Source organism: Semicossyphus pulcher, unplaced genomic scaffold (genome assembly GCF_022749685.1).
Source record: "Semicossyphus pulcher isolate SPU_LCO1_2020_fin unplaced genomic scaffold, fSemPul1.0.p SCAF_26, whole genome shotgun sequence".
NCBI lineage: Eukaryota > Metazoa > Chordata > Actinopteri > Labriformes > Labridae > Semicossyphus > Semicossyphus pulcher.
Genome location: NW_027211700.1, coordinates 5,836,260 through 5,893,293, shown reverse-complemented (window position 1 = coordinate 5,893,293; position 57,034 = coordinate 5,836,260). Strand labels below are relative to the sequence as shown.

Below are 57,034 nucleotides of genomic sequence, written 5' to 3'. Positions count from 1 at the left end.
ATAGCCTACAGAAAATTATTGTTGAGGTGTTTCCTATTGTATATTATCATTAAATATGCGGTTGTTTAAGGTAAGGCCTTCCTCTAAGGGTGGCGCTGTTGCAAATGGTCCACAATCCATGTGTAGTTTAGAGAACCCAACGTTACCCTGTACAAACTGAAAAGCTGTGGATTTGTTTCTGCTTCGATTTCATGGTTACACTCTGTGAAAAATACGTGTGCATAAAGTTCATTAGAATTTGCTAACTTTGGATTCACTTCTAAAAAGCTTTGCGCTTTGTGCATGGCTTGCATCCATTAAATCTTGTATATTGTCTATTGAGTCTGTGTAAGACTTCAGCCTAATGCTGGAGCACTAGGTAGGAGAGACCCCCGATTGCCACTGGGTATTTTGCACACTGTTCACTATGCCCCAACAGCCTTGCTAAATACTTAACTGTGAATTTGACTTGCAGAACTTGCAGAATGTAACCGTATCTGTGATAGCCCTCAGCTATGGTGACGGTGTGATTATTGCTTCATCATTGTGCCCGTTACAGAGTTGTGCTATTTTGTGTTTGCCACGAGTCATTTACAGTACACTGTAACATTTCTGAGTTTAATGTTTAGTGGTACATAAATCTACAATCTTACCTCTCTCTTGATCTATTTCATGTAACATCACTGAGCTTGTAAGGAATCATAAAGTTTTCTAAAAGAAAGGGCCATTTGATGCAGTAAATAGCACCTAGCTTGGCATATGATGGATTTAGTCACTGCAAAAAAAAGGCTGCTATTCACAGACTGAATATACTGGTATATGTGACACAAATATTCTTTATTTCGTACAGAGGGTCTTTATGCATTGACCATGTTTACCAACTGATGTGTGTGGTTGTGCGTAAGTGTGTCTGTGTGTGTAAGAGAAAAAGAAAGAGGGAGGTGAACTGAGACTTGAGACTCCAGTGTAGACAGAAAATGAAGTTTTCCAATTTGGTCTGCAGAATAAAATCCATACGCCTGTTAATTTTACAATTAGCAATTTAACCAGGCCAAATCATGTGCCACGGTTTTTCATGTAGCCTAATCATGTTACTGTCTGACTGAATGAAAGGAAAAAAAGGCACGCGAGTGTGTCTGCTGCTTTCTTGTGGAGCAATAATACAATCACAGTATCTTTGTCCTTTCATAAAAGGCCAAACCAAGAACAATGACTTGATAGCCTCTCTATACAGTTCGCTAAAACAGACTTCTTTAGAGAAAAGGACGTTGTCCTTTTGAAGCATACGGCCTTATTTTTTCTGGCCCCAGCCCAAAAATTACAATTAACCTTAAAAGGAAAAAAAAAACTGCAACTGGGATCCCAATTTGTAATAGACTGCATGAAGATAGAGCTGTGTTTTGAGCTAAATGCTAACATGCTGGTGGTTAGCTTAATATCTTTACCACGCTAGCTTTCTGAGCCTGTTAGCATTACTAGCATTTGCTAGCTAACTGAAAGTGCAGCTGAGGATCAATGGAAAGTCTTAAGCTTTTTAGGTATTTGGTCATAAACCAAAGTAGTGGACAAAAGTAAATTTTGATCAAATAGAAAGTTAAAGGGTATTAAAGGGTGAGATGAAAGCGTACCAAAATTTTTGACTCATCAAGAGCGCAAATGTCTACATCATGATGGCACAAGAGAAAATAATCAGGGAATTTCCAAATTCCAAACTGAGCTGGATCTTACAGTGTTCCTTTTTCATAATGCGTTTATAATTAGAGCTCATCTTCTTTTTTCTGTTATTCTTTACTGCTGCTTTTTTGTGATGTGACTCGCTGGTTCTCCCTATATACTGTATATCAACCAAACAGTTGGACTTCTTCATCTTCCTTTTTTTCTTCTTACAGCTTAGAGGGGCATAATCGCCACCAACTGTTCAGGACGAGAACATCACTTGTCATAGGATTCCTTTGGGCATCTTGGACATCAGACCCAAATTTCATGGCAACACATCCAATAGTTAGTCAAGACATTAAACAAACTGGTCACCATTGATCATCTCGTCTGTTGTGCCAAAAGGAGAAGTCATGATCATGAAAGTAAATTTGTTTCATTCATGGCAATCCATGAAATACTAGATTCTACCAAAGTGATGGACTAACCCAACACAGTGCTTGGGGCAGCACTGATAGCATTGCTAAATAACCTCTTGGGTTTTGTCTGATTATCAGCTTGGCCTGTTTTTTCCCCAGATAGCGTGCAAAGTAATGATGAGCTAGTCTATCCAATATCCTCTGCATTATTCCTAATGCATCCACTGTACAACTCCTGCTTTGATGACGCTAATACACAGTAAGCTAGTTAAACTAGGATTCTCTTTGGGTGGTTGCTTATTATGTGACCTTCATGTGACTGGTCTATCTCTCAGTGACAGGTTTATTATAGAAAGACTGCTACATATAGGCTGGTACAGTGCATAATGCTCATGCAGATCCTGACCATATTAAACGCAGACAGTATGTTTGTATCAAAGGATGTATTTTTAGAATTTTGCATCTGCTGATAGCGATATGTCCATCGTGCTTAAAATAAATAAGTTGTGTCACTTCTACCAAAAGCCTTTCACCCAGTGGGGTCAGGTTCCCGAAAAGCTTGTTTACACACAGGTTACTTCTTGTGCTTTTTCCTGACTATAGTTTATAAGCCCTCAAAACTCAAACCAAAGCAAACCAAGTGCAAATTTTGCAACACTGGGAAAACGAGTTCATTTTTATCGGGAAATGGCAACATGAACTCCGGGTACACGAGCTGTGGGTGTCTGTTTGTGAAGGAGAGTGTATTTTCAGTCCTGTTTGTTTTGGCTGGAGAGTCAGAGGCCAACATCTTGGTGTCTTCCGTGCAGGTCTGTCTGGAAATAGTCAAATAAAAATGTTAGTCTGAACTTTGAGAGCAAACATTCTTTTGGTTGGCCTCCGAGCACAAACATAATGACAGCCAAAATTTTGCAGCCAAAGCATGTTTTGGACGAAGTGGACATACAGTACTTATCAAGAAAGGGTTGGGAATGCTTAACAACACTATTTCACAACTGAACCTGGTAATACCACATTATTTCTCTTACAAGTTAAAACTTGAATTCATAATTAGTAAAGCTAACTCTGTCTGAGTTCAACACACTCAGCAGTTTTACTGCTGCAACCTAACTTGGTCTGGTATGACCACGACATAATAATGGCTAATGTAAAGAAGTGTTAGCAGTCTGTGGCTAGTTATTTCAATATAACAGACATTACTGATTCAGTTCACCAACTGTATGACTCTTTACTTGTGCTCCAGTCAGTAGCCACAATGGTCACCATTCTGCAAAAGCAATGTAGGCTAATATTGCTTTTTCTTACTGCTTGTAATGTCTTAGGATAGATTGGTCAAAATACCTCTCCTGCAAATACCAGAAGATTCTAGTATGATTACAACCATGCATTTATTATTTAAATTGAAAACATATTTTCATTGAATTTAGAGGTTAATATTTTACTCAAAGGTCCTAGAATAACAAGACTAATTAAGTTAGCTTCAAAATAAAATACGGATAAATAATTAATCAAGTCACAAATCAGCAGCTGCTGCTCGGTACATGTCACCCTCTTGTAATGATAGTGTTGTAAACACAGCTGCTGAGGTGTGTGTCCCTCTGAGTCATGCACAGAGCTTCCTGTCCCGTCTATATTAGGGGGAGACTGAATGTGTAGCTGTGTGGCGACCATATTAGGGTGCTCCCTTATATAGGGAATTGATTTGGGGAATCCCTCGCTGTGAAGTAATACCTGGCGAGTTTTATGTGTCACAGTCACCATATTAGGAGATCAGTTTTCATACCCTGTATACACAAAACATCAGTCATTACACAAGGCATGTATGAATATACTGTGAATATATACTAGTATATTTGTCATTACTTATAGCAGTCTCTAACCAAAGTATTTTTCAGTTCAAAAAGACCCACAAAATCACATTCCATACAATTGTATTTGTATGCTTTACTTCTAATGCTTCTGTATAGTTTGCAATGCAGAACACCAGAAAAAGATCTTAAAGCACTTCTAAGAACCTGTGTTAGGTCAACACAGCATCAATGATCAACCACTGTTTATCCATCTGGGTGTCTGGGGGATTAACCGTGTTTATAAAGACGACAATTTCCCTTCATAAGTACCATTCAATTGTTACGTTTTTAGACAGAGATGTTTCCAAGTTTGTATGTTTAAGTGACCATCCAGCATTCTGCATATATGTACACGTGTATTGTAGAAGAAAAGATGTACGCTTAATGTTGTACACATGTGAAATCTAGCAGGCAAATAGGCTGTTAAACTTTAACTATTTTCAGGTCACTTGCACTTGTGTGTACCACGTGATGATGAGTAAGATACCCATGCTCTGCTCACATGTTCACTGGCACCCTATGCACCCACCTAGGGCCGCTTTTCATTTACTTGGTTCTGTCCCATTTTTACTGTATACCTTCCTTAGTGGTAAAAACACTCTCTGATATTGTGAACAGCACAAGTTCGCTGTTTATATTCTGAAACTGAACAGTAACCCTGTGCTGAGTTACTTGCAGTTTTTAGAGGGACATTTTAGGATGTGATTTTAGGACCCCTTTCCCACCAAAATTAGCGCGTTGACACCACAGGCTGTATAAAACGATGGACGACATGACAGGTCCCTAAAAGTGAAGCCAAAACATTTCAAGCGCCCCCTGCTGACTGACTGCAGTATAGTTCATAAAGCCCGCCTCCTCCATGTTAACAGATGGGACATGAGTCAAACTAAAAAATCAAAATACACTCCAAATACATTTTTCTCAGACATGGTTTCTGTCATTATAGCTAGCTTTTCAGTAAGTTAAGTGTGCGTTTTGGTTAGTGGAAGTGGCTAAGGTGGTGCCACCCGCCGATCTCTACTGCGCAGGCTCTGGCTCCATATGACGTCACCATCGCAAGATGACAGTGCCTATCACGGGGGCTATTTTGGCATCACTTTTGTACAATGGGAGCAGATGGAGACGCATCATCCATCTATATATACAGTCATAGGTTGATGCAGGTTTTTCAGACCTGCTTATAGATGCAGATTGTCTCTTTTCCCACGGAGACGGGCGGAATTTGTGGCTGAGATGACAAGGAGTCGCAGAAGTTACCGACGGAGCATAGTATCACACCGCAAAGGGGGCAGAGATTAGCATCGACACGGGTTTTGTGTTCCCATCAATGCCGATCGGAGCCGAGGCGATAATTACCCGGGTCTGAATGGAACCTTTCCCATGAAGCAAAAAAGCCGAGTGTTAGCAGATGCTAGCGGGTTTTTTGACCGGTGGGAAAGCGGCTTTAGTCAATGAAAAAAGTCTCAGTCAACTAGTTTTCATTGGTCGATTAGTTGCAGAAAAAAAGGTCTTGTAGTTACCACAACGTCACACAATTATTCTTCACTATTAAGCTAATTAGCAGCTTTGAGCCTGCTAAAGCTAGCTGAATCAGCTCAAAGAAGCTAGCGGTGTCCCAACTATAGTTCAGGCCACAGCTGAGGAAGGATGATGTTATACTGCGTTGAAATAAAATGTCAGTATCTTGTTGGTTCTTCTCACACACACTTCTGTTGTTAGCATTAACGTCAACTGCTTCTTTTGTGTGTGTGTGCTACAAGCTGTTTTGTATTTCTTTGTAATGTAGCACAGTGCTAACAGTGTTATTTGATAGCATTTTTATCCAACCATTTTTGATCCCCCCAAAAATGTAATCAGATAATTAAATTCATATCACAAGCTTTTGATGATAACTTGACTCGTGACTGGAGCTAAAACCTATTAGTCCACTAGGAAAATCTTATGTTTGAAGCAAGGCTAATTAGCATACTAACGTTTGCTAATTAGCACTAAACATAATACAGATGAGACTGATTGGAATGGCATCAGCTTTTCTTATTAAAACTGTTTGTACAGTTCAACTTAATGTTTTGGTTTTACTTAATGTCACTATTTTAGTTGTGAAAATAGACATCCAAGGGCATTCTTGTGTTCCAGTAGCAAAAGAATACACATTTGTGGAAGGATAACAAGAAACATTTTGTAATACATTCCTTCCATTCACATACAGAGAGATGAAACTAACAACTATGTGAGAAAGAATGAAGGCAGCTACCAGGCATGCACTCACTGCAGACTGTTAGAATTGAGACAAATCAGTGCCTCATGATGTTCACACACACACACATATCTGGCTACCGAGCATTATTTGGATGCTCTTAATATTATATCATCGAGCATTAGCATTGGACTGCACTAACAATCTAATATAAATGAAGCTACATAATATATATTACACACCCTCACACTGAACTCCTTAAAGTTATCAGTTGAAGTTTTCCACACAGTTATACAAATATATACACACAAACACACACAGACATGCCTTTCCCAATCACCCACACCATCCCAGTCATCCCTGTCCCATGACTTCCATCGGTGCAGAGTCGAGTGGGAAGGAAAAAGGTCAAGTTAAGTGGTTGCACGTTCAGCAGCTCGACTCATATGACTGCCGTACCTTCAGATATTACTGCAGCCGGGGAGGGAGGAAGCTGGACACAATGATCCACTGAAGGCCCAGGAGCTTCCTCTGGGAGGCCTGATTCAATCATCAATAATCACAGACGCAGCCGAGTTTGTTCTAGGACCCTTCTGCTTATACAAGAGCCAGAGAAAATGCCACATTGGGCCAATCAGGGAAACTTAATTCCTTCAAAGGAAGAGGCATATCACGAGACTTCAGCAGTCCTTACAATTATGTTGAGGAATTGGATGACTGTCACGTGCGTTGAAATACCTGGACTGAGAATTTAAGGGCCTGAGAGTGAGCTAAGCCTGACTAACTGACTTCACTATGACCTCGTTTTCATGATATGAAACTTGAATTTTTATTAAAGTTGCATTTTTCTAGATATTGAGAAGGTGCATTTTAATTTTGAAACATGAATGGGTGATTTCTTGTGCAATGCGCACAAACCTGGCAACCTACTAGTCCGTGAAAGATCAGAAAAAGGCTGCTATGAGGGAGGGGGCTAGTTAATGGTGAAATATGAAATCAAGGATTATGTTTTTGATGATGCTGGTAAGAAGAGAACAGCAATATGCAGCTCAAGAATCAACAGGCAAAACATCCAACTTCAATTGTCACTACTAAACCCGCCATTATTAAAGAGGGGGTATTATGCTGTTTCATTTTAAGACATATGTATAATGTTACAATGTTGGATGTCCAGACTAAACGTGGGTGAAGTTTCAAATCTGTAGGTAAAAGTATGTTGGAGTAATCCCCAGGCTTCTCAGCTCAGTCTGCAGGCTGCTGTGAACGCCAGGTTTTAGGTTTTTTCTACACGCCGCACTTTGTGACATCACAAAGTGCAGCCAATCAGAAGAAAGAGGGCTTGTAGGGACGGGGTTCCTTAAAGGGACAAGGCTGACTGAGTTGTTTCAGTCAGAGGTTTTTTTTAAACTCTAAGTGATGCTAAGCTACTCCACGGGTAAGTGAAATGTGAAGCTTGAAATTAGCATAATACCCCTTTTAATATAGAAAGCATGTTACTGATCGCCACAGAATGTCAAATATCAGTGTGATGTATAAGGTGTAAGAAAGCTGTTTGATTAATGTTTACAATAAAACTCTACTTTCCATTACCACTGTCCTTCAACTGATTGTATCTTGATTCTTAACATATTTACTTGTCACTTGCTTGAGACGAAAAGATTAAGACTTGAGATGTATGACTTTCTCACGTGTGACTAACCCTGTGTTCACTGCTAACTGGAAAAGTGAGTTCCCAACTTGGAAAGATCACATGAAAGCCTCCTGAAGTCGGAACAGCAACATGGAAAGTAAGACAAAATTGAAGTACCCGATTATATGAGTTGCAAATTTGATGTCATATTACGCCCAGGATTTCTTGTATTGCATAGCAATTTTTTTCATTTTTTTTTTTAACCAAGTAACAAAAAGTACATTTTGTGTTACTAGCTTGGTGCTGCCCCCAACTGACAAAAAAACCCAGTTATTGAAGGTTTAATCAAAGCTAATTCTGTGACAGAAGTAGAGAAGAGAATCAGACAAATTACACTCCATCTGCACGATCCATCAGTCACTCTCTTGGCTGGCAGCCCTGTGCTTTTCTGCATCAATACCAACAAGCCAACAAAATGTGCTGATAAAAAGCTTTTGTAAACTGGTTGGTTTTAAGAGAATCAATAGAACAGAATAAGAGCTGAATGAAGTTGCCTTTTCGATTAAGCTTTCAGAATTATTTTAAAAAGTATAGTAGTAGTCAAGTGAAGACAAATGAACACAAACAAGTGAAGCACTGACTGATATAACTGCCTAATAATGTCCAAAAAATGCTGAAATATCGAGTGGACTTTGGCAGCGATTTAGCTCTGATTCCACCAGGTGAGCTGACAAAGAATGCATTGTGACACAGTGCGTTGTTCTGCTGGTAACTGAGTCCCACTATCAGCTCGTTTCAGTGAGTCACATCTCAGTGTCTTGCTCTGGTGGAGACTGAATGTGAGTAAAGTCTTTGCTAACCACATGAGCAGACGAGGCGTGCAGCCTGCAGGCGGGATGACACTGATTAGTGACGGCCAGACGGCTGCGCTACAGGACTGACAGCAGTTGTCTCATTTTACAAATCATGATTTTAGATCTGCAAAATTCCAATTTGAAAAGACTGCAATATATGTATTTCTAAACAAACTAAACTTCATCGAGAAGTAAAATCTAGATAAAGATGCAGATGTTTGACTTCAGTGTTGTTTTTATGGCATAACACTTATGCCATCACAATAATTTCAATGATGCTACAGTCACATAAAAAAGTCAACAAATAAAAGGTTTAAAGCAATATTACAGCCACAATCTCTATTTCTCTACTATAAAATGTTGTATAACTATATAATGCATTACAACAACTGAAAGAAGGAAATCAAACTGATAATAGAAACTTTTATGTCCCCTCCCACAACATAATCTGAAATTCCACTGGCATTTTCTTATTTTTGTGACATAATACGCAGAAGAAAACCTTGGTGGTGATAACTTACAGAGTTGCGACTAAAGAAAAGACTAGAAAAACGAGACTGACACCTACAGAATGTCAGATTATGCCATCCCAGCACAAGTAAAAGTCTTGAATTAAAAACTGCAATAATGTAGGGCTGTAAGTAAGCAGGTAGGCTATAAACAGCAACATTTATTTAAGGATAAGTAATGTATAATTGTGTGTCGTGTTCTTTGTCTTTTTTTGTGTGAAAAAAACAAACAAAATTTACATTAAATGTAAAAGTGGACTCAGTTAAAGTCATAGTTATTATTTGGTAATGCAGGAAAAATGCTTCTGGAGGCTACTAGTGTCAACATTTTGCATATTTATATTAAACTTACGTCAATTCCTGATACTGAAATAAGTAAAAACTTTTACTTATCTGGGGTACTTTACCTCCTTTGTAACACACTTCCTTTTCTCATTTTTTTGCTGGAAACAATAGCCATAGGTGTCTTTATGAAACAATAAACATGGGAATTATGATTACAAATATATGTATATTGTATTATTCCCCTTCAGAATTATAATAAAAACTGTAATAATTAGATGAATTGATCAAACAATTTTCACAAAAATGTGACAGTTTTAGAATCATTTGTTTTACCGTCCCATACCACACCTAAAACGCACAGCGAGGAGGCCTTGAAGGCAACATGTGCATTGCCGTAGCTGGTCCAGTAGATGGGGCAGCGAGGTTGGGAGTTTGGCTGGTCGTCCACAAACCAGACAGCTAGACCCGTTTTTTCCATTACTGTCTATAAGTTAGAAAGGACAAGCTAAAGCAGCACCGGAAATAACCCATATTTCTTACAAAATAAAAGCATATATTTGGCTCTAACGCGTCTTTTGTGTTCCTCTCAACACAGCACATTTACTTTCTATAACATGCATCTTTAAATTCATAAACGTGTGCAATAGAAGTTTTTACTAAGTAATAACTGTCAATACTACCATCAATTTAACTGCCACCATTACTTACCTGCTTACTCGGGACTAATAAAGTTCTATCTTATCTTAAAGCTACCACTGAAAATGACCTTTAACTGTCCCAGTGTTATGTTAAATAAGGTTTTTGATTAATGTAGTTTGTACAGGTTTTATTGACTATTTTTACTCGATAACTAAAAGACACACGTGATGTTCTTTCAAGGAAATATGGTTAACAAAGAGGGAGGGTTCGGACATAACATTACATTTATATATGATATTATGATATATACAATTCACTGTATATTATTACAATAAACAATTCAGTGTATATATAATTCACATATTTAGTTATGTATATATAATTAACAGTTTTTACATATTCTATATATAATTTAAATATTTTCTTGCAATTTTCTCTATATGATTAAAATATTTTACATAGTTTTACTCTATATCTATTTTTTTTTATATTTCTTCATACTTGTAGTTTGTATTAAGCAACTGCAATGCACAAATTACCCCCCGGGCAGCATTTCTGATTCTGATAAGATTAATTCAGTAACATATATAATGGCAGCTAGTGATGCAGATGGGATGTATGTGAAAAAATGGAAATGGGAATGCAATGGAAAAGATACTGTGGTTGTTTGTAAACAAAAAGTGGTTGACACAGTGGAAGGATTGGGGCATCATATCAAAGATTTTAGGGCCCTGTGATGCTGTGGTGGTGATATATGCTAAATTATTATACCTGAATTTGTTGCTTGGCTATTATTATGCAAATATATCTTTAAGCTATTAAAAATGCCATCTCTGAAAACATTTACAGGTTTTTTTTATTGCATATACACATATTACATAAAAACATGGCTGTTATATTTTGAAAGTTGTAACAGGAAGTATTGCTGCGTACTATGTTTTACTTGACACTGGTCTGCGTCGCTCAGTTGGCAGTCTGTCGTACCGGAGAGACCGAAGCGCTGGATTCAAGTGTTTGACTCGGTTCTCTGTGGATCTGAAACACTCTGTTCCTGCAGGTAAGAGAAATGTCAGAAACGCTAGTTTGTAGAGCATGTTTGGCTTGTCAGAGATATGCATTCACCCGTATTTCATGTTTCATTCTTTAGTCGTTTCCTGCCGTGGGTTACGTTAGGCTTGCTGAAGTGGCATTTAATTTGTTATCTCGGTTGCTCGTTTGGTTAAAAGCGACACGAAGCTACACGTCAACACCGTAACATGTCTCGACTCCTGCAGATAGAAGCAACAAGTAGTGAGAAATAAAGTTTGAAGAAGTACACATGAACATACATGACAGTAGCACGAGCTCAATGAGCCTGCATGCTGGATCGTTTCAGTTAGCTCATGGAGTCTAATGAATGTAAGTAGCTAGCTAACTGTTAGCTAACTAGTTAACTAGCAGAGTCGTAACCAGACTCCCTTGTGTCAATTAAATTTTCCTTAGCTTATTGTCAAACGCATTACTTAAATTGTACCAGTTGATGTGTTTGAGAATTGTTACACTCCACTTTTGACGTCGGCATTAAAACTAAATTAAAAGTACCATTTAAATAAATAGAAATTAGAACAAAGTGTGCTTCTCCAGCTTAGATGTCGACAGGAAGGAATGTGACAGAAATATTTCATTTTTGTTTTGTTTTTTGTAAGCCGAACAAACCAGTGAATAATGTTACCTTATTAGGTATTGACATAACGTTATGTGATGATAATTTCAGTTACTTTACTTTATTACCTTATTTCAGTCACATTAGGTCCATATCAGCACAAATGCATATAAAAGACAGAGACAACAACAGAGGGACAAAGACATAGAATTAAATCATTACAGTTCATTCACCTTGCTTATGTCCACATCAGCATAAAAAGCATAATATATAATAAAATAGACAACAATGAAAGGATGAAATCATTACAGTTTATAAGTGTGATTTAAAACACGTAAAGACAATGTTTCCAATGTGCCACTTAGTGTGGGCTGAGATAGTACCATCATTATTTCATTTTTAGAGTCCGATTATCGACTCATAAATTTGAACATTAAATTTCTAAGCACGGCATGGGAGGTTGGAACATTATTAGATATAAACACACCGCTTGCACTCGTCCACCTTGATACTTTAAGTCTGAGTCGAAATGCATCTTTGTATACCACCTGAAGCTTTTTCATTTTAGATTCTGAGTAGCTGCTGTTAGCCAGCACTGTAAGCAGACAATACGTACCAGAACATTTAAGTACCAGCATTTTGACTGGAGTTTGGTGGGGCGCATCCCAAAGCTACAGGGTAGTGTGCGCAGGCAGTGAAACAGTTCAGAAAGGGAATATTTGCAGCATCGTTTTACAGTACCTTGGTCAGACACAGGCTTGAACACTCACAGGGCTGGGAGTATTTTCAGACCGCCTAATGGTAGGTTTTATTCTGTAGGGCTACATTTACTGCCTTACTCTGAGTTTGTTCCTCCTCCATGCCTCTCTTTGGTTTCCAACCCTCGGCCCTTGCACAGACTATTCATGGAAAAATGCAACTGCTGGTTTTATGGTGGAAACTGGTGCAGACTGTCACAGGGCTGTATTTGTAGGAGACACTAAACCAAATGTGAGTCATTGTTAAAATTACAACCACATTTTCAGGTTCGGCAACCGAAGCCTGATGCCTGGTTGCCAGCCTGACATGCAGGAAAGTACGAGCCTGTGTTTCCTTTAATCAGCCAAGACACTTAGATTTAGGAAAGCCAAATGTAGTCTGCAGTTAATGGATTTCTTGATGCAGTGAATCGATCACTGCTATCAGAGTGAGGTTTTTGGAAAGCTACATTGGAAACAAAAAGGATCTTTTTCCCATGTTGTCTTACCTCTGACGTTAAAGATCTAAAACGTGGAGATGACCACAGATTGTGGCACTAATGCTATCTGTGAGGTCTGCCACTGTCTTTTATTTTTGTCTTGTGGATGGATTTGACTGCCATTAACTGTCAACTGCTGATATTTTAAGGCTGTACCTCTCCGGGGCATCATGGCAGAGTTGAAGAGAAGCGAGGTGTGAGGTGGAAGGGACAGGTGTATGCAGGTGTTAAAAATGTATTAGCCTAGTTACTTGCTGCCTGCTCATCAACAAAGTCAGCTCGAAATGGAGACAAATGATGGTTATCATTAACATTCGATGAGTCATTTCCTTTAAAAAGGGGGAAATGACAGCTGTCTTCTAAATGCTGCAGCGCCTTAAAACTGCTTTCATTTCCTACCACTTAAAAACTCTAAGATACAAATTTTGTAATGGGAGAAAATGATGAAAACAAGCATATTCTAAATCTGTAGCACACTGTATACTAGAGAGACTTATTGATTTGTCTCTGTTGATTTTATAGAGCTAAAATGGGCCTGTCACAAAGATATCGGTTTCAGTGTACACATTTCCCCTTATGGGCCCATTTGACTTTTATTTTCAGAGCCTAGGCTTAATGTAGGTTCACAAGATATCTGTTCTGTCAACCAAATTGACACAGGATAGCTGGTTGTGAATCATACTAGAATCTTCTGGGGTTTTTTGGAGGAATATTTTAACCAATCTATCCTTAGACATTACAAACATTAAAAAAAATCACATGCAACACATACAAAAAAGCAACATTAGCCTACATAGCTTTTGCTGAATGGTGACCATTGTAACCATTGACTGTAGCATAAGTACAGAAGAGTCATACAGTCAGTGAGATGGATTAGTAATACAGAAATGATTAGCCAAAGACTGCTAACACTTTTTTAAATTAGCTATCATTATGTAGCAGTCAAACAGCAAAACCCCTGAGTGTGTTGAACTCAGAAAGTGCTAGTATAGACAAATGTTAGAAATGCCCTAATAAAATGCAGAAAACAATGCTTTGGGTGATTAAGAAATGATGTAACTAGGTAGTTCAACCTGCGACTCCACATTTTACAAACTCGCAGCTCCGTCTGCAGCACATGTAGCAGAGCATCACAGCTGAGCAGACAGTTGTCAGCTCTAGATGTGGTTGGAATTGTACGTTAAAAATGTTACATAACCTTCAATAAAGTAATTTTTTGAATACCTTTGCATGGACACTTGTGTGTTAAATGGGTGCACAATTCAAGTAGAAAAGGTGTATTTTCAGTTCATTTCAAAAGTTTTGGCCGCTGTATTGAATTTTTCCCCTCCTAAAATTGTTAATGTTTTCGTGATAGAAATTCCCATCATAGTCAGACCCTATATACATTCCCTTAAAGGGCCAGTTCGCTGATTTTCAACCTCAATCCTATCATGCTATTATGGGACGCTAATGCCATTATGGTTATTCTATTCGCTTCCCCGACAGGCCCTGGAAAACCTCCGCCAGACTACGTAAAACGCGTCATCTGGCGGAGGCCAGGAAGCTTGCTAAACTACACAATCTAGGACGCCCCAGATGTCATGTCTCGTTTAAAATTGTTCAAAATGTAGACTGCAGACCCGAAGATTTTTTAGACGATCCACCGGTATATTCTCGTCGTATTTCGACAACTCCTCTGTACCGCTCTGAGCGATTGCCTGCAGCGATCAATGTCCTTGACTGGAAAACGGTAGTATTTCACTCCAGCGTCTCTCGCTGGGTTGTTCCTTTCAGAGGGAGGGGCGCAATGCACGCTGGGTGTTGTAGGACTGTAAAAGCGAAACCACGAGCTGTTTGTACAACTTTCTCCACAGCTATGGCGCCAATTTGAAATATTATTTCTTCTATTGATTACAGAGAACACCAGCTTTGACCAACTGGCTTTTTCCAGGTGCGAATTGCTCCTTAAAGTTTTCTCTCTCTTTGTGTTCAGACTGCAGGGATGCTCTGTGTTCTGGATGGCTGACGGAAAGGGAAGCGGACCAATCACATGATAAGATGCTGGCTCGTAACCGCTTCCTCCTCCTGGTGGTGGTGGGCGGAGCTGCGCTGGCAATCATCAGTCTGAGCCTCCAGTTCCGTAAGTGTTTGTGTTGGTGCTAAACACGGCTGCTTTACATATTAATCCTCTCGCTGGAGCCCCGGCCCAGGAGTCAGATTTTAAGGGAAGAAAAGGTGCTCAGCTCTCCTGTCTGCATGTGTGTTTGTGTTGATATGCATATCCTCTTGTTGCTTCCCCATTCAAGAAACCCCATTCATACCAAAACAAAGCAGAATCCCCTATAGGCTTCCTATAAATATCCAGCACTAACAGTGGGCCTCTGGATGCTCTGAGGCGGTCAGAGACTTTGCGGCAACACACTCACATCTGCTGTGGAATGCATAGGTGTACACAATCCTGCTTTTCCCCATCAAGGCATTGTTCAGCATCTCCTGGAGGTATTGTCTAGACACTTTATTCCTGCCAGCCGCAGTGAATGTAAGGAAACCACCGCTCAGTAAGTGGAGACGGTCTCCCAAGCACTGCAAGCCTCACAGTCCTGGTTGGAAAGAAGTGGGTGATGAAGCAGGCAGACTGTGTTGTAAAAATAGAAATCGGTATTTTGCTGCAAAAGGTGTGAAATGAAGCTACTTTCTGCCTGATTCCTGAAAACCAAAATGCAGAGGAAGTGTTTATGGCGATGGTAAGCCTGTGTCTGGACAAGCATGGGATTAAAGTGGCGTAAATCATTTCCCCTGGCACACACAAGGATTACAGTGGCGTGCAATTTCCCCTGCATGTTTGCCAAGATTTTGTGTGTTGTCCTTCATTAATTCTTTAAAGATACAGTCCCCTTATCTAATCTCAAATGTGTAAGCTTGGCATACGGAAAGCTTTAATTTATTCTTCTTCTGTTGCCTTAAATCCCAGGCAGGATCAGAGGTGTAAAAAAAGATAGCCAGAGCAAGCAGGCTCCTACTTGTACTTATCTTGTGTTTGCACTCTGCCTCCCTTCCTACACGCTTGCCTCCCCGGCTGTCACTCCTTCCCCTCTCCTCCTCTCCTCCCCCTTCACTAGATAATAATGTCTGCCTGGACGTGTAAGAGGAGGTTGCTGTGTATGTTATTATTAATGCCTCGCTATCGAACCAGCTCTCACCTCCTGCCCTGTAATCTTCTCCTTTTGTTAAACGCTCAGCGGCAGAGGAAGACACAAAGATGAGCGAAACAAGCTCTCAATAATCACAAGTGTGTAGATGTAATAATGAAGGGTACGAGCGTGTTTTATACAGAGATCCTGCAGTAACACCGGGAAGAAGGCCTGTCATCATGCTCGCTTTTACACTGAACACTGTAACACTGGCATACTGTCGTACCAGTGAGTATGTTAACATTCATTTCAGGTGGCTACATTGCTTTATAAAGGGCTGGGCGATCAAAGGATCGTGATAGCGGATTGAGATAAAATGTACCTACATTTTTACGCTGTATGGACAGATGAGTAGTGCTGAAATATTAATAGTTTGAACTGTAATGATGTGATCAAATTCAAAATGAAAGCAGTTAAAGCAAAATCAATGCCCACGAACAAATTACTAATCCGTCCCAGAACGCTCACACGTTTAAAGTAGTGTGCCTTAATAGAGATAGACCGATATGGTTTTTTCAGGGCCGATACTGATATCGATTATTAGCAGTCAAGGAGGCTGATAACCGATATTTGGAGCCGATAATTTGCAGTAAAAGTGAAAATATTGGCGTCAAAATTTTGAATAATACAAACTCCAACACTTAACTTTGTTTAAATGCCTTTAAGCATATGTTTATTAAACAAGCAAACAAAAAGCGCAGGGAGTTCCCAGGGTCAGCAGCATCTCTTATAAAGTTAACTGAAAATTTAAATAAATAAATAAATAAATAACTTCCTGAAGTTTTATTAAGTAAATAAAACAAAGTTAAATTAAATTTGCAAAGAAATGAACTTTTTCTCCTCACCGCCGTGTGTGTAAGCACTCTGCACTCTTATCGGCCGTCGGATAAAAAAAAAAAATAATAATTGATTTTTTTATTTTTTATTTTTTTCAAAAAGGCCGATGCCAATATGCGTCAAAATGCCGAATATCGGCCCGGCCGATAGTCGGTCGATCCCTATGCCTTTACCTTTCCTGCTTCAGCAGGCCGTAGTCAGAAAGCACAGGGGAGACTTATTGTTGTTCCGTCCCAGGGCGAAAGCTTTAGCTAGCTTCTGGGCTAACTCTCATCACTTTAATACGCCAGCAGCAAGCAAGACACAGGAGCTTGGCTTGAGCCTTGAGGAGTCATAGGCTTTATTATGCACAAACACAGCCTCAACTGTACATCAGTTCTGTTGTTTACACAGCTACCGATTACTCTTTTCTCCGCTCTTTCTCTGACGTTAGTGTTCGAATGAGTTCCATATCAAGTTTAATTGGTCGAACTTCATTTTTGGGAAAAGTGACGGCCCTAATCTATAGTGACAACAGCCAGTCTGCAGTTGTTTGCTTGCAAGTGAAGTACACGCCTACGTCCCACTGCAAGGCATTTTTTGAGCTGCCGATGAAGACAGTAGATGTCTTCTTTAAAAGGGAGAAATATCACTGGAAGCGAGGGGCACTAGAGCGACAGTGAAATGAATTAAAAATTAAGGATACTGTTGGCAAAAGATTATAACCTAACATAAATTATGGACATCCTGTGTCTGCCAACGATCGTTTGAAAGGCTCTGATTTTATACTGCTTTATTCAGTGTTTAAACAGCTTGTTATTAGTGTGTCAGTTTGTTTTAAAGGAGGAGACCTCTGCAGATAATTCAGCTCCTTATAAAAAAGGAACCACCTGGCTTCTCCATTGTTATCAGGATACTCCTCAAGCTGGAGTCATTATCAAATTACACATTGCGATAAATGTGGATATTGATCAATGTAGAAGAAAATGTTGGGATTAGGGGTGGGACAAAATATCCATATTGCAATATATCGTCGTCCCGACTGGTGTGATACAATTATCGTATCGCTGGCGCCAGAAATCGATATTTTAACACTGCATCATTGTTTCATCTTAATCTGTGTCAAAATCGCAGAATCACTGTATCGTGATATTATCGTTATTGTGGGCCTCGTATCGCGTATCTTACCATGTCGTAGTCGTAGTCCTGTCCTTAGGATATTTCCTTCCTCCCTGATAAGTTTTCATCCTTATGTTGTGTTTTTTTTTTCAAGTAATTCTTTAAAATTGGTTAGGCGTTGCACAATCATCCTTAGCAACAACTTAAAGAAGAAACTTAAAGGAACAATAAACAGCTACTTAAAGTCAACAAAACGTACTATGCCTGGGGTGTTTTTGAAACGCCACGGATGAAGCTTGCGCTACTGCAGCTGCTAATCTCTCCAAACTTTACGTTGCCACTGCTTCTGCACTGATCGTCAACTTCCACGTCACGCTACATGAAGCCCATACCTCTAGTAGTCAGAGTCTCCTTCCACTTTAACTCTGCACAGGGATTCAGCCGAAGAAACTTTACGTCGGTCTGCGTATCACCTGCACGCTGAACCGTGTGGGGTGATCCGCACTGATCACGGATCAACTGCTATCCGTTACACCACTAGCTACTTGATGGCAACCCTGCACAATTAAATAAAAATTCTCACCTGTTTTTCACACGTCCTCCATGTGAATGCTAATCTCCTTTCTTGCCACTGTTGTTAGGTTGTCATATTTTGTCGATACTTCGTCTTTAGTCCTTTCAATGGCGGTATGTCTTGAGTTTATTTTATCCGTTATTTCTTGCCACATTCGTTGTTTCAGCCCCGGTGTGACGTTTGGATCAAATTAACTTTTTTGAACATGTTTCCTACGAGCCTACGTTTTTAACGTTATTTACAATTTCCAGTAAACACTGACGTTACAAAAAAGCGTGGGTCGGTGTTCCGTCACCTTGGCAACCTTGGAATATTCACAATGTATTTAAGATGGACAGTGCTTTCTCACTGAAGGAATCAGTTTGAGATGTTGCAACTGTTTCCTTAACTAAAGTAAAATAATAACTTAAGTGAATTCCTTATCTGAAAAACTCAGGAGGCTTTGTGCAACCGGCCACTGCCCTTTTTATAAATAATAAAAATGATGGTGCTTTGAATTCTTTATCTCCCTTCAACAGGACATTTTTTGGTGCTTTAGGCTAACCGCTAACTGCTAGTAAGTTCACGCCCTTAAAACATCACATCCCTGTCCCGTTCTGCTGGTTCCACAGAAGTCAACTCGCCTATGTTACCACCTCTGCTTTAAAGCAGAAAAACATTGTCCCCACGTGCCTTATTGGTACTCAACACACAAAACGGGGAGGCGGAATAACAGCCTACGATCCCCACTTGACCAGGCTGTGTAAAAGCGCATACTGTTTCTTATGGGAAAGTCCTTTTTCCAAACAGCCCTCACTTTATTTTTCATCAGTAGTACGGCTGGAGAAAAGCTGCTGTCATCATTTATTCATCACGCACACTGTAGAGGAGGATTTGAGCCATTATCCAGGAGCAGCATGGGATGAAAGCGTATGGGCTTTCTCTTCATGTTTAATAGATGGTCGGCTTTTGTTTTTGTTCCACATTTCTGTTCATTTTTTAAAACATCTTTGCTCAATCTGCAGTCTGTGTCTCTGCGATCTCTTCTGTCAAAGCCCCCCATGCTTCCATGAAAAGCCGCTTCATGTATTTATTATTGTTTGTTGACCATAACCAAGAGAGCCTGAGAGACAGATGATGATCAGTGGTGGAGTAAATGCCTGTGTCTGGCTCCAGGCTACCTCAAATTCAAACACAATGGCTGCAAACACAGGAAAGGGGAAGATGGGTATGGCGATTGACACATGAGGGACTCCCAGAGGAGAGTGACGACAGAGCAAGTGCAGGAGAGGGAACCAGGGTGACTGAAACACGGAGAAAGGGAACTATTTCGGGATGTTGGCAGCAGTGAAAGGAAAGGTGAAGCAGGGCTCTGTGAGAGTTAAGTGCTCCTGGAGTGCTGCTACATTCACAGTGAGAGGGGAAAGTCACGAGAGGATATAAAAGGCGATATATAAAAAGGTTGGTTGCCTGTGAGGAATGAGAGCCATTTTAAGCACAGCGATAAAACGAGCTGAAATGAAACAAATGAGATGTGGCGTGTGTGGGAGAGAAGAGAGACCAAAGTTCTTGTTAAAGCAGAATACTGGGGAGGTTGTGCTGCAGATATTGATTAGTGTTTACAGCTGCCAAAAGCACAGAAGTGTGTAACGCCTCCCCTTCAAATTCAATTGGTCCATTTAAGAGTTAAACAGGCAGAGCTCCATGCACCTTGCAAATTCTTCTCTGCACATTCCTCGCATTCTTACCTCCTCCAGTGTCCACACACGCTGTTTAATCAGACTGATTGCCCCTGTGCTGTCAGGGACAGAGAAGTCCTTTTAGACGGGAGACGGGGAATGTAACTGAGACGCGGATATGTCTCTGAACAAAAGGCCTGTCTTCAGATTCGTCTAATGCACGACAGACATGCTTGGACAATATCAGGAAGGACATATTTTAAGCCTAAAGCCTTAGCCACCCAACCAGCAGCTTACAGGACTAAGAGCGAGTTCCCATGTTAACTGTTGCTGACCAGTGGTGCTTATGACATTTTCAGATTGGAAACAATCTTGAGCCTGATTTACGAGTTAGCAGATATACTCAGCTCTGCACTGCACTTAAATTGTATGCTATTAAAACACTTTGCATTGTTAAAATCTCCTTGTAGCAGTTGAATTTTTCTGGAAGCCAAACTGTTCAGTGTAAAGGACCACGTGTACGTGCCCTTTTAAGCTCTATTGACAGAAATGTAATATGGTTTTCATCGATGTGTGTATAAACATCTGAAAATAAGAACTTTATTTTTGGTACCTTTTGAATAAGCCCTTTATTGTGACAGAGGGAGAGCCATATCATGTTTCTATAGTAGCCCAGGAAGGACAAACCAAACGCCGGCTCTAAAGAGGGCAGCGTTTTGCGCCGGGATTTGAGCAAGTCATTGCAATCAGCTCTAGATGCCACTTAATCCTACATACTGTTCATTTTAATCACACTCACCTTCCACTTTATTAGGTACACCTGTTCAACTGCTTGTTAACGCAAATATCTAATCAGCCAATCACATGGCAGCAACTCGATGCACTTAGGCATGTAGACATGGTCAAAGTGGTGTAATGGTGTGGGGGGTCTTTTCTTGGCACACTTTGGGCCCCTTAGTGAGCATCATTTTAAACACCACAGCCTACCTGAGTATTGTTGCTGACCATGTCCATCCCTTTATGACCACAGTGTGTCTGATGGCCAGCTCCAGCAGGATAACGCGCCATGTCACAAAGCTCAAAGCATCTCAAACTGGTGTCTTGAACATGACAGCGAGTACTCAAATGGCCTCCACAATTCACCAGATGTCAGTCCGACAGAGCCCCTCTGGGATGTGGTGGAACGGGAGATTCGCACCATGAATGAACAGCTGACAAGTCTGCAAAATCTCCAGCAATGTTTCCAGCAATTTTTTAATCTATGCAACGAAGAATGAAGGCAGTTCTGAAGGCAAGGTCCAACCCGTTATAGCAACTGGCCGCTTAGTATGTCATATATCATATGGTGTAAGAAAATTGGGACAGACTTGGGTGATCATGTTTCACTGCTTTACAATCTTTACTGCTTGCCTTTGTATTGTGTTGGTATTTTGGAAATATCCACTACTTATAAAGGTTGTAGCCAGGAACAATCTCTATCACGAAATTCTCCTCCTCCAGCACACTCAACCCACGCTCTACTCCAGACCTCAATGTCCGGAAATTGTCAGGAGTTCCTGTGTGAAAGGGGCTTTCGTCTTTATTCGAGTCAACTGAACTAAACCACACAAAGTGGCAATTAACCGTTTCTAGTTTGTCTGATAAGCAAGTTTTGAAACTGGAACATATGAAGAAAACTACACCACTTCTGTGTGATTACACACAGGAAGAACCTCCTTTACGGGAGGGCTGGGGCTTTGCTGCAAGGCGACTGCTCACCACTGAGTCACTGTGCCACTTTAAGAGCTTATAGACTAAAGTGTAATATCACATTGCACTCGGTAAGAGAAGGTACTCTATATTAAAGGATTTGGATCTGCGCGGGGGCAATCAAGGGTCTTATAAGTACATCCCTCGCTTCTGCTCTATCGCCAAGCATCAGTGTTTAATTAAATGTGCTGAGGAGGATGTTAATCTGTGCTTTAATACGAGTCTGAATCCCTGCAGATTGTTTATAAAGCTGCATGCTTTCATTTATGTTTCATTAGTTCCCTCTGAAATAAAGTGCAGTTTTTGTGTGTGTGCACTAGAGGGAGGGAGTGTAATATCATAATTAGAAGGTGTGATATGATGGACAGGTGTAGCCTGCCATGTCCCTCTGTGCACACAGTACTTAGGCAGTGTCAATGTTTGTTGCATCGTTCAACCGATTCTTTGGTGACTCCAGCTCAGAACACTCCCTCTTAATTTCAGGCCGAGTCACAGCCTTGAGTTTTTTCACCCCATAATCACCGGGGCATGATAGCTGACACAAATTAGTTCGTGTGTATTTTTTGTGGCAGTGCAGCCCTCTTTGCTCACACCATCAGAAGGCAAGCTGTGTTTATGTCTGCATAATGATGGTTCAGCAGAATATGGGGGTGAAGATTCAGCAGTGTACGTGTAGTACTTTTATGTGTGTAAGGATGGGTGCATGATTACGTGTGATTACGTGTGTGTGTGTAAGGATGGGTGCATGATTACTAGGGATGCATGATCGATCGGACGCCGATCAAACTTGGCTGATACAGGCTCTAATTAAGTGATTAGTTTTGAGTCTTTACCTAGGGCAGAGAACGTCTCATGTTCTGAGGCTGAACCCACGCTCTGCTGGAATTACCAGCGCCACTTCAGCCAAAGTTTAGAAGTCGGGCAACATCTACCCCAGGGAAGTCTTCAGAAGTTAGCAAGATTCACTCAACGGATGTAAGCGCTCCAGTGGTGCAGCGTAACCAAAGACGGCAGTCCGCTTAGCACACTATAAAAAATAAAGATATTCACACACACTCAACCAGCGAGGCGGGGCTGTCTTAAAATTACTAGATCGCACTCAGTTTTCTAATTTATTAAACCGAAGGACGACTTCATATTTTTCAATCGTTGTTTAAAATAAATCTGTCATTAAAGGAAGTACAACTAGACGAGATCACCCACTGCAGGCATTAAACACACGTTATTCTTATGTTTTACCCGAGTAAAGAGTACAGCGCTGGCTGAGTTGTGGGCAAGACTTTAAAACATACATTTCTTAGGTTTTCATTCCACTGTTGAATTTAGTCTCGAATACCTTTTTTAGGCGTCGAAGCTTCGGCAGCAATCATTCGATTGTATTCGAAGCTTCGCTACGATGGCGACGAAGGGGCGAGGGGGTCCTCGATTTACTTACACTAAATCCACAACAAATGAGCTCTGAAGGGGTTAAAGTGGCAGAGATGCAAAGTAGGCGATTGGCTACAGTCGACAGCTACGGATAACGGTTGCATTTCGTCTCCACCACTGAAGAGGACCTGAATTACCCGTCTTACCGTACCATCTTTGTAGTGACAGTCGCTCATCTGTCAGGTGCTTCTCCATCGTCCTCCATGGACAGGAGGAGCTCCGTTTCTAACATGGGCACTGTATTATCATGCTGTTAATATGCGTTAATGAACTTGTTTGACTGCCGACAAAGAAAGGTGAATAAATGGATCACAGCAGTGAAAGATGAACAGTGCATGGATTAGACACTGATTTATTTTTAGCCCAGAACACACGTTCGAAACTTCACCCATCCACACCTCAGTAGTTTATTTATATACACTATATTGGTTGGTTTAAAAGTCACTATAATGATTAATGTTGGGAAGTTATTTCAGTTAGCTAATTCTTATTTTGGAGGGGTTTAAAAGGAAAAAATAATATTAAAATACTGATTTTTGCCATGGGTTACCATGGCAACGATTGAAGCTTCCAACATTCGGGTCAGCCATAGTTGATTTTACTAAATCATGGTTGGCTTGCAGCACCTGAAGCCCAGCGGGAGAACAATGTGTGCGATGAAAACTGGAGGAATCCTTACTTTGCAAAAAACTGAGCTCCTAGTTTCAAGCTAGCTACAGCTCATCTCACAGCCCTTCCGGATGTCCTGTGAAAATGATGAACACTGATTAAACAGAAATGCAGAGATCCGACTGACAAAATGTGAGTCAACTTGCTGGGTCTTCTCAGCTGATGATTTGAACAGTCCACCTTTGGGAGTCGGGCAGAGTTGAAGGCCTTCTCAGAGAGCCTTCTTTGTGTTTCTAAGATCTAATCAAGTTTGATGGAAAGTTGGAGAGGCATTTAATGTCCCAAACTAATTACTGCAGCCACATTTACTGTGGGTGCAGGAATTTGTTTTGTACTGTGTATGTGTGTGTGTGTCTGCTACAGTGTGCTCTCTGTGCCAGTGCTGTGTATGCACTTGGTAGAGTTGGGCAGCGAGTTACAAAAGCCCCATTGTGTAGGTGACTGTGACTGAGCTGGCTCCCAAAAGTTTGGTTTGTCCAGGCAGGCGTGTATGTGTGCTCCTTCATGTGTGTGTGTGTGTGTGTGTGTGTGTGTGTCTGGGTAATGGCAGTGTATGGGGCACACAGCATAGAGGGGGACAGGTTGTGGTAATGAATGCTCCAGTGTGTGTGCGACTGGACTTCGAGCCTCCGAGCACTCGTCAAAATGGTCTCTGCTGCTGCCGCACACCTTTTCCTCTTCCTCATCAGTGGTGAGTTTCTGCAGAAATCTTCTTAAAGAAAACCAAAACTCTTTCTCTAGAAAATGAGCAGTAATGTCTTCATTACAAGAGAAGATCATCTTATTTAACCTGAACTTATTAAACTAAAAATGACTCTGCTGTGCTGTTCTAAGTGTAGTACCCAGAGCAACTACCCTCAACCTCTGTTAGGCTTGGCTTTGCCGGATTATGTCTTGAGACTTGAGGCTTTTGTGCCCAGTTTCTTACTGTTTATTATGACGTTTGTGAATACTCTTGATTGAGAACACTTTATCCAGTATTCATGTAAAACTCTTACAAAATAATTTGAATAGAAGGCTTGTATAGGACCAATGCATAGCCCTTTCAAGTGATGCACTTCAACAGTGAGACATTTTTGTAACATGACTGTAAGTAAACAGCTCCATCCCGTGCATGCAGTACGTCTGACTGGCTGCTTTACAGTTTATAGGATACACTACACGCAAATTTTCTTCTGCCCACGTCTGATTGACAGACGTTAACATTCTTTTTTTATATAAATGTCATAACGTAGCTTTGTCTCAAACGGCTGACTCCTTGTCATCATCGGCTGGCAAAGTTCAGGGCTGATTTAAAACAGTAGATGGCATGTTCGAGCCATTTCCAACCTGAACATGAAATGCCGATTTTTATAAATTTGGTAAGAATTATCAATATTAACACCATCATTGATGCGTTTCATCACAGTACGGCAATATAATGTAGATTACAGCTCAAAAAACATGTTTAAGTGTGCAGTTACTCTTTAATCTTTCATGGGAACGTGTCAGGAATAGATCAAAACCCATCATTGTTTCCCAGGGCCTCAGGTTGTTGTCATCAGATTTCTTGTTTTGTCAAATGCCAACAATATTAAAATGATATTGGACAGGAATTGTACAAAATATCTTGTGATGAACTCTGTGAACTTCATGAGGCCAGCCGGAGAGAAGAGGGGATGGAAAACTGTAGGTGTGACTGTGTGAGAGACCAATGAAAGTGTCTCTCAAAGTAGGCTTGCCATAGGCTTGGATTGGATGTATGTTTGTGTGACACACGTTGGGTGTGGAAGCCTTCAAGCACTCGTCAGAATGGTCTCTGCTGCTGCCGCACACCTTTTCTTCTTCCTCATCAGTGGTGAGTTCATTTGGAAATCTTCTTAAAGAAACTCTTTTTCTATATAATGAGCAGTAATGTGTTCATTAAAAGAGAAGATTGTCACTTGGATTTCAGCACTTGTAACTTAAAAATGACTTTGCTGTGGGGTTCCAAGCGTAGTTCCCAGTAGTGATGGGACAAAATATTGATATTTTAATTTAGCGCTCTAAACAGGTTTCTTTGCGATTTCGACTCACCACGTCACGACTTCATCACTCCTCGTGGTGGCACTTATGACATGAGTTAGGGTACCGTGAACGGAAATGAATTGCCTGAAGAAGTTGACAGCAGGGTAATGTCGGACTGCAGTGGAAACAAATTAAAAGAAATGCCAGCCACTTTAAAATCCAAAGTCCTAATTAGTTTTTACACTCACTTGTTCTATAATTCTGTAAATTTGATTAACGGATTAAAAACGTTTCATCTCAGTTTGTGTCAAATTCTGTGAAACTGACACCAAATTGCAGTGAATAAATACATGAATCCATTAAATCCATACATTAATTATTCTTCAGTTAATCAGATATTGTGATGTATCATATGGTTTTCAATATATCAATTATCATCCCTTACTTGTGATATTATTGTTATTGGGGGCCATGTATCACGTATCGTATCGTGAGTTGCCCTGCGATTCCCACCCCTGTAGTTCTCAGAGCGACTATATGTTTACTCAACGTTTACTTGTCTTTACTTATGTCTTTGTTGACACTCGGCTCTTGTGCTTTGTTGATAAGTAGTCTCAATGTTCGCTTTGAAGTTTGCTCTCCTTAGATGTTTTATAAACAGCACTGGTTGAGATCACTTTTTCCAGTAGCCTGTATATCTTACTAGATAATTAGTATAAAAAGCTTGTTCAGTACCATTGCAGAGCCTTTTATGTCAGCTGTTCAGATGGAGTTGTACCTCTCCCTTCAGCAGTGAGACATGATGGTGGAATGACTGTAAGTAAACAGCTCCATCCTGTAGATGGAGCGTCTTGGCTGCGTTGCTTTACAGCTCACTGTGAACATTTTGTCTAATTTTGTCTTCAAATGTTTGTAAATCTCTCAGATTCCCATCCAACTTTTCCAGCACAAAAATGAAGCAATACAGTGCTTTAGTTTAGTTTTGTAAAAGCATTAGTTTTGCTTCATGCTTGTTGATTGTAAAGTGAAAGCAAACTGAACATAAATCGCTTTAATGGTCCAGAAAGATGTTTAGTTCATTGGAGTGGAAAAACACAAAACATAAACATCCTCCTGGGAGCAGATTTGTCGAGTAACTATGAACTTGTCTGCAACCTCTGAGAAGAGGAAATTGAAAACTGTGTGTGTGACTGTGTGAATGCCAGAGAAAGACAGTGTCTAACACTTATCAATCAATCATCAATCAATTGTTATTTATATATGGAAGAATTGCAATGAGTTATCTCAGGACACATTACAAAAAGAGCAGGTCTAGAACGTTCTTATTGCACTATTTCTGAGCCTTTTCTTTTTGGAAGTAGTGAAGACTACAGCCAGGCTTTTCCTAACTGCACACCAAGTATACCACTACACATGTGGAGGTAATTAAGTCTGAGGGTTGCTCTATCCAAGAGAAACCATTGGGTCTCTGTTCTTTGAGATCAGGCAGGGCCTCTCCTCTGTCCCTGCAGCAGGATGTAATATCTGCAGAGTTGGCTTGCCAGCTTGGATTTCTGTTGTGTGTGTGTGTGTGTGTGACATAAGTAGGATTTGGACGTCCGTCTTGCCAAAGGGTCATGTGGGTTTAGCTTCTTTTTCCTCTTGAGTTAGATTTGTGAATGGGCCTTCCAGTTCCCACAACATTTCTGCTCTTATTGGACCAGTTCCCCTAGGGGTCACAGGTCACTGGTGTCTAAGCAACACACTGGTAGCTCTGAGGGGTTTGGGGGTATAGAGCTGTTGACATGGAGATGAAATGCAGTTGAATTTGATTTCCTTAATTTTAGGCACTCTTCATCAACTTCTTCATTGGTTGGCCTTTTACCCAGGCCAAAATATCTCAACAAAAATTGGATGAGTTGTCATGAAATGTTGTACTTTCAGATGATCATCCATCATAAAGTCGTCATTTGTGTCTGTCAGTGTTTCGACGACAGTCGTATGGTTTGTCATGAAACGTGGCTTATTCACGGTCTCCACTTATTCACCATAACTTGGTGTTACTTTGAATCTTCACACAGTGAAATACCTCAGCATCGACTGGACATTCACTGTTCCCATATGATGTAGCCTAATGAATGTGTTGACACCTTGATCTAGCATCACCATGAGGTTCCCAAGATTAATTTAACATTTCCTTTGGTGATCCACTCACCCATCATCCAGCATCCTCATTGGGTCAAAACTTTAATTAAATAATAATAATAATACATTGTATTTATATAGCGCTTTGAAAGGTACTCAAAGGCACTTTACATGAACGAAAGAACAGAAGCAACAATAGCAAAGACAACATATACAATGAAAAACAATCAAAGTACAAGACTTACAGTTAAATAAAAAAATATATATAAAGGTAAGAGTATTTGTAATAAACTTTGTGGTTTATGACGAAAAAACAGTTTATTTCAAATTGACAAATGTTAGCATGCTAAGACACAACACTGAAATGCTGAACATGACCTACATTTCTTTCTAATCGTCAGCATTTTAATGTCCGTTTGATCATGTAAGCATGCTAACTAGGGATGCTAATTTAGACATTTTTTTCTGACCGATAACTGACCCCCGTTAACAGTCATTAATCGTTAACCGATAAGAATTAAAGGTCCCATATTATGCAAAATTCACTTTGGAATGGTTTTCTAACAATAATATGCGCCCCCTGCTTGTCTACAAACCCCCCCGAAATGAGAAAAGTCTATCCTCTCCTCTCTTGCTTGCTCCACTTTTCAGAAAATGTGTGCTGAAACAGCCCGATTGCAGTTTTTCCCTACATGACGTCATGAAGGGCAATAACACCTCCTCCAGGTTGGTGACCCCGCCCCAGATAAATGTTTGGTCTGCCCCCTGAAACTTCCTCGCGGGCGCTTTTTTTTCCTCTCACAAACGCTGCTCCGGTAAAATAAACATGGCAAAGGTACGGGCAAAGCACGGCAGTTGCTCTGATGTTGGCTGCACAAACGAGCACAGGAGTCTATTTTTACCTCCTTCTTCTGAGGTTATGTTGCTTTACTGTATAGGCCTACCGAGCGTGATAGCCTGTTGAATGTGGTTTTAGCATAGCAGCTAAGGTAAGTTACTGTTGGTAACCTAGTTTCCTTATACTACGTTAAAACCCGTTACCACTCTACGGCCCGCCGGCGGGCTGTCATCGCGATTACTACAACATTTGCCCTGCAGCTACGATGATAACTTTATGTTGCCACTCATGTGTCACATCGTTGGAAAGCTACGATCAAGCTCAAGATTTGATTGATATTAACCATTAAAAGATCCAATCACCATAGCGCCACACCACAGCACCAATCAACGGCAACAGAACATAAACAAACATTTACAAAATATACGTAACTCACCGATGAAGGCTCCCTGTATTCCACTGATGCATATTCTTTTCATACATTCACTCCTGGTACATTGCTAAAGGTCCAGATGATACAATCCAGTTAAGTATTTAGTCCAAAAGCATTATTCCATCAATAAGTATCCACGGATCGCCGTTCGTCCTTACTAATCAGCCGTCAGAAATGCCGCATTTCCCCGTTTATTTACTGTAATAACTTCATATTCCCTTTGAACTGCCGCTCCCTTCCGATATCAAAGTGGAAGCGAGCTTCTTAGCTTTCTATAGAGGTCTCATTTGAACCAATAGGAGCTTCCATTATTGATTCTCAGCCTACAATAGCCAACCAGAGTTGGTGTTGAAGGAAGGTGCCTGTCCATCTTTGACTGAAGGCAGAGCCGGCCAATAGCAACCGAATTAGCGCATGGTACCGGAGCGGGAGGGGCGTGGGCAGGCACAGCTCATCATCATTGAAAGCAACAGACACAGAAACAGCTTATTCTCAGTAGAGCTCCGTAGAGGGAGTTACAGGTTGGCTGAAGTCCAGGAACAAAACTGGGTTTTTAGGCAACAGACTTCAAATTGACTGTTCTGGGACCTCTGAGACCTCTGAGACCTCTGTGAACCTGCTGAAAAGGAGTATAATATGGGACCTTTAAATCCATATTTTGGAAAAAACAGCCCGAAAACCGTCAAGTTCTCCATCATGCGCACTCATTCTGCTGCACGCTCTCTCTAATACTCGCAGAGAAATACGCAACTAAAAAGGTAAATTCTTTATTATCCACACATAAGTACCTGTGGCACTGACAATCATGCCCACAGATATTAATTACACTGTTCAGTGTCCGTTACGCACGGACACTGGAGATAACAGCCGTGTGATCCAGCTGCAATAAGTTAATAAACATTTACAGCCGACCTTTCTTTGATGTTAAGCACACAGAACTTAATAATTACTAAGTTAATAATAACTTAATAAACCTAAGATCCTGTCCCCTCCTGAAGGTGTGTCTGTAGATTTAAATAATGAAAGAAGTCACGCTGCTGTGCCTCGTGCGTACATGTCATTTTTCGTTTCATCTCAAAAACAGTGAATACGTTAACAATAGGCTATGGAAACTTAAAGTAAAAAGACCAGGCCTACTCCAGTTCTTATTATGTCGGAGACAATGAAGAAATAGCAACATGCTGACATGCTGTGGGGTTAGTCTCGTGCGCAGTCTGTTGACTGTGATACCCGCTCATACGTTAGCGATATCCCAGGAACGTAGAGATACACAACAAAGCTTTAACTGTTTAACCGATTGTATTAATCTGTCAATATTCTTATTGTCAGTTAACGTTAAACAGTTATATATTAACATCCCTAATGGTGACATAAGCATTTATATAAAGCACCTCTGTGTTTAAGCACACCCTCACAAAGCTCCTAGTTTTGCTGTAGCATCCTGTCTAGCTAGGGATGGGGCATTATTTTTGAGTCTTAGTTTATGTGACTTTTGTCTTTAAAGAAAATCTCCTCGGTTTAACATGGAGGGAAAAAAGGATAAAACAGGAAACACTTGACACAACTGCTGAACTGCACCATAACTGCAATGACACATGCCAGCTAGGGCTGTTATGATGATCACATTACCCTGTTGATTAAAGGTTAAGACAATTACCTTCATCAACACATATTTGGAGAGCTTCAATGATTTATAGTTCAAGAAAATGCAAGCAATTATTTTTTCCGTTGCTCTGTGTCATTTCAGTTATACAGTTAATTGTACAGTAAGCACATGAGAAGGCCCTTATTATGAAGACTTTATCCCACTTTGCATTCTTTATAACTTTTATTTTCTGTTTCTACAGTGAACCTCATTCCCACCACTCCCATCGTGGAGGAGCGACCCTTCCAGGCTGCAGATGGAGGCGTTGGGGTTGCTCTGGGGAAGAGCAGGAAGAGAGTTTTCCCGGTGCCCCACGCCCAGGAGCCTGACCCCATAGCTGAGGCTTACGGCTACTGCAATACTCCCAACCGCACCGAACAGGCCTGGGAGGGTGAGGCCTGCACACTGACTATTATAGCCTTCTAATTTAACTAAAGACTGCAAGCCTTTTGAATTAAATTTGACTTTGAGCTTGGTTATATCTAATGGAAATACTTAAAGCTGAACTGACGTGAGACCAGTAATAGTAGCAGCAAGTGTCAAAGCATCCCTGTTTCAGAGCACTAAACACAACCCTTAATCAGCTCTCGTATCACCCCATGAGATGGACAGCGTATAAATACTTAATACACTAATAATGTCAGATTTAGTGTGTCAGGACACGAGGGATGTTTTAATTGTGCAAAATTCATTACCACTAGATTGCATCATCCATAATACTGCAGTGCAGTCTTTCTACAGCTCAGCACAGTGGGTTTTTTTTTCATTGAAAAGTCAGCACAGCCTGAGGCCATCGTACAAATTTCCCTCACTGACTATGACAAGTAATACCAGCCTCAGCTAATTGTATTTGACTCTGTTTATCTCTGGATGGCAGTTTTGTGTCCAAAGGAAAAATCCATTACTCCATTAAGATTTAGATTGGAAGTTATTGAAAATCTATCATGAACCAGGTTTTATTTTCAGGTGGAGCCAAGACATGATTGTTTTCTAAGTGCCCTGGTTTCCTCTTTCTGCTTAATTTACACTCTCACTCAAACGCAGTCCATTCTTTGCACTCAACAAAGTGGATTGTCGAGCTGCTGCATCAATGCCACAGATGCAAGATTTGTTAAATCAATGTTTGCCTTTTTAATATATTATGTCCATTAATTAACCTACAGTGTTGGGTAACGTAACTTTGAAAAGTAACTTGTTACCTTACTGCGTTACCTGCTAAGAAAAGTAATGCATTAGAGCACTGTGCATCCAAAACGAAACCCCCTTTGGGACTCGTTACACATGTTTGTTATATTGTCAGGACGGCGTGTAGCCTGCTGTACATCTACCTTTAATGTATTGACTCTACCGTCATTGCATAGCCTCGTTTACGGCCCATAATCTGTAACTCTGCAGCCTAATAACAGGAACGACAGACGCAATATAACCTTTACAGCTCTTTTTTACGCTAACAATCTGACAGTGAACTGAGCAGAGGCACACAGCATTAGACACAGCTGTTTCAAAGACACAACACAGGCTCTTAGTCCCACCAGTGTTGTGGAGCTGTGTTTAGCTGCTTAGAAGTCGAGCTCCTTACAGGGGACAAGCACTTATCCTCCAGACACAACATCTCACCGTCATGTTGTTCTCTTCCCTTTCACCCAAAAATTCAAAAATAATGTCAATATTTCCACAAATTACATGCTGTCCTCTCTGCTATCACGCTCGCTGAATTAGCTGGCTACGCATGCACACACAACCGTATGTTTGCCTTCCGCTGGTACACAGCTACCAGCCAAGAAGTAGGAGAGAAACAGAAACTGAGCTTTTTTTTTGCGGCAACAAAAGGAAAAGGGAAATATGGCAAATCATTTTTTTCAGTAACAGATTACTTTTTATGAAAAAGTAACTAAGTAACAGATTGCTTGAATTGCAGAACTAACCTGTTGGGTTACTTGTTACTACAAGAAGTAGCTTATACAAGTACTCTAATGGATTACTTTACTTTACCTTTTTAAATACCTTTACCTTTTTTATAAAAAATGAGGAATATTAAACCACTTAATGTGCATATCCTGATAATAAACACTGTGAGTCATAATCAGTGTTTGATGTCTTTGTAAGTCTGTTTGTTCTTTTATGAAACTTTTTTAGGCGGCTGTCTGCTGACTCTCCTCGTAAAATAGATTGTATATCTCAATGGGAATGTTCTTGGTTGAATAATGAAAAACCTGGGAGGCAGTGTGAACACGCTGCAGATACAACACTGTATTATATCATCATTTTAGTGCTTTATAGCTATCTCGTTACTCGTTACTGACCATTTAGAAAATACAATCAAACACAGCATTCATTTGGAGTCATGTTTGTATTCTCTTGATCGGTCAGAGCCTACTCTATACTCACTTTGAAGCTCCATTTTGGTCTCTGTCAACATGGTTGAATTTTTAATTATTGCAGTTTTAATCTGTTAACCTTTTCCAACTTCTGAAGATTTTAATTGCATCCTTTTTTGTTTTTTTAACACGCTTAGAATTCGTAAATAATCAAAATAATTTGTTTATATTTTGTCAATTGAAAAGTGAGATACTACTCTACAGGTTCTTAACACTACACCTGTATGCTGATGAGACTCTCCTCTGACAGGTCACAGCCCGGCTGATTACAAGCTGCTGTCTGTCCAGGTGATGATCAGACATGGTGACCGTTACCCACTCTACACCATTCCCAAGACCAAGCGGCCCGCAATCGACTGCACCTTGTCCCCCAGCAGGTACTTAAAAATATATACAACAGAACAACATGTAGCATTTTTATTAAAGTCAAATTCTCCCTTCTTTCCCCTGGTACTGTTGTAAACAAGGCTGTGCTGTAGTCCCTGTATGTCCTCTAACTTTTTCTTTTAAACATATCTGCACTGCAGAGGGTGAACATGTGAAACAAATCATTTTTGTCTGATTTCTTGGCCATGTCAACCCAGAAATGGGTTGTTTAGTGGCAGAGGTGTAATGAAAGTTCTTAAATATTGCAGGGATAGAGCTAAACATTCTGCAACACATACAAAAAGATAAAACACAGGAATGATGAAAGTTCTCACTTAAAACGACACGCATGTTGCATTTGAGAACTATAGACATACAAGCATTACTAACACAGCATTTATTGCATTTGCTACAGTTGTGATCAAATTTGTGACAATTATTCTAATTGCATTTTGCGTCATATTCATTAGTGCTGAAAGACAAATCACATTTTCATCATCCTGCATAATTAATCTATTGCAAAAGACTGCCTTAAACACATTAAATCAGAAATATCATTTTTATTTAGACAGGTTTTTGCATTCACACCTAATCTTGGATCCTGGAACATGTCGGGCATGTGCGGTTTAGCCAGCGATTAACGACTTCCAGTCAAGACCTTTTCCACGTGCTGCATTGTTTACAGAAAACGAACCTGTTTATCTTATGATTTACTTTAATTAACGAGTCAAAATGAAGCTTTGTCAGGTCTGTCCTCAAGAGGAGAACAAAACTACCTTTAAAATGCTCGGTTTTTGAACGGCGGTCGGATCCATCATTTCTGATGCATTTGTGGAAGTCGGGAAATCCAAACGCTGAGCGGCTTTTCGTGACACAGCGTCAAGGAATGTAGTTTTAAGTTGAATTTTTGATCTAGAACAGATTGTTAGCTGAATTTGCTGCAGATGTCTGTTTACAGAGATTAATAAGAAGTTAAATCGTTGTCAGATCACGCTGACGGGAGCGGGGATGGCATTACAGCGTATTATGTTCCGCCTGCTTTTGCTCTCCACACGGACTGTTGTGATTGGTCAATATTACTTGGACTACAAGCATACTACAAACGGAAACTAGAACACTTGCCATCCGTAAAATCCACGTACCTGCCTTTAGAGATTTAGAGAGTCTGAGATTACATTTGACCTATCAGATGCAGACCTGGATACTTGGGCCATGCATAGACAACATTCAGCCAATCAGGCAATGAGATACCCTCAGATTAAATTGTGTGCGGGGTTAGCTAACACGATGGTTGAGGAAAAATGTTCTTGATCAACACTTTGTGATGAAAACAACACTAACTCTACTTCTTGTAGAGACGGAATAAGAACTGTTATTGCACATGGCAGGTTTATATATTTTGCAGGCCTGGTGTTCGTGCTTCCCGCCCTATTCTGCTTCAAGACACTAATACTATGAAGACAGCACCGAAACAATATGAAGAGCTTAATGAAAAACATTGTGAGACTTTTCATGTATCTGAGGATAAGGCTGTGTGCCCACAGTTTCAATTAGAACAGGTCAGAGTAGAGGGCACAGAGTACCACTGGGATTTAAGCTGTCTTCCCGAGCAGAGCCCCGGCTACATCTAATGCCTAACAAGAGGACCTGCTGCAGAGAGCGAGACACCAATTACTGCAACAGCTTCTGATATCCTCCTAAAAACTGCGGGCTTGATAGCAGCTGTCAGGAAATAGGCTCAGTGTGTTGAACAGAAACTACTTCCTTTTTTTTTTCCTGTGGTATTTTGAGGCTTACAAAAAACAGTAACTAAATTAGTGTGTTTTATATTTGAGTTATTATCTGTGTAGGCATTAAACTGAAGAATACAGTAGGGGATAAGACGCAGTTTAACTGCTCTCTTGGTTTCTTAGTGACATTCCATGTGTCAGCGGTAGCGTGTGGGTTTGGTTAGCTACATCTGTTCTGCTGTGCTGTGGTGCAAATGAATACACAAAAATGAAAAAAAACCAACACATTTCCATGTGTGTGTGTGCGGTTTGTTGAGTTGTTGGCAAGCTTATCTCGCTTGATTTAAACAGCATGCTCGCTGAGAAGCTCTGGAGCTCTGAAACGGACAAATACACACCCACTAATTCATTACCATTTTTATTGCCCTTAACTCATTTTCTCATCTGACTCTTTCCTCTTTTAGTTGTACTGATGCAATCTGGCTCTGCTCACGCTTGCTCTGCTCCTCTTACAGGAGAGCCAGATGAGAGCTCCTGATAGGAGGTTATTAAAAACCAGCAGGCGGCCCTACTTCAGCTTCAGAAGAAGTCTTAAATCAGCACTTCACACCCAGTTTCTGTGTGTATACAGTAACTTAAATGTACTCCTCGCGTGCTATGATAACAAACTGAGCTATTTTTGAATCCAGAAAAAGTATGTTTGACTGTGCACACACATCCCCTAGGAGGATTTATTTAGACCATATGGTCAATAAATACCCAGTGACCAATCCCCTTTCTTTGGGCTGTGTACCTGAGTTCTGATTTAGCCAATGTCATAATTTTGCTCAAAGCTCTCAGCCGTATCAGCTTTGCAAATCTGGACGGAGTAGGCGCGCTGTAATCTCCAGAGTTGGCACAGTGGACATAGTCGTGTTTCAGATTTGTAGGATGCAGTTCAGCTGCTGTGCACATTTAATTAGTGGGATTTTTTTCTTTGATCTTTGAACTTGAGATGAAAATAAGCCATTCAGCCATTTAGCAAACAAGCCTCTTATGACTGATCTGGTTTTTAATCAGAAGGCAAATTGACTTTTGCATTTGTCTCCTGCATTTGCTCAGGGAGGCGCTCAGTGCTTTACAGTTGTATCATCGGCCTGCACCCTGTAGCGCTCTGCTCCCAAATGTGAGTTTATCAAATTGTTCATGAAGCAGAGCGCTGCTGCAACAGGCATGTTTTGGCTCAGTTTTACAATTACGTTTTGTTAAAAAAAATACTTCTGTTGGTTCTGCTGTCCTGCACTTGCTTTAACAAACCATATTTTGCTTGTGAATGGTTTCTTATGTCGTTATCTCTTCTTTTTATTGTAGATAGGGTTTGTTTGCCATCATGAAGCCAATTGTATTTATAGCCAAATGTAACAAACAGGAAAGTAATTACATTATTGGAATGTAAATCATTTTAATGAGGTCTTGGAGTCTTTAAACCGGTTTATATTACTGTAGGGAAAGGTATAAGTGGTGTTTACTTTAGGTTACTGTAGGTAAAAGTATTTTGGAGTATTCCACAGGCTTCTCAGCTCGGTCTGCAGGCTGCTGTGAACGCCAGTTTTCACACTGTTTGTTCTACGCGCTGCACTTTGTGACGTCATAAACTGCAGTGGGCTTCGGAGGCTTCAGGGAGCTGGCCAATCAGAAGAAAGTGGTGCAGGGGTGAGGGCCATGTCCACACGTACACAGGTATTTTTCAAAACGTAGCTTTTGGCCTTTCGTCCACACAAACGCCGTTTTAGGTCACTGAAAATGGATCTTTTAGGGGTGAAGACTTTTAGAAATGCCGTTTCCATGGAGACGTGTAGACGGGGTAAACTGCGTTTTTGGCTCGTGACGTCAGGCTGTGCGCCGTTATCGCCTTTGTGAGGCGTCACAGATGCGGCGACATTCCTTGCAAAATGACGGACGTGACAAAAACAGTGATGGCCGGACTCCCAGCCCACGTTTTCCTGTGTTTTACTAACTTTATATTCAATTGTGGTATTGAGGAATAACTCCACTTCGCTATCAGTCCACACATATGATTCCCCCCTTCCTCGATGCGCCATTGCAGCCCGCCAGGTAGTCTTCCAGCAATAGAGTTTTTCAGACTTTTGATTGGCCGCTTGTGTGGATGTTTTTGTTTTTTTTAAACGAAGGAGGGAAAAAAAATACCTGTGTAGGTGTAGACATGGCCTAAGCATTTCATGCAGAGGCTGAATGAGGGCCTGCACAGAGCACCAGTGTGAGTTTTTTTTAACTGTAAATTATGCTAAGCTACTCCACATTTATCACAGAGTGAAATATAAAGCTTGGAATTAGCATAATACTTATCGCTTGCCACATAACTCATGGATGGAAGTGTCATCTATCGGTCAGTCTACAACTTTGGTCAGGACAAAAATATCTCAACTACTTCATGGATTAACGTGAAATTTTGCGCGGACCTTTGTGGTCCAATGATTAAGAAATCTATTGAATTTGATTATCCTTTGCCTTTTTTGTGTAATGCCACCTGCAGGTGAAAGGTTGAGCTCATCCAGTGGAATATTTAAACATATTTTTGTTGGATTGGTTATAGATTCTGTATTGACAGTAGGGCTGGACGATTAAATGATATATCTACGGGTTTGGGATTACATTTATCTATAGTCGAAATGTGTCACTGCTAAAACTATATGCAACAACAGCTCACAAAATATTCAAAAAACGAGTAGATACAAACTGCATTTAGTTTCAATATGTTAGCATTTAGCTAAGGGCACTGCTGTGCTGAAGTACAGCCCCACAGAGCAACTAGTAGAGCAAAGAAAAAGAAACAAACTCGACGCTCAGATGAAGCAAACAGTCTAAAAAGGAAAGCGACCGTCAGCGAGGAAAATCAAAGAGTTACAACCGGAGCCAACCGTGGACGTCACACATGCAGCACTGTCTGGATTTCTGGGAAGTTTGCTCCCGCAATTACCGTTTATCGCCATAGGTGCCGCCAAAGAGAGATCTGCGAGATGACACAGAGGCTGAAAGAGCTCCACTGACAAGCATGTTTGGGTTATTTGAGGTTTGAGTGTTATCTCCTGCTGAAAGGTTGAGTATCAAAGGCCCATTTCATATTTCTGTGTCCTGTTTTTAATGAGCGAGTTCTGTTTTTATTTACACAAGGGTGTAATTACAGGGATCTGAACCAGCATATGCCCAGGGCTGGATCCTAACAGAGAGCTCAGTCCCGTGTGTGTGTGTGTGTGTGTTTATGTGTGTGTGTGCTGGCACCAGCCTGCCGACCCACTGTCTCCGTCTGCGGTTAACTGAGCTCTCTTCAGCAGGGAACATTACTCTCTTTCCTTTTCATCTTCCAGCACTGACGTCTTTGTCAAGGATCGTGTCTTTGTGAATCTGCACCCATCCATTCAATTTACTCTCCTTTCTGCCTCGCACTCTTCCCCCCTGTTTAAAGTCGACCACACCATGTCATTTCCTTTTACTGCTCATTTTTCCTACCTCTTTTTTTCCCCTCATCTCTCCATCCCTTCCTCCCTCCTCGCTAATCTCTTCCCCTGTCCTATCACTGCTGATAATCCCTGCTTAATGTAATTGGGCTGCGTAATCTTTGGTGAGTAACAATCAACCTAATAGTCAGCCTGGCTGTCTCTTTGTCCATACCAGCGCCCCCCTATCCGCTGACTTCCTGTCTCCCAGTGTAGCCAATTAAATCTAGATTGTTCCAAACTCCTCTCAGCCAACTGATCTGCTGATGACGGAGCAGAATGGAGCACTCGTGGGCAAAATGTCTCGTGCATTTCACCACTCCCATGTCTTACCGTGCCTTGTGGTTCATATATTACTATAAAAGTGAATAATAAGGAGTTATAATGTAGGGAAAGGCGAACTGCTGATGCAACGTAACAACAAAAGCACCACATTCCCTTTAAAGATGTAGCCGAATGCTTTCATCTGAAAACAGATTGGTCCTTTGAAGCTTTTATTTCGACACAAAAAAGGGAAATTATTTGTCCTGTCCTTTTATTATGTATTTGGTTGCTTTAGATACCAGATTAGCTTCACTGTGTTTGGGCTTTTACAACAATAAAGTGCACGATTTAATGAGAGTAGGTCGTTTTTTAATGCCGTGTTCCTGAACCAGTCCGTGATCACTATGGAAACAGTGTGCGTGCACGTATGTGTGTGTGTGTGTGTGTGTGTGTGTGTGTGTGCCCCTTTAATCTGAGCAAGCCGAGCTGCAGCTCCCACAGATTTGTTTTTATTAAACTGTAATCTTCAATCATCTCTAATCTATTAGATAACAGACTGCTCCTCCCGCTGCCCTTATCCCTTTGTGTCCTGTGTGTGTGTGAGTGTGTGTGCTCTTATATGTGTAGATACTGTACGTGTGTGTGTGTGTGTGTGTGTGTGTGTGTGTGTGTGTGTGTGTGTCCCAAAGCAAAAAAAATCTTTCATCTTTTTATATCACCATCTCTCATTTCTCCATCCCACACATATTAAACCGAGCTGTAGTGCTGTGTTAGAGCGACACCTGGTGGAAGGTAAAGGAAGTGGCCTTCATTCTTCATTCTTTCATGAGGGACAAGGTTTTCTGTACACTGACTTTAAAGTTACGTTGCAATGTGATTTTTATACAAGAGGTATATTAAGTTTTAAAATCTTTAACTGGGAGACATATTGAATGTGTGATTTTTACAGGATCTGTGCCAGGCAACTCACGTTTGTATAGATTGACATATTTATTTAGCAGCTTAACATAGTTTGTGTTTGGGGCATGGCTCCGACTTCATCACTCCTCGCAGAATTATTTACATGCAGATTTTGAGGAGTGATGAGAAAATCCTGCAGGTGGATGCTGGGGTGGTGGTGGGGCTGAAGTCGGAGCGCAGTACTGGTGCACGGCAGCGACGGCAATGACAGAGCAGAGGGAGAGAGTGGAAATCTTGCAGCTTAAATAAACCGCCAAATTTGGAGGAAGTGTTTGTCAGGTGACTGTGATGAAGCATGTCAAGTGTGAATCAGTGCAGCTTGAGTTGTCTGCCTGAACTAGCTCGCAGGCATCTCCCCATTTATGATGCAAATAAGCCAAACACTAAATATAAGTAACTTACAATACATAGATAAGATCAAAGAGCATTGGTAAAATGGGCATTATGTAGCTCATACAAGATTATAGATAAGAGATGTGATAAATAAAGGAATAAATAAAAGCACATACACAGGTTACTTGTTAAGTAGCATACATGGGACACATCAACATTTGGCAGACCGTAATCAAATTGATGAGGACTAAAAATTATTGGAAGAAATAAAAATAGTAATAAATAAAGAAATAAATTAAAAAATCTAATTAAATTTAAATTAAAAAGGTGGGAAAAAACAAACAAAAAAAATGTACAATAAAAAAGTAAATTGTAAAAAAACATTTATAAAATTAACCTGGGCATAAGTTTATTCCTTCAGCATTATACGACTAAAGGAAGTAAGATAATTATGGCTGATCGGTTGGAAGCCTTTTTAGCTTGCTGAGGTGTGATCTCAAAGGTTGCCACCTGGCATTCAATTCTCTCGACTGAACCTCGAAGTGCAAACTTGATTTTCCCAAGTTTGAGAATTTTTTGTGCTTTTGACACATTTTCCCTTTTACCAGTATTATGCTTCCTGTAAATGGGAGGCTGCAGGGATCCATGTTGCACTTTCAGTGTGTATGCTCAATGCATGCAATGTTTCATACATACACATTTTTTTTTAAATGTTCTTAATACTTGGGATTGGGCAATATTTTACAAATCTTTTTCTTATGTTGTTGTATAAAACTTTGTCTGGAGTACTTTTGAACCGTCCAGCATGCACACAAATAAACACAGGAAAACTATTCTGCATTTTTGCTTATGAAATAATCAGACATTTTGTCGGCCAATCACGGTTAAGTTTGAGAAAATAAGCATGACGATACTTTTAAGTGAAATACCAGTGGTGACTCAATTTGAATTTTATAGGCAGTAGCATTGTTTGTTTTTGGGCTGTAACTTCTTTCATTGTTCAAGTTATACAATTTGACAAATGACAAAAGAAACATTTTCAGCCAGCAAAAGTTCAGCATTAATAAACTGTTTAATCGATTCAAGCGTCGAAGCATTTTCTGCTGATGAGCATCCCAGTAGGCCTTTAGAGTGTGACAGTGCATCTGTAAAAAACAAACAACTTCCCTGCATGTGTGGATTGTTGGCGGTCCATTAAAGTGCGAAGCTAAATGGTCTACACTCACTTGAAGCTCGATCTCTCTTAGTATGTGATTTAAATGAGTCCAGTGATGCTCGGATATGATCTACTTAAAGTATGATGTAAGTTAAAATGTATCTGTGCCTCATTTCATCAAACATGTTTCTTAGAATATCATTTGTCATCATTAAGTTTGAGTTTTCACAAGCTCTGAAATGATCTGCTTTACACTCTTACCCACTTTTATCCCTTACCGTCCACAGAAAGCCTTCCCATCCGCAGCTATCCGACTTCATCAGACACATGGGCCTTGGAGGGCATGGCCGTTGGGAGTCACCCCTGAGTAATGTTCCCCGCCTGCCCAACCACAGTGCCTGCGAGATGGGAGAACTCACGCAGACAGGTGGGCAACGAAGCTCTCACCAAGAACACTCTACAGTTTTCATCTCATCCGATCCGAAGTATAAATAGCAAACAAGCCTTCATCTTGTGTCCATTCTTTTCCAGGTGTGGTGCAGCACCTGCGCAACGGGCAGCTCCTCCAACAAGCCTACAAGCGTCACAGCCTCCTTCCCCCCAACTGGTCTGACCGCCAGGTGTGGTTTGAGACCACAGGTAAGAGCCGCACCCTCCAGAGTGGACTGGCCCTCCTCTATGGATTCCTTCCAGACTTTGACTGGACAAAACTGACAGTGCGGCACCAGTGGAGCACGTTGTTCTGCGGCTCGGCCTGCGACTGCCCTGCCAGGAACAGATACCTGGAGGAGGAGCAGAGGAGGCAGTACCGGCTCAGAGTGAGCGATACCGAGCTGGAGAGAACTTATGTCGATATGGCTCGTACTTTAGGTGTGCTCACCCGTCACCTCCGAGCTGCAAACCCCATAGACCCCCTGCTGTGCCACCTGTGCCATGGAATTTCTTTCCCATGCGTTTCCGCGGGAGATAGTGGCACAAACAGATGTCTGACAATGGCACAGTTTGCTGTGATCCGTCGACAGCAGCTAGACGATGAGGTGGATCGTAGAAGAGTTGGGCTTTATCGTAAATACGCCATCCTGGCCATGCACCCCTACCTCAACAGAACTGCCACTAAAATGGAGCGTGTTGCCAGAGACAATGAGGCTGGTCGACAGCCGCGTGCAGGAGGAGAGGAGGTCTTCACCCTCTCATCAGCCCATGATGTTACCGTGGCCCCGTTGCTGAGTGCTCTGGGAGTAGAGGAAGCCCGCTTTCCACGTTTTGCAGCGAGAATAGCCTTTGAACTGTGGAAGAGTCCCCCAGCAACACAAAGGCAGCAGAAGAAGAGAGCCGGCAAAGGCGAGAAGTCGAAGGGAAAAGATGGGGAGCTGTTCCTCAGGGTGCTGTACAACGGCGAGGATGTGACATTTCACACCACCTTCTGTCGCACCCACGACCGCCATGCCGGCCAGCCTCTGTGCCCTCTGAATAACTTCCTGTCTTTTGTCAGGAGAGACATGTTCAGCGTTGTCAACGCTACTTCCTACCAGGAGGCCTGCTTCAGGCGCCCTGTTTGACAGATGGACAGATGGTGAGGACGGTGCCTGAGTCAGGATGAGGAGTTGGCAGATGGTTGTTTTTGTAGTTTTTTTTCCACTTTTCAAACGGTGCACTTTTATGCTGCTCATAGTGTCTTATAATTCCACACATTTTTAACTGTAGTCCTTGACACTCCTGAGCGCAAAGTGAGTAGCAAACACACACAGTACTGTATGTCAAGTACGTGTCAGTTTCTAACCTTTTTCTACAAACTTCTACAAACAAAAAAACTTCTTAATCGATCTTTACGTTGAAAGTAATTCAAGGGAAGTTTTATGGCACTTAGCCACTTTATTTATACACTCCATGATACCATGGAATTGTAAAATTCCAGCTTTTCAAAAATCTTGCAAAAAAAAGGGACATTGAAGCTGGAAATACTTTACTGGATGAGTCATTCCTGGGAAATATTTTGTGTATATTTAGCACATTTATCACTTAGCATTACTTTGGATTTTAATGTTTATTCTTTGCAGTAATATCTGTTTAATAGTAGAGATCTTTTTTACTTTTCTAATAGTCAAATTGACTGGGTACATTAAAAAAGACAAGCGTCGATAGCTACAGTAAATCTGTATTTATGTCATTGGTGATACAAACTCATTCCACTTCTTGCTTTTGCTTGTAGGAATCTGAATCTAATAAAGGTTCATTGTAAGCAGACATTTGTGACTGGTTTGAAAAGAAATGGTCCATGTATTTGCAGATATGTTCTGTGCATGTATAAATGTCTGAGTACTGAATGCCCTCTCTTCAGCCCCTTTCACACTTGCACTGCCCTCCCTGAACATTTCCTGACATTGTCCAGGTGGGCTGCATGTGTGAACGCAAACGGACGAATGTTTGACCCCGACTTTCTCCTGCCAGCCTCCGAGTGAAATTTCAGGAAACAGTCCGGGTGAGCCGATGTGTGAACGCAGCAGGTAACACTCCAGGCGAGCGAGTGATGGGGAGGGAGGGGGCGGGGGGGGGCATGTGCTCCATTCGTCTCCACCATATGTTAGTGTTTGTTCACAAACCTACTTTAATCTGCTCACCTCGCTTCTCTTCAGTTATTCCTCCCCACACACCTTCACCTGCTGTACCTCCACACAGCGGCTCGTTCGTATCTCTCTTCCTACACGTGTCTGCTCGGTTTACATCCTTCGTGGGCTGCACGTCTTACAAAGTCGCCCAAAAAACACAACTCGAGTTTTGTATTTTTCCACCTGCGATCTCGTTTCCACAGCAGCGGGTGACCCGCACGTGAAGGAGGCTCGTCTTTAAAGACGTGACGTTTCGAAACGTCAAAACCGACTTATTAGACCGACACTACACAGCTGCTCTTTTAAACAGAATATTAACTTCAATATTTAACAGAAGACGTCGCATATCAATCAATGCATTAACAGGAGGGACGCACCAGCAGATGTCTGTGTGTGTGTGTGTGTGTGTGTGTGTGTGTGTGTTTCTCTGACGCTCCAGGTATGTGAGGGACAGAGAGCGAGTGTCCAGCAAGTTAATCGATCGTGGATGACGATCTTTTTGACAGATCAAAAAACAAACACGACAGAATTAGTCGCCAAGTATTAGGTTGATTTAATCCTGCGTGTCCAATTCTCAGACGTGTAATGATCACCTCCTCCCTTCTGCTCCTGCTCTACATTCCACCAATGTTTTAGAATACTGGAAAGGTGTCTTCCTGTTTCACTTAGGTCCCAATGTTCTTGTGGTCTTTTATAATAGTTTTAACTTCTGATTTACTTAATGGTATTTGTATTATTAATTAACTGTCTTTGTAATGATTGTTTACCCAGTTTGTCTGCCTTCTCATCTCCATACATGAAAAGGCACCCAAAGGAAGGAGATATCCAATCCTCTGATGTAGTCTGAGGAGCACATGAAGAATATCATACATGATATCCTGCATGTGACGACTTTCCGGACTTTATACTTGAAAGGGCTGACAAATTATAATAAGCCTTTCCCACCACAATTAGCACGCTGGCGTGAGTTTTTCGGACCCGGGAAGACCCGCTTATCGATTGGAACGATGTTCGAGCGTTACTCGGATGGAGACGGGCGGAATGTGTATCTGAGATGACAAGGAGTCGCAGAAGTTACTAACGGAGCATAGCATCGCGCCGGACAGGGGTAGGGGATTGCGTGTCAACACAGGTTTTGTGTTCCCGTCAATGCCGATTCGGAGCCGAGGCAATAATTACCCGGGTCTACTGCAGAGTCATTTGACCAGCAGGAAAGCGGCTTTACTCTCTTTTTCGCTGCTACCTCACAGTGAGGGATGAAGAATGCAGCACCTGTATGCCCAGTCTCTGGTTCTTTTGAACATGGATGGCGTCATGAACCTCCACGGAGGAAAAGTGGGGCTTACTTTTAAATTACTTAGGTCTACATTCTGGGCTTTGTCATTTCCTATCCACCCAAAACAGTAAAATCTGGACTCATTATGCTCCCAACACTCCTGTGTGATGTCCTTTGTTAGATGTGAGCTACTATGTCCTTGCAGATTAGCCCAGGATGCCAACGTAAGCTTGACCCTCTTAATTCAGTGCATGTGTGAAAGGGGCTTTTTAGTGGTCTACCACTAGATGGCATACTAGCCCTGCAGACCTCATTCATACCAAGCCTTACCCATCTGCTGCAATCGGTTATCCACTTTGTCAACAGTGCTGCAGGGAGAGCAGCACATAGTCGATACACTTATATAAATGTAAAAACCTTGAGTGCCTGTCCCCCCACCAGCCGACGAGTCATGTGTCATCATCATTAGGGACGAAATACGACGATGACAAGATATCAATTGTGCAGCTCATTTTCAGAAGTGCCTCAGCGTGCTTTTTTTTTTCATTCTGAATCCAACGAATCAGGAGACTATTGAGTGGAAAAATGCAATAACAAGAGTAAGTTGGTAAATTATATTTGCAGTATGTGGAGTAGGATTTGTCCTGACGGGGGAGGGCTGTTTGCTGTGGGATAAATTGCTGCACAATTGATGCTGTAGACAGATTAATGTCATCATCAGGGGCAAGAGGTTTTATTTGGTTCCACTTTGAGGACAGGAGTGCTGGATATTTAGAAAGTTAGCGTACATTTCATGGACTTGCTCAGTGATATAGTTATATAAGTATTTGAAGTGATTCCCTTCCTGTCCCGAGTCACACCCCAACCTTCAGCTCACGTTACATATTTGAGGGAAAAAACATAAATCGATGCAAATTTATTCCCAAACTTTCCCCGCTCATATTCCCAACCTTCTCCCAGGCCATTTCCCACGTCACGCTATGACATCAGTGTTGTTAATGATAGGAGCTAACCTTCCCCCGGACGACCCGATCCCTCCCCTCTTATTCTGCCCTCTCCCACCGACGCCTTTCCCTCCAGGCCCCGACACCCCACTGCCACCCACGCCTCTGATGTCATCCGGCCAGACCGAGGTGGAGCAGCAATTTTCTCTCCCGCCACAACTCGCTCAATCTTTGATGTTGTTACGTTGCCTCCGGCTTAGGCTCATACACCGGCGTCTCGGTGTGTGTGTGTGTGTGTGTGTGACAAGACGGGTAAAGGCAGATCAAGGTGAATGTGTGTGTGTGTGCTTTCTCCTGGCTTAATGTGTACGTCAGCCTGTTTTTCTAGCCCCAGAACAATGTCCACTTGACCCAGTCTGGCTACGAAATCCTGCATATAGATTTCTATAACACACCCTGCATCCACAGGAACATGGACGGTGTGTGTGCGATGCTTGGAGAGATGATGGGAAGACGGATGACCGACAGCTCAAACAGTAGGAGAGGAGGATTATGGTCAGGAGCGAAGATGGAAGAAAGGGAGAGGTTGCGGTTATGGTTCAGCATTAAGCTCATGGAATCATCCCTGGACTCTCCTCTATCCCAAACCACAGTTATGACCACACAGTGGAGAAATTAAAGAGACAGATTATATTTCATGTTGTGATGAGGTTTCAGAGGAGGAACAACAGACACCGGTCAACGGAAGAAACTCGGGTTCACGCTAATGCCACCGTTAGAATGAGTCCTCATTCCCACGGTGGCTTCTGCAAGCTGCATGCCACTATAATTCATAAGAAATGAGCCAGTTCAAGTGTGTGTGAGAATGACATATTATAGGCCTCACTCTCAAAGCTATTATCTTCACTCACACGGTGCAGACTGTTGGACAATTCAACATAAATCTCATCTAAGTGAGGCTGTTTGGGAACCTGTGAATTTAGACTCTTGGAGATGCTGATGCTGCCTGCATGAAGATGTTTCTTCAGTCTCATCTGTCAAAGAAAATCCATCCACCTCTAAAGTAATTAACACATTATATGTCTTCCTGGTCACTCCAGACAAAATAGTCTAGTATATAATCCCCTTGCTGGTTCATATATTTTGTTTGGTTTGGACATATTCCGGCTAGCTGTTTTGCTGTTTCCAGTCTTAATGCTAAATTTAGCTACTCAGCTGCTAGCTGTAGCTTCATGTTTGTAATACATACATGTGATTGGGAGTGTTACTGAAAATACAGCTGTGTAAAAGCTACAAAAACACAGTATATTAAAGCCACAGTAGGCGACATTATTTCATAAGAATTCGGTTAAAATAACACATTTTGATCATTGTTTTTCCATAACAATATTACATTTTATTTTCTATTTAGTTTGTTAAATAAATGTGTCCGGTCTGAATCAAACAACCAATCAGAATTAGCTTTCCTTGTAACTAGCCAATCACAGCGACCCTGTACAAACTAGCATCATCCGGCTTCTACGTGACTGTCAGCAGTGTGCACGCAGAGGTTGTCAGTCAGGAGCTACGACAACTCAGCTATGGTAAATTTCCTGTACCTCCTTTGCGGACAACGGCATATACTGCTAAAGAAGCAAAAAGAAGGAAGAAAAAAGCTACAAAGAGAGCCCTAAAGAAAAAGAGGGATCAGATGAGTGTAAGGGGCTGAAGAGCGATGCAATGCAGAGGAAGCCCTGCTCCTTCCTGACAGGTAACTGTAGCTCTTATAGTAACAGCTAACGGTAGCACTAAGCTCAAACACCTCGAGGTAAAAAGGTGATTCACACCAAGAATCAGAACTGTAATGATAACTTTAGTAGTATTTGAACATTTTGCCAGCAATAAGTGTACTTTTTGGAATAAACAGCATCTCTCCTCTCTCTCTTGTGGCCTCGGTTCTGCAGAGAGACGTACCGGAGTAATACAGAGAGCCAGAAGGTTTTTTACATTTGAATGTTCATGTTGCGTACTGCCACTTTAAGGTATTTTAAGTATGAAAGTCATACCCAAAACCTAGCGAGACTGACATACGATATTCTTAGCACTTAAGGTGTCATTTTGGAAAGATGAAAAGAGACATTGTCAGGCATAAAATCTACCTTTGACAGAGCCAGGCCAAGAGTTTGTCTTTGTTTACAGTCTTAAGCTAAGCTAAGCTAACTGGCCTGCGAAACGTGAGAGTCTTTCCCAAAATGTTAAACCATTAGCATAAAACTTTTCATAAACTCTGGAAGAAAACTACAGGACTTAGCAAAGTTTGAGTCTATCCTGAAAGAGAAAACAATATATAGATTCTTAGCACATGAGGTAATCTGGCGTATACCTTTGTATTACCTTTTGGAGCCAGGCTTCAATCTTGCAGCTAAGCTAAGCTAACCGGTGGCCGTCTGTAGCTTCAAATTTGCTGTACAGACGTGACAGTATTGTTTTTATCAGTTTAAGAAAGTGAACAGAATTTTACCATCTTTGAGCGGCAGTCAAACCTTGAACCTGACGAGCCGGGGACGGTGATATTCTTGGAACACGAGGAGCCGTTTCTGGGCGATGAGGAGACAGAGGAGACGTGTGAGAGAGAAACAAGAGTGTGTGTTAAGTTTAGGGTCAGCTAATTGGGGTCTGCAGAGTGTGTGTGTCCTGTCTGTCAGTGTCTAGACTGTGCCACCGGTTGTTTTCTCAGATGTGGGGCTTTATTAAGCCCTTTACTTAAGCAAACAACCGGGCTACCACGCGTTTCCGTGTGCTGCTCGTACACTTTGAATCGTGGATGTGTTTGATGCTCCCTGGGTGTGCACCTACCTGTTTGTGATTTATCGTGATGGGAGCAGGTTCTCGTTAGCTAAAATAATCAGGATTTATGAGTCTTTCTGTGCTGTAAGTGGCGGGCCAGAGGCTTCGCCCCACACAGACGCACACAGCCGGGCTAATTGAGTTTGGTCATTACTGTCTCGTTCCTCTATCAAGGGCTCGTTTAGTCGGTCATCTATCACGGCACACACACTCAATATAAAAACAGTTTGTGCTTTTAACTTTTCTCCGCACAAGGTCCTCGAACGCTTCTTCTTGGAGTGTCTGGCTGCCATTTTGTTTTTAATGCGTGTGTCGCTCTAGCTGCCATTTACCCGCCTGCACACAGACTGACGTCTCTCGCCTTTCTTTGGCGATACTTGTCTTTATTACCCACACTTGCCTGTCTTCGTCTTCTATCTTTAGTTGTTGCACTCGCTGAATGTCTGAGTGTGTCTCTAGCAGGGATCGGGAGTGTGTGTGTGTGTGTGTACGTGTGTGGCATCTTGTAGAACGTCCTCTCGAATGCAAATGACTAAAGACCCCCCCCTCGTCATTCTGAAGGAGAAAAACTGAAAGAGAGCGAAATAAGACGGACAGACGAATGGAAAGGACGTACATACCAAACACAGCCGAGTGATAGAGATGCATACAAATGCACAGCGAGTGAACGGCGGGTACTGAGAGATGGAGCGAAGAAGGGGGAGGAGGGGAGAAAAGCGCTTGGTAAATGGGTCAGGCCTGTCTGCCATCCCAGGCACATACACACAGCGTGCAGCCCCCAGAGAGAGACCCAGACTGTACAACATGCTGCTGAGAGGGGAGACGACAGGAGGAGAGGCTGAAGACAGAGAGGGAGAGGAGAGGAAAATGTGATGAGGTCGACAGAGGAATGCAGATGGATCGCAGGAAAATAGGGATTGGTAGGCTTGATGGACAGATGTGTCGGCTCTGATGTGGAAGGCCCAGTTCACTCAAATCACACAAAGACGTTATGTGGTGTTAACTGGCCGTGATGATCGCTGGGATTTATGAGATGTCAGTCCCCAATACAGTCTACAGTTTTCTTTGGAATGATTTGAGCGATACAGATGAGACTTTCACGTTGACAAAGCTGGGGCTGAACACAGCAGGACGACATCATAAGAGTACCTGAGCTTTCCATGGCGATAGAGGAAAATGGCAGCCGTGTTGTCTTCTTCTACGGTTTCCAGCAGGCTGCACATTTTTTAGCGTCGTAGAAGATGCTGCCGTGACGCTTACGCACGTTGTTTGACGCTACAGTGTCGCTGCAGATTCCCAGTCAGTGAAGTATCTCACATGCAATGGACTTAGAATATATTGAGGACTTATCAAACTCAAAATTCAGACATTAAATCATAATGGATTGTAATTGTAGTAGCTGCACGGTGGTGCTATGGTTAGCGCGGTCGCCTCACAGCTAAAGGGTTCATGGTTTGAATCTCCATAGCGGGCCTTTCTGTGCGGAGTTTGCATGTTCTCCCCGTGCATGCGTGGGTTCTTCCCGGGTACTCCGGCTTCCTCCCACAGTCCAAAGACATGCTCGTTAGGTTCATTGGTGACGCTAAGTCGCCTGTAGGTGTGAGTGTGAGCCTGGATTGTTGTCTGTCAGCCCTGTGATTGACTGGTGATCAGTCCAGCGTGTACCCCGCCTCTCGCCCAATGACAGCTAGGTTTGGCTCCAGCCCCCCCCATAATCCTGAATAGGATAAGAGGTATCGATAATGGATGGATGTTTTGTAGTGCACCATTTAGCGTGCTGATCATCAGATATAATCTGTTAGAGTTGAGCAAAGATTTCCACGAATGAGGTTTAGCTGCACTTACATGCAGATACCTGTTAATAGAGTTTAAGAATGAGCTTCCTTTTTTGTTGACAGTCGAGGGGTTCTGAGATTGGTTACGACCGCCTCTTCCTGTGTTCCTGTTTACAACTGAAGTCTGCTTAAACATAATTGGTCCATAATACTCGGACTGAAAAAGGTACAGAGGTGCTGCAGAATACTCTCATAAAGTGTCCCAAATTATCTTTACCAAACAGCTTTTTTCTTTGTATTTTGGGCTGACGCTAACATTTGGTGCTGTCTCCACATGTTTCAGAATGTTGCCCTTTGCTTCTGACATGTGTTGCATTCACTTGTGTGGTGTTGGTGAGCATAGCATTTCTGAGAGACAGGTCTTACACAAGGAGGGGTAGTTGGGTGTGACCTGTGACGGAGGTCCTGGGTTAGTCTCTGACCCACGGTGCTGAATGTGCCCGAGCCTGCTGCCGAGCAGGCCGCACCAGTCGTTCTTTATGGTACGCTGCCGCCCGATGAAAGGACGCGGTGAGTTTCCTGGACTGGAACTGCATCAAAGAGAAATAGAGAAGAAAGGAGAGCGAGCCGGCCCGTCACTGAAGTGAGAACTGCTCCGTGGATGCCGAGCTTGAACAGATGAAAGGGTTAATCTCATTTGACAACACACAACAATGAGTAATGACTCCAAAGCCTCCCACCCCCTCTGTTGCATTTTCGTTGTTTCACTTGCAACTTTCTCCCTGAAGCATGGCCTTATTAGCTGAACAGCCTCTGCTGCACTGTGCCTCGTTTGCCTCCATTGTAAGCGCAGCAGCCTGCTGCTTGCTGTCTGTGTGCCTAGGTAAACACGTTTTGGGAATAGCAGCAAATCCATCATGAGCGTCATGCTGAAATGTTCCTCCCCTGGGGCCGTGCAGTGCTGCGGTATCAGGTGGAAGGGTTCCACTTCCTGTCTTTGTGGGCAGGTTCCTGGCCGAGGGGGACAATCTCCATATTGGCCCCTGGAGGGTTTAACATACAACCCATGGGCGACACTACCTGTTCCACCACAGCCCCAGACGGCGCCACTCTGCACCCTGTGGCAGGGTGCGTATTTGTGTGTGTGTGTGTGTGTAAGTAAGTTGTTTATGAACAACAAGGAAGTTGATCGAGCCGAGAATAGAACTTCAAACATTTTACCGACATTATTTGCAGCCCTGCTTGTTTGATGATATGTACCATAAATGTTGTGCAAATTTTGATCTGAGGCGATTGTGCTGCATGAGTCATAAAGTTGGGTGCATGTCAGTATCCCCCCTCACACACACACGAGCACACACACACACACAGACGCTCGCACACTTGTTCCTCAGTGAGGTGTACAGATTTTAAATTGAATCTCTCTCGTCCACGCTGTGGGTGACCTTCCCATTCAGAGCTGAGGAGCGCGCCAGAAAGCCAATACAGCCGCCCTGATTTCATTCCCGCAGGGCCGGACAGTGACGAGCAGGGAGAGAAATCCAACGAGACAGAAGAAGTGAGACGCCCAGCTCGGATTCCTTGCACTTTTTTGGTTCGTTCTTCGAGCTCCTCTGTGACTCAAAAAGGTAGCAGAAAAGACATGGCACCAAAATAATATCTTTTTGGGAGAAACCAGCAATAATGAGCAAGATTATGAAAGTATTCAACTTCCCTTTAGGTGCAGGAGGAGTCTAGGAGAGAGCATTGGGAAGAGGAATGTCTCACATCGCTGTCATCGCTAATCATTTAATTTGGGCCGAAAAATATGATTGGACAGACTTATTACAGGCCTTAACAGCCACAATTACCTGACATTTTTTTGGGTTATTGAGTGCATTTGGGACGTAATGAGAATTTTGACAAAAATACCTCCAAAATAAATATATTACCCTAAATTTAACCTTGCAAAAGAAAACAATTCTATGTGTATATTTTCTTATGCTTTTTTTCTTCCTCAAACTTTAAAGAATGTCTGAATAAATGTGTCATACTCTGACTACGGCTTAGATACAACAAACAGTCAGACTATGAATAGACATCCCTGTAACAAAGCAGTTTAGTTCTTGACTATCTTAAGCAGGACTATCGTGCATTGAATTCTGGGTAAATTATGACTGTTTTTCAAAACAAAAAAACATTTACCCCAGCAGAAAATGTTGTGGAGGCTACAAGGGCATTTTACTTGGAAAATGCAGCCAAGAGTGTAAACAGAAACAAAAAGAACCTGATATGGAAAAAAAATGCAGCAACTGTAAACGGTGTTAATCCGACCGTTGAAAGACGTTCAATATTTGGTGCTACCGGTCAGCAGGTGTCACTGATTGTTACCATGGTAACATGGGTCTTAGAGCTGAGCTAGCCTGGGGGTAAGGTGTCTAATTTTTTTGACTTAAAATTAGTCAGTTTTTATTTTTGTTCACATTCTAACTTGCATTAGACTAAAACATCTTTGTGAAACCGGCCCCAGGTCCATGGAGGCGATTAGGTATACATGGGATGAACTTCTCTCTCACTGTGCGTTCACACCGAATGCCAAGCGAATATTCGCCTCGCGTTACTCGCGTGAGTTTGACCGCCGGATCAAGATTCGCGTTTAAACAACAGGCGAATATTTGCCCTTCGCTCCCGGAATGGAGGAGAGGAAGCGGGGCTTATCTCCATGGTTACCAACGGTGTCAGGAGAATCTCGATGTTGATAGGCTTTCGCTACACCACGTGACGCGAATTCGCAGAGGAAGTTCAATTTTTTCAACTCACGCAAGACAGTCGCAATTATGCGCGTCATGGAATTTGCCACAGCTTCGTGTCTATTCATGTTCTGTGTAAACGCACAGTCAGGCTCTCTTACATTTTCAAACCACATGGCTTCTTCACTTTGTTGTGCATACTACCAAATGAGTCATCATCAATACCTTTGATGGGAAGCTGTCCAAAAGTGTGCACCATTAGCCCATTTTTAAATCTCTCTATAATGACATGATTTCATCCCTCCTTTATTTGTGGCCATTTTTTAGCAGCTGTAAACTTCTTGAACTTTCGAAAGGTCGGACAATTCTTCATTCGAACTCGCTGCTTTTATGCGTTCAAAATGTAATGCAAAGAGACTCTGACACCCGAGGCTCTGTGGTACTTTCACACCAACGTGGCCCTTGAAAAAAAAAAACACTTCAGAAGAACTCCCACCTTTTGCCAAGAACACCCTCACCACAGATGGCTTTCTCAACAACAGCACACTGAGACAAAAGTTCATTTCTACCGCTGTGGGTGGAGTGAGAAGGATGAATACATCAGCATGGAGACGAGATTAACGCAGCACAGAAAGGGCGAAGGAGGGCGTGTTGAAGACAGACTGGTACATGGCGATGTCCTCATTAGTCCTGGTAATATGTCCAAGGATAAAGAAGTAACCCGTTACACAACTGCGTATCATGTTGATACAGAAAGTCACAAATTGAAAGCGCTATAAGAATAAATCCATTCAAGGTCGCATTAATGAGAGAACAAAGTGAGAACTTTTGAAAGCAATAACCTCCCATCAAACCAGCAGGTTAATGGGGCCCAAACTATTTCAGTCTTCACTAAACAAAGCAAAGACAGCACTTTAATGAGCGCCACTCACCGAGAGGCAGCAGCATCTTTACTCTGTTTCATGCTCGGTAATTTCAGCTGTGTCAGACTCACCTTGAACTCAGATTGATGTAATCACAGTTAATTATTGTTTCCCTCTCTTGGACATGAAATCCTAAATGTAATCATTGTTTCTGCCTTTCACATTTCAGGCTCCTAAAATATACATGATGTTACATTGCCAGTATTTCTATGTCTTTGATATTTCAATTGTTTGGAGAAGCTTTTTGATAGTCTACAAAATGGGTTAATCTTAAATCATAATGGTTTCATGACTGAAGGCCTGGTCTAATCAGAAACAGGCACAGCCAAATGTATCTTTATGTCTTCACTAAGTATTTGGTTGTGGATGGTTAGTGATGTAGATGTAACTTGTTTTTGAACTACAGTAGCTAACAAGGTGACTGAAGAGGGGGAAGTGGACCTGCTTAATAACTCTCTGTTGGTAAGTTTTGGAAAATACTTTAAAGAGCAGTTTGCTCCTGGAAAAAGCCACTGTCAGTCAAAGCTGGTGTTCTCTGTAATCGATAGAAGCAATAATATTTGAAAGAGGCACCATAGCTGTGGAGAAAGTTGTACAAACAGATCGTGGTTTCGCCCATTCTACATTCCTACAACACCCAGCGTGCATTGCACCCCTCCCTCTGAAAGGAACGGTCCAGCGAGAGACACTGGAGTGAAATACTACTGTATCTGCTGCAAATACATGAAATACAACGGGAATATACCGGTGGGTAATCGAAAAAATCTTCAGGTCTGCAGTCTACATTTCAAACCTGATGATTTTAAGAGTCATGACATGGGGGGTGGCATCCTAGATTGAGGAAGTGTAGTTAAGCGAGCTCCCTGGCCTTCGCCAGATGATGCGTTTTACGTAGTCTTTTGGAGGTTTTCCAGGGCACGTTGGAGAAGCGGATAGCGTCCTCCAAAGGCACAGAGCCAAACTGCATTTTATTCCCTACCATAATGGCATTAGCTCCCCATAATAGCATGATAGGACTGAGGTTAAAATTGGCGAACGGGCCCTTTAACACATTTTTTTAACCTGTTTTCCATTGAGGCACCACATGGCTTAGCCCAGCTGGGTTATTAAAGGACCCTAGATGGGCTCCATTCAGGACTACCACCCATCCACTATTTATACCACTTATCTTGTTCAGGGTTGTGGGGGGCTGGAGCCTATCCCAACTGGGAAATAGGTGGGGCTACACCTGGATTGGTCGTCAGTCAATCACAGGGCTGACACAGAGACAGTCATGCTCACATCCACACCTATGGGCAATTTAGAGTCACCAGTTGACCTGACGAGCATGTCTTTGGATTATGGTAGGAAGCCGGAGTACCAGGAGGGAACCCACGCATGCACGGGGAGGACACACAGAAAGGCCCCCTACGTCTGAACTGAGGTTTGAATTATGAACCTTCTAGCTGTGAGGCGACAGCGCTAACCACTGCACCACTGTGCAGCACAGTGAGGGCTTGTTATGTATAATTACAGCCCTTTTGGGACCCATCATGTACCAATATTTTCTGTCTAAATTGTACAAACCTGTTTTTACCTTGTTTTCTCTTCTGGGTTGCCCATGTGGACCCCAAAATCAAAAGCCCACTCTGAGCCAAAGCCCATATGAAGCCCACCTAATCCAGGTAAGGCCTACTGGTCTTGGGTGACTGGTCAAGGGTGAAAAGTTGCAAGTCAGAGCTCACCACAGATGGATCCAAGTTGAAAAAGTAAGTCCGATTTATTTCGCCCACGCAAGTGAACCACTTAAAGCATGATTTAATTGAAATGATTTGTGGAAAGCTCAAAGTTTTGCTGTTTTAAATGCTGGTGGAAACATCTCTCTTCCATTACGAGTACTGAATAAAGAAGACGATGAATGAAGAAACTAATGGTTAAGTGAAGTGAAGAAGGCGAACAGAGAAAGTTTAAAAGGAATAAAGAGATGAAGTTACGACACCGCTCTGCATGGCTTGTTCCATCCCCTGGAATAAATTCTTTTCTATTGTTGATGCCAATGAGAAGCGCCATGGGTATAAGATCAATAAGTCCCAATTTTGCCAGTGAGCTTGGCTTTACTGCACAAATCTATAGCACTGTTTTGAATTATTATTACAAATCCATTGCTCTTGTTTCTCTCCGCCCCT

At 41.8% G+C, this 57,034-nt stretch overlaps 1 protein-coding gene across 2 annotated transcripts; it reads left to right on the top strand.

Moving 5' to 3' along the window:
* The first annotated feature begins 10,997 nt into the window (after positions 1 to 10,997).
* On the top strand, positions 10,998 to 44,034 carry pxylp1 (2-phosphoxylose phosphatase 1). 2 transcript variants are annotated; one of them, XM_069676631.1, is made up of 6 exons: positions 10,998 to 11,075; positions 14,873 to 15,019; positions 31,312 to 31,500; positions 33,738 to 33,864; positions 42,078 to 42,217; positions 42,322 to 44,034. In XM_069676631.1, the coding sequence occupies exons 2-6, from the start codon at positions 14,938 to 14,940 to the stop codon at positions 43,347 to 43,349; spliced, it is 1,566 nt and encodes a 521-aa protein (XP_069532732.1). In that variant the 5' UTR covers positions 10,998 to 11,075; positions 14,873 to 14,937; the 3' UTR covers positions 43,350 to 44,034. The 2 variants fall into 2 exon arrangements, with proteins under 2 accessions (XP_069532732.1, XP_069532729.1); XM_069676628.1 differs by lacking the exons at positions 10,998 to 11,075; positions 14,873 to 15,019 and adding an exon at positions 24,678 to 24,774.
* Positions 44,035 to 57,034: the final 13,000 nt, after the last annotated feature.

What these genes read in the sequence shown, in the direction of transcription:
- pxylp1 (XM_069676628.1), top strand. Translation starts at nt 24,678, where the DNA reads ATGCTCCAGTGTGTGTGCGACTGGACTTCGAGCCTCCGAGCACTCGTC. An exon ending in TTTCCTCTTCCTCATCAGTG is followed by an intron (nt 24,775 to 31,311) that starts GTGAGTTTCTGC and finishes CTGTTTCTACAG; the next exon opens with TGAACCTCATTCCCACCACT. An exon ending in TGCACCTTGTCCCCCAGCAG is followed by an intron (nt 33,865 to 42,077) that starts GTACTTAAAAAT and finishes TACCGTCCACAG; the next exon opens with AAAGCCTTCCCATCCGCAGC.